General features: G+C 40.7%; 1 protein-coding gene and 1 long non-coding RNA gene across 2 annotated transcripts; one reads left to right on the plus strand and one right to left on the minus strand.

Annotated features, from left to right (window-relative positions):
- Window positions 1-7,740: 7,740 nt before the first annotated feature.
- On the minus strand, window positions 7,741-33,314 carry RAD21 (RAD21 cohesin complex component). The gene is made up of 14 exons (XM_068933153.1): window positions 33,104-33,314; window positions 25,282-25,455; window positions 23,207-23,336; window positions 20,936-21,035; window positions 19,812-19,918; window positions 18,706-18,909; window positions 17,988-18,113; window positions 17,677-17,799; window positions 16,200-16,423; window positions 15,692-15,857; window positions 15,167-15,318; window positions 13,443-13,592; window positions 11,786-11,869; window positions 7,741-9,600 (listed from the first exon to the last, which is right to left on the minus strand). Exons 2-14 carry the CDS (start codon window positions 25,423-25,425, stop codon window positions 9,409-9,411), a joined length of 1,902 nt encoding a protein of 633 aa, XP_068789254.1. The 5' UTR covers window positions 25,426-25,455; window positions 33,104-33,314; the 3' UTR covers window positions 7,741-9,408.
- A 15,977-nt stretch (window positions 33,315-49,291) lies between these two features.
- On the plus strand, window positions 49,292-71,009 carry LOC104150071 (uncharacterized). The gene is made up of 3 exons (XR_011139302.1): window positions 49,292-49,589; window positions 61,205-61,291; window positions 68,144-71,009. It is a non-coding gene; the product is annotated as an uncharacterized lncRNA (long non-coding RNA).
- Window positions 71,010-72,089: the final 1,080 nt, after the last annotated feature.

Consider the following 72,089-nt stretch of genomic DNA (forward strand, 5'->3'; position numbering starts at 1 on the left):
TTTTCACGTTCCTACTATGAAGCATAAAGTCTTCATTTTGGTCTCTCCCCACGGGTCTCGCCCCAGTACTTTAGTCTAAATTTTACCCAAGTAACAAAGACCTGACTGTGCCTCAGAGCTGTAGGTGCAAAGGACTCCATCAGCACCGAGTGAAAGAGCACGCTCTCCACCTTATCCCTCGTTTCTGCCTCAGGTAGGTCATGCTGTCAAGAGGAACTGAGTGATGTTTTTCCTCTGAAGCTACGACACGAGGTGGTGAGACAGAGGAGCAGAACGGTGGGGCACAAAGAGTAGTCATATCACGTGGGCTTCACCCTAGTGAGCCACAATCAGGCCCTCCAGTAGGACAGGCTGGGAAATTCCTGTATGGGAGAGGTGGAAGAGCAGGCACTTCATATCCCCGGTGAGTTGCCAAGCGCAGCTTGGAGAGGAGCGTTTACACACACCCTTCTGCATAGTGCTTCCCTACCTTGAGCTGAGTTGGGGTCAGATGTGGGTAATTGCAGGAGTCAGTACAGTGGGTGAGCCAGAGCCCGGAAACATCACCCTGCAAGCTTTTGACCCCTGAGCCTTTTGTCACTCTGCTCTGTTTGGCTCTATTTTACTTCCAACCCCCTGCCCTGGCAATACAGCAAACGTAACCCTATCTCAATATCCTCGGCCGGGAGCCTCAGTGCCCCAGTGGTAGCAAGGGGAATTTTGCTCCACCCAGCCTGACACATCCACTGTGGGGACCCTTGGGGCAACTTCAGCTTTTAAGTGGCTTCATAGGTGGATTGTAGAGGAAATTAAGGTGCTGAGGAAAGTATCAATTCCTATGGAGCAAGCAAAGCGTGGGTATAAGGTATCGGTGAACCCACAGTGGCTGACAGTTAAGTCAGCCTTAGCATGTTTCATCCTGTTTCATCTTCCAGCAGAAGAACGGTCACGCTAAGCTTTTTCTCTACATACTCAAGAACGATGTGTGAGCAGGTCATTACGCTACAGCTACAGCCAGCTAATGACTGCGATATACTTGTCAAACAGTGTTATCTCCTTCAGCCAGACAGAAACATTGATACCACCTGCCCATTTTCTTCACAGATAACAAGCTGTAAATCACACATACTGTATTGCTATGTAGCCATATTTTAACCTAACTCCTCTTAACATAAAGTAAAAAATTAGGTTGCAAAACTGTTGTTTATCTGTTAACGAAAAACAAATACATTAATACAAAAATAAAGGTGTAACACCTAGGAGACAGACACATGTAACCACCAAAATCTAAAAAGCTGTCTGTTCTTTCCTTCTGGTACGGAAAGCATGTTTTGGTTTTGTTTTTTCCGGTGACGATGACTTATTTATATGCTAAGGGAAGGTTTGCTTTCCAATACAAAATGATTTTCTTGGTAGTGAGAACGTGTGTCAGTAGCCTTTGTTCTGGAAATCCAGTCCTTTAAGAGGAAAGGTCTTGGCCCTAAAGTTAAGCGGGAAATTCTCTCTTACTGCTGAAAAACTGGGCCTCAGAAACCACAGAAATTGAAGGAGGTTTTGAGGAAAGAACTTGGAGACAGCATGTTCATATTTGCACCCATGAATCTTTCAAATAGGCAGGTAACTTTGTGACACCCTTGTCCCAACTCCTGAAAACACCATTCAAGTGGGTGTCATGGTTACAGACACAGCCAAGCTGCAGGCCCTGGCTCTGATCCTGTTGTATTCACCTCTGCAGCTGGTAGACCTTATGCCTCTGCCTTTTTTTGTGATAAATTCCCACAGCCCTCTCACTTTAAGCCCAGCCTCAGGGCTTCAGAGTCCTATGGCTCAACTATACTTCTTCCCAGCACATCTGGCTAGACTTGGGACCTGCTGCACTTCCCTTGGGGGGGTAATGAGCTGTAAATTACATTGAACCAGAAGAGCTTTTTCATAACAGAAATAGCGTTTACTGAGTCATAAGAACAAAGTCTGCCATAAATGCAAAACAATTTTAGATAAGTTTATATGCATACCTATCTAGCTAGATCTAACACTATTATCTGAGGTAGGCTGACCCTCCTTCTCCCCTGGGCTCTACATGTTCAGGAACAACTTACATCTTCCCTCCAGGGAACGTGTCTTGGCAGTCAGAACCGTGAGTCTGGCTCAGAGTCTGAACTGCATCTAAAAAATGCCTCTGCAGTTGCTCACCAGAGATTGCACTGCTTGCTCAGTTGTGCCTCATCAAAAGAAGTTCACTGGTAATCAGTAAAAACTGCCTAACATCAGCATTGCTCTGATGATCATGTCACCACTACCACTGAAACAATAGGGATGAGACAGTGGGATGACAGTAGCTTCAGCACAGACTAACTATTTTTAAAAGCTTTGGAGCTGAAATGAAGAATGGGTTAAGAATTTTGTATACGTCCCGCTTATATGTGGGTATGCTGTTCTTGGGCTTGCTTTTAGGGCTTTTTAGTACTAGGGCTATCTCCTCAGCTCCAAACAGTCTCTGTGTAACTTCAGAAACAAAGACTCAGTGGTGAAGACGACCCAGATCCCAGCTCCTATTCACACTGCAGGGAGCAGACTACCACAATTAACAAATTGGAACCACTTCTGACAGATGTGAAGATGAAACCTAGCACTGGAAGCACCCAATATCTTCCGCACTTATTTCAGTGTTGAGAGATTATCAAGAAAACCCGCAGTTTGTGCTGCTGAAAGTAGCTGCCACCGTAACAAATCTTCCTGTGCCTTTTCTGGCTCATTGCTGCCTCCCTCAGCTTTGTCAAGACTAGTTACGAGTTTGCATTCACATACTTACAAAACCTGAAGTCTTACATTTAGTTATTTTCAGGATCTTTCATCAGATATTTGTCCCGTCACAGAAGCATTCCTAAATTAAGAAACAAAGTTGGCTTTTGAATCCAAATGCTAAGTCATTTCTTCTTCTATTTTTTCCTCACAACATCGACTATGGTTTCTTATTCCTTGAACGTATTTCCTTTGTTCTGGAGATTAGCCTCGTAGTCAAGGAATATGAGAAGCACTTTGATGTGCATAATAACAAATTTAGCTGAACTTTTCTGTAAAAATGAGCAGTGGTGGAATAGTTTATAGTATTGCTAACCCTTCATTTCAGAGTTAGCAATCCGTTGTGATGTATATTACACAATGCCTGCAAGTGCATTACAACTTTTAATTTTGGCTTCCCCTGAATTAATGCAAGGACTGGATATATTTACTTTCATAGAATGAATATGAAGAGAATGCAAGAAGATTCCCTTGCACAGGCTGGATTTGATCTCTGTGAAACTATTAAGTCTCTATAGGATCCTGCTCCCTGCCCTTCTAAGTCAGCCACCACACGGCATGAGTGACTTGGACATGAAACCGTGTTACGACCGTTCTAAGGTCAGGGTCAGGTACTACTTTGGTAACAGCAATTTTCAGCTCAGTCCTCCCGAGCGTTTGTGAAGCTGCAGGACTGACTTGAAATTTCTTAACAGTTAGCAACACCTTTATCCTCTGTGCTTGCTGTCCAGTGATTTCCTTACCTTTATTTCTGCCTGCACAGGTCAAAACCCTGCTCCCTTTCAGTCCCAGCCTCCCCCCTGCCAAGGTTACGTCTCACGTTCTAGGAAACACAGGTGGAACCTCTGAGTGCCTCCACGCTAACAACTCCACAGGCAGGGAGCAGCAGGCAGCGTGACTACATACATCTCTCTTGGCAGCTATAACGACTCAGAGATCCTGATGAACTTCAAAGGGCGGACAGTGCCGTTCGGCTTCCTCCTGCCTCCCGTTAGCACGAAAGCGGCAGCATGACTCTCGCACCACGATAACGCTCGCGATGTGAACGAGGAGAGACTCGAGGAACTCATCCCCTCGCAAAGGCAGTAACTAGCTTATTGCAAAGAGGTCCTATTATAACTTCATATATAAAGGGGGAAGCCTATTACTTTTCATTTTGACAGACTATGACAAACAATTTGGCTGGTTTTGCCAGCGTGCCATATGAAGGCCAAAGCTAAAGAGGAAAGGGACCTAACCTGTCACAGGAGAATCTGATTTGAGAGAAAGCATTCACCTTTCGCCTCAGAAAAGTGGAATATTAATACCGGTCCCCAAGTTGCTAATAAATGTACCAATGCATCAGTTTTAGCCAGTGCTGGGACTCCTAAATTCAAACAGCATTATCACGGACAATTTTCTTAGACTATAATTTAACACAGATGTAAATTTGGCACAGCCATTCAAAAAAAAAAAGCTGTCCTCGCCCCCCTCCCTTCTCTATTCTTCTGCCTGGTGCTTCTTGTGTTATGCTGGCATAAGTTTTTGTATGGCTGCCCAGTGAACAGGATGTAGGAATTGATTCAGCTGAAAATAAATAAATAAAACCTTTTGGTGAATTTTACCCTGAATCAGTTCCCACCATCCTCCCAAACCTAAGTACCTAAACTGTGCAAATAACAGTCAGCCCTACCTGGGCATTGCAAGGCAGTGATGGGGCTGAGCAACCACAGGAGAAAGTGTTCCACTAAGGCAGTAGTATAGTACTAGTAGTATATTTTAATTTATATTGCACTCTTTCAAATGAAGAATGCTAGTGGTTTTAAATACCCATCTGCTCAAGATGGATGTTAAATGTCATGAGCAAATCTCACTGTTTCTCATTGCATGCATTCCTGATCAATGTCAAACAACATTTATAAACATCCATGATTAAAGGTCAACCACACAGTCCCCAATTATTTAGTGTTAGCTTCAGGATATGTTGTAATGTTTAATATTTTTATTTGAAACATAAGTTGGGCAAACAAAAAAAGGGGGAAGGAACATGTAGAGACCTAGCTCAAGACAGCCAAACTACTTCTTGCATCCTTCCTGGCTGCTAGGAGAGAAATAGCTAGGGCCAAATGAAATTGGAGGGCGTGTTCTCCCAGAAAGAAGTTTCTGGCACTTTATTCTGCTTATAACACAACATTAACGTTAGTCTTTGGCTAATATGAATATTTTCTGCTAGCAGAGTTTTTGGATGCAACTCCGTACGTGAAAACTTTTGAACTCAACCAAATGTAAAACAGCTCCTGCGAGAATAACACGGGAAAAATCTTCCCTTTTTCTACTTCCCATTCTTCTCATCTCTCCAGTGGCTTTATCAGGCATTCAGAGGTTAGCAAGAAATGCAGAGAATTCCCCTTTCTTCTTTGCATGTGTTGGGACAATCTGTTTCCTGGTCCTTCAACTTTTCTACTTACTCATATTGCAGAAGTTCACAGTACAACCTAGCCAATTCTTGTAGGCATAACAAAAGAAAATCTTTGAAAAACCACAAGCAAGAACGCAATCATCAATGGGAGAAATACGTTCCACTAGTAGTGGACACGTGAGAGTTTTGGAAACAGAAAAACTGACCAAAGAAACAAAAGACAGTGCAAAAAAATCCTCACTTTTTCACCTCGTATGTCACAACACAGACACACCTGGGCAATGGGATGACAACAGGGAGTAGAAAATAACTCTAAAATTTTGACTTCCTTTATCCACAGGTATAAAAGGAACAAAGCCGAAAGGATCCAAGAAGGGAAGGCATTCTAGGAAATGCTTCCAAAAGACAGGCAGAGCTCAACGTCCTTAAACCTATATACTCAACCGCACAGAAAAGTTCCTCTCGCATAGTTGCGCAGACCATTGCAGCCAGTCAGAATAGGATTTTAAAACTGGCTTGGTCTGCAACCTAAATGTGGGATGCAGTGATACTTTTGGCCAGTTACTTTTAACCAAGTTAGAACTTGTATTGCAAAAAGTCCTGTGAATTACAAAGAGCCTTCCGCATATATTTGTCCCAGAAGCAAAGAGCAGCTTAACCCTACAGATGCAGATAACATCCCTCTGCCTAACATCCTGCCTTCCATCCCAGCTGGAATGAGAACAGAGCACTCTCAGGGGAGAAGCTGAGCAAAACATCTTCAAGGTGGTCAGACATCTGGGGAGAGAATTCATTTCACAACTGCAAAATCCCTCGCAGGAATGCTTTCCTTGCATTTATGAAGTGTTTCCCCTTTCAGCCACCAAAAAGGAATAATTCAGAAAGCGGGACATTGATAGTAGTCACCAATATAAATACTTCAGATTTGCAGACAGCAAACCTACTGCTAGTGGAGAAGACAGAGCAATAAGGCGACTGACTTACTTATGGCAGTTCCTTCTGCTCACCAGTGAAATCATATGCCACAGCCAAACAAACTATAAGCATTCCAGCCTGAAGCAGCAAAGAATACTTTTTAAAGTAATGGTATCAATGTAATCCACACTAAGACTGGTTTCTGAAAAGAGAAGATGACTAAACTGTTAGGACAATGACTTCTATCTACTAAAAACTAGTTGAATGCTTACGGTTAATTTTTTGGAACTATTTCGGTATTTTTCTGAAGAACAGCTATAATATGCAGATGCTTTTTTGTTTTTGAAGCACCTTACTATCTCCGTAAAAAGCAGTAATCATACAAAAGGAAAGCAGAATAAATGCTGTTCAACAAATAGCGTTTCCGCATCTCATTATCTTTGTACAGTAATAAGCATTAAGAAAATACATTCCCTGTCACTGTAAGGGAAAGAGAGTGCCAAAAGTTGTCTACCGACATTCTTCAGTTTTTGTTCAACTGCTGATCAGTAGATACATGTGAAATCTACTTTATATGAAAAATAATTTTGGCAGTACTACTTTGCAGGCCACATCCAAAAAAGTAGTAACAAACCTGTATGTTATAAAGCAGACCTTGCATTCATTGCCTCAGACCATATTCAGCGTGATTAGGAATATACGTTTCTGTAAAATCAGGTCGTCATGACTGCTAATCACAGAGCTGTACCACGAAGAACACGGAGGACAAAAATGTTTTAGATCTATCTGTATAATATAGAAAAGGAAAATGCAGAAAAGCTACCCTTCCTTCCGGACAGGGTACCTGAGTTTCCATACTTTAGCTCTAAGTCCCTCTCTCACAGAGCTTTAACCAAAGAAATGAAAAATCAACTCATCTTCCAGTTTGGAGATAAGTTGTACACACATGCACACACTCAAGCTACCTCAGTACAGGCCAGCCTGCATCACACAAGACTTACCACACAAACTAAATCAGTCAAACTGCTTCCACAGGTAGCTCAGATTCAAGAGCAGTCACTTTGGTGCGGAGCCTGGATTAAGTTATCTTACTGGATCCAGGCTGGCTCTTCAACTTCCAGAGATAGCAGACGTCCAACAGAATTAATTATCTTAGGCGCTGTACAAGCTCTGCAGGTAACCTGAGTGACTCCCATGGGAGCTCCACTGCTTCTATAGGCTTGGATCCAAACGCCTAGTCCCACCAGCAGTGCTTCTGTATCATCAAAAGTACTGACATATATCCACATGCAGAGGCAATTCTAGAAGGAAGTGAACAGTAGAGCTAAAAGAATTCAAGCTGAATATGTTTTGGCATTCAGAAGGGACTGGCAGTGGAGATAGATCACATTTTACAGACAGTCTCCCCTAATTTTCCACACAGACATTCTTAGCATAGACTGCTTGAACAAAACCACAGTACAGTCAGTAAAATAAGAAGTCTTCCTTCCTAATGGCAAGAAATCTATTTACTTATTTACGCCTAAAATCTCTCAAAGAGCTAAACTGTTACACTTCCACTCCTACTACCAAAATAAGGAACCTGTGAACACTAGTTCCCTACTATATAAATGAAAGGCGTGCAGACAAGATACAGAGCTAATACATAACAGCTTATAACACAACTTTTATTAGAAAAGTTATACATAACAGCATCAACTATTTTCAAGAATATTAACCTTGAAAAGCAACAAAAACAGACTAAAAATGTGTAACAAGAAACTAATGACCTTTTCTATAATTAAACATTCAAGTTATCTACAATGTCTCTTTTTACAAAGGGGAAAATCATGGTTTTACAGGCACATCATGTTGAAAATAAAGCTGCAGTAACTTTATACAATTAACTTTTTCAAGGATTATTAAAACATGGTCATCATGTAGTCTCAGATTTGTTAAACATTCACATAATTTTACACTTGAGTATACACTGAAATTTCAGAGTCCCAAAATTATTTCATAAAAGTGCCAACATTAAAACCAGAACTTTCAGTGTGAATAATTTTGCCCTAAAAAAAGTTAAGACAGGTTTCCATAATCAACATATTCACATAATTTCTGGTGCTACCTGGTCTAACAGTAAAGCTTCATTCTTTATAGTAAAATCAAATGGGACTTTTTTTCAAAGCCGATAAAATATTTTGTACACAGGAGTGTGCATCATCGAAAAACTGATACTAAAACCATAAATATATCCAAAGAGCCATTAATACACTACACATTTAAGTGGAAGTGTGCCCGTTTGTACTACGTATTCAAGTCTGCTGCCCTTTCAGTACAGGTGGTATCTGAATTTAGCGTCTTTACAAAGGCAATCTACCCAACTTCTATTCTTATTTTCATAGGCCTGCTTAATAAAAATCAGATAATTTACAATCTAGAAGTCTTGTTTTAAAAAGTCTGTAGTTTATATACAGCTCTAACAAACCTAAAGCATTTTGATATCTTAAAGAGTTAAATGAAACGACTAGAGTTTTATTTGATGCTTATTAACAGTAATTAGCCATTATCAGTAGTGGACCATAATGAGGTGATAAGTGAAAAGGAATGTTTTGTCTAAAATGCTTAACATATGTTCTGTCCTTTCATGTAATAGTATCACTTAGAGGAAGTGCTTTCCACAGACACCCGTTTCCCCTTAGCATCAAGGGCTACAAAAATCTGACTGCAAAAATGCAGTGACAAAGCAAGCTGACATATCAGGCACTACCTTTCATATTGGCAGCTGTAAGAGAGACCCACGGTATGCACAAAGATACTGATAAAGATCTAGGGAAAGGGAAAAAAAAAATCACTACTATGAGAAGCAGACCGAACATTTTAGACAAGTTTGGCAAAGTTTTTAATCAGACAATAGGTTGGCCATTCAGTTTTACTTGTATAGGTTAAAAATATCACTATTGAATCAAGCTAGTCAAATTATAGTAAGACATTTTCATTGATACTCAACATTACATGCACCAATATTGCACACATCTGCTCTGAGTTGTTAAAACAATCTTCATCTGGGTCCTTGAGCTGTCTGGTTTCTGCAGTTGGAACTCAAGCCACCCCACCCCCACCCCCACCCCCCCACAGCAGTTTCACTAAAAATTTAGGTGGCAAATTTAAAATACAAAAACCAAAACCAAATAAACAAAATTGAAAAAGAAAACCAAGGACTTTATACAGACAATAAAATCTAAATTCTCTGCAATGGTCTTGTGGGCCCTACAGATGGGGCAATACATGTACGCACTAGTGCAACGAACACTAGCTCCGCTCTATCTAACCATTCAAATAATATGAAATCTGGGACCAGGTGTTGCAACGATGTCACTGTAAGGCTCCTCCTGCGTCAACTCTATAGCTTGCTGTTTTTTAAGTACCAGGAAACTGTAGAATTTTGCAGCAGCTTGTTTTCTATTTGTATTTCTGCACAGCTCAAGCAAACTGATAGATTCTGCTCCCGTCTTAGCAAGAGCTCTCTGAAAAACACAAACATTGATACCACAAATAAACAAAAAGCTACAAACAAGCAAGCATGTCCAACACTAAAGATTTTGTTCACTGGCACCCCCAACATGCTCTGAGGGATCCGGAAGGACTAGACACAGGATAGGGACATTATACAGTATGTACATAAAAATTTCTACATGGATCTTAGATGACACCAAGTAGATTTTCTAGAGATATGTGAAACTCAGGCTTAAGTCTGTGTATAGTCACGCATTCCAAAACGCTGTAATGTAGCAGAAAGTTGTCTGTTTGGGTACCAATAGCCAGTCAGTCTCTTTTGACTGCAGGAGAAATAATTCTCAACAGCAACATCAAAGAAATCTATTTTAATTCTCAAAATAAAAATAATTCCAAAAATAATTGTAATCTAGCATTAGAAAAAAAAAGAAGAGCCAAGGTTCTTTAGAAGAGGCATAATTTCCCCAAGACAAAAGTCTATATATTTCTAAAAATCCTCTTTTTATCCGACACTAAGCATTCAAATCACTTATTTGTTGTAAAAAGTCGGCCAGAATATTTAAAAAAAAATAAAGAAAGAAAGAAAGAAAGAAAATACATCTCTTTGCTGAGTAGAACAACTACTGTACTGATGTATTTGATTTAAAACAGAACTGTCTGCTCCGGAATATCTACTAGATGAAAAGATATTAACTTGGCCAAACTAAACGACTTTATATTACACAGATCTTAACTTTGAACCTCATTACGGACTTTACGACTTCAGTTATTTAGTATGATGCTTTTTCCAGCACACAGAAGTAAGAATCAAACAAAAACTTAGACATGGTCCAAAAAAAATTCTGATGCTCTTTTCAGAAACCTGTGATGAAACATTCAAAAAGAAAAACATAAAGCAGAGTTGCGAACTAAATGCTTGCTTTAAACACTTCAGATAATTTTTTAAGTTTACAATTAAACTGGTGGAATTCTTGCAGATATGCAAAAGAGCTGACATGACTTACTTCACATAAGCTTATAGTGTAATACAAATTAAATTTAAGAATATTTAAGTGCTATAAAGGCTCTGTAGAAGTTCTAAGTTAAGATGCCATTGTTTAGAGAGATAAGTATGGAGCTCTTATAATGGAACTCTAGCAACAGTTTCCAGAAACTGAAAGCTTCATATCTTATTTCTGAGCAGCTCAGTCCAATAAGATTGCCACAAAATCAGAGTTTACTGAAAACTCAGCAGCATCTTCAAATAAAACAATAAAAACAACTACAATGGAAATTCAGAGCTACAGTAGCGACGCCGAGTTTCTATCAACAGAGATAGAGCCATACCAATTTCACAAAACCTGGAGGAAACTTTAGAAATAAAAATCAGCTGAGAGAAACAGGATTGAAACACTTCAGTGATATCAGAATTCAAGAGCTGCCAAAACGTTTAAGGAGGAAGGGGTGAGAACCCCAAACCAGAGTAACAAACAAAGGCAGTCCAGGAATACATGAAGTGTACATCCAGAAACCAATACACAAATGGCAACCAGTCTACACTGAAGTTCAGGTGTCCACTAGGGTTCTTCAAATATCTCAGCAGGGAAAAAAAAAAAAACAAACACCATTAGTTCTAGCAAGTAAGAATCTATTCGACAAAGATTAACTGTCAGTGCAGATTGACAGCTGCAGTTTGATGCCACGTGCTGAAACGTGTGCCTCAACCAAGATCAGAGTCCCACATTTTGGGGGGATTCAGCCATCTTAGCATGGAAGCTCTCAGGTTAACCCAGCGGGGAATAAGCATCCTGTAACAGTTTTATCCCTAGACTCTGAGAAGGTCTGCCTGCAGTTACAGAGCACAAAGGCAGAAGTGCTCAGGTATCATTACAAAAGCATAACCAAAATTAATTATTTTAGATCTTTAATTTCTATGAGTTCTACTTGCAGATAAAATGTGGCTAAGGTGGGAAAGTACTCATCAACACGACCTAAAAAGTGAAAAATTTTGCTTCAAATGTTCTCTGGAAAGTGACAATTATGTTATGAGTTAATCAATTACAAGCTATACTTTTTATGCTTATTCTAAGACAGAATTGTTATTTTAGGTCTGTAACATCTACTGATGATAAAGCTCTTAACCTTTTAACTCACAGCACAACCCTCAATAGGCACATTCAAAAGGTACTTTAAAAGCAAGTGAACTATCATGTGTACCTGAAGCCCATGAAGCATTTGTTGAGTCCTCTTATTCCATCTCCTTTCTTCTTGATCCTGATCACCACCTGTGCCATCTTCTTCCTGCAAGCAGGAAAAATTCACACTTTCACAAAACAACAATAGATCTTTTCATCCACATAGTTATGAAATGAAAAAAGTCTTTCTAGGTATCACTACAGGTTTTCACTCTTCATCAAGTCGAAGACAATTTGGCCAGAACAGTAAGACAATATGATTCACAGGATACAGCCAGGAGAGGGAGGAAGTGGTACAGGAAGACAAACAGGAAAGTTCATGCACCTTAGTACAGCTGTCTGCCATAATGATTGTACCTCACAATGTCATGCTGACACTCAGTAAAACAAAAGCTCAGTCACAACAACTGAATGAAAAGAGACACTTCAGTCTGATCTGGCGTTGTTAGTGTTGAACATGGTATCAACAACGCTTTTATTTTACAAACATTCAGAAACAGAAACTCTCATTTCACTGTGGAAACAGAGCCACTGCAAAATAAAACAGGTTGCTTAGAGCTGCAAAGCCAGGCTGTAACAAATCACCTCACTAGGTCTAATGAAACACTTCACCTACACAGAACAGTGCTTGTTTATGGAAGATATGTTACATATTCACCTTTTATTTAAAAGGTCTGTATTTCAAATTAGCAATTAAAATTTACCATGAAAACCACACACGCATGCAAGATCTATTTTGTTTCAAATCTTAGCAATGAACACAATTAACTGAAGTGAAAGGAAATAATGCTGAGTGAACTCAAGAACTTCAATGGTGCAGAAGAATAATTTGCTTGGCCAAATTTTCTATTTTTCAAAATTAAGTCAACATGCATTTCCTCCTTTTCCCTGTACTACTTTAAGGTACTATTTCTCCTTCCCTGGAAACATTCAAAACCCGCCTGGACGCGATCCTGGGAAATACGCTCTAGAGGACCCTGCTTGAGCAGGGGGGGTTGGACTAGACGATCTCCAGAGGTCCCTTCCAACCTCAACCATTCTGTGATTCTCTGCACCCAGCAACAGCTTTTTACATTGCTTCCTAGCAATGTAGTCAAATCATCTTGACTTAAGCCATTCATGGTTCTTGGTATGCGTGACTCGCCCCACAGAAGTGCACATGTCCAGGTACGTTCTTTTTGTAACAATAAAGCAATTTTTAAAGACTTAAATTTTATGCATTTTTTGATAAATAAAAAGAAACAATAATTTTGAGATCTACAGACTGTATTAAATAATCTAGCTAAGACACAAATTCAGTTAGGACGCTTTAGGGTATGGAAGATTTTCTTATTGAAAAAATTGCTTTTATTAAGTGGCATAAAACATTTACAATGAAATTATAAAACTAATTTCAAAAAACTTTTAGCATAAGGCATCATTAATGTACATGGAGTGGCTTAATCAAACCATGCATGAAAACAGGAGTACCCTTTCATTCAAAGTAGAATGCATATGAAATCTGTAAAACGGTCAAGGGAAACTTCTGGATTTTGAGATCTACCTTTTCATAGCTTATCACTTCCCAAGCAAGGGGTGAAGATTTGTTTGTTATGGCATTTAATGAATCCAAAATCAAACTGCTGAGGGGAACACACAAATCCTTTCTACATAGTTGTTTTTAAGAGCTCAGTTCCTACCTCCTCCTCCTCTTCCTCTTCTTTCTCCTTTTCCTTCTCCTTCTCTTTTTCTGGCAGAAGTTCAAGCTCTGGTATTAGCTGGCAGATGTTCTGGGGCTCTTCTGGAGGCATTTCTACAGGTGGTATTTCCAGCTGTTGTGATGGTGGATGCTTTAAGAATACACAAAACAGTTAAAGAAACAGCATCAGTTTCAGTGCTTTTACAATTTAAAGTTGATGCTACAGAGTAGTTTCACAAAGTACTCTCACACGTAATCCAGGTCTCGCTATCTGTCTCACATTCTAATTGTTTTGGAGCATCTTCTCTTTTGTTTTGCTTCCCATAAATGTATGTTTAATCCTCTAGCTTCTACTCAAAACAGAAATTAAGAAGATATTGCCATAAGAAAAAAATGATACTCCAACACCTTCATTTAATCCATCACTCAAATTACTGATTTCATTTCATGGGATTACACGCTTCAGATCAGCACATAACAACTTTAAAATTGCACATAACCAGATGCAATGCTATATGAACACACTTTAACTCACTGGAACAAAACAAAACATCTTCAGAATATCACAATGCTGTTCCTTGCAGAACAACCAGGAAGCAATTAAAACGTAGGCACTTTGTAAAGTTTCCAAAAATCTCATACGAGCGACTCGTGCTCAAGCATTATTCTCAGAAGAGATTTAGAACAGGAGAATCTAGAAAAGCTATTTATCAGGATTTATATAGTCAATTCTAAGGATAAAATTTATATCGCACATTCTTCCCAAGTCTATAAACGGTTAAGTGTTTGCCGGTAAAGTTACTCTGGAGCCCGGAACTGTTTCTACCCTAAACTAGTTCAAAACAACTTTCATTTCAAAGCCATTCAGTAGGTATCTCTACACCCATGTTCCTGGAGGCATGATGTAGTTGACTCGCTTCAAGATTTCCCAGCACATACTAATAGCACTGACTTCGGCAGGCAGTACAGTCAATGCCAATTTCATTCAGGGACACGGCCAAAAGGAGCAGCAGCAGTAACCATCCCTCTCATCTTATTAAGAAAGAAAAATCTTTTAATTAATACTTAGCACTCTCATTCAACAGTAACTCGTTAGCCAGGGAAAATGAAACAAGTGGAACAAAGAAACTGCACAAATATGAGAAAGACAGCATAATTCAGCCCTGTTCTCACCAGGTGAGCACCCAGAAAAAGTACACCTCTCCAATCCCCCCTCCCCCCAGCTGTGGCTTTCCTCTCACAAAGCACCACAGCTTTAACAGAAGAGGTAGAAAGGAACTAACTTCCAGCTCTGTGCACAACCCAACTAGGAGACACTTCCTGAAGATTAAAGCTATTGTTTCAACTCTTAACCTTGCAACACTGGGACCATCTTTAAAAAGTAAGAGTTTGTGCACTTAGCCACCATTGTTTCTTTGTCAGTGAAACCAGTTTGTATGCGCTTGCCAAAATAGAATGACTTAATAGCTTTCTAAGCAACAGACTTTACTCCGTGAAGACTTTTTCCTGAGTGAACCAGTGCCATTTCTCTATCCTACCTATGTTTTAAGGGGAAATCTTACTAAAATGATTTAAGAAACACCACAACAACTACCCAAGGACAAAGCTTCCGATACAACTCCAGCATATCTCAGAACACTGCAGAAAGCTAGCACCTCAAATCCACGGCAAGTCCTGCTCAGAGAAATCACCCACTTCTAAATTCTCCAGCGTGATCTTACTCACAGGTAACACTGGCTCCGGCTCCACTTGCTGCAGTTTGCGTTTTACACCTGTTTGAGGTGGTGGAGGTGGCATAACAGATTCATCCAAGTTGGTTCTGCTGCCTTCCATCATCGATTCTTGTAAACGACTTGGTTCTTCCAAAATAGGTTCATCTATATTCCACAATGAAACCAGTTTTAGATACTTTGGTACAGTTTAGAATTCTATTACTAAGACCAAGTTGTTATTAATTTGGAATTCAGCACCTAAACAGTTTGCATAGCTTTTGTAGCAACTTACACATAATCAGTGCAGTTGTGCATCCAACCCATTACAATACTAATTTAATCCACTGGATCAAACTGAATCTCTAAGTCTCTTCTATATCTAGAAGAAAAGCTATTTTAAGTCACAGGTGGTATATCAAGCTATGCAACCAGTTACAAAGCCCTGCGCTTCATAATCTTTGGTGGGTTAACATAAAGTACGAACAAAGTTAAAAATAAGCTCTGAAGGAAAGCAGGGAATCCTTAACAAGTCACAAACCAATGACATCTCGTTGTTGCTGTTGCTGCTGCTGTTGCTGTTCCTCTCTGGGAACCTCTGGGTTTTCAAAGTCTTTAAGGAACTCATCAAGGTTGTCAGCTTCTCCACCTTTCCTCCTCTTTCGTAGGTCTTCGGGTACAAGGGGTGTGAGACAACGAGTAAAGAGCTACAGGGGAAGAGTTTGATTATTCACTACTGTGGATTTCAGTGGCCTCTGTATTTCATTTCAGATCAGTTAATGATCATCTTCCCTTCCCAATTTCTAAGCTCTTCTCCTACAGTAACATGTAAAAATAAATAAATAGATAAACATCCACTTTTCATGTATTTCTGCAAGTGAGAAGACATTTGAAATATGTTGGTGCTCCCAGCGTTTTTTTATAATTTTTTTTTTAACTTCATAAATACTGGCCATACTATGTTGCTATTCAAATACTAATGTTTACTATACATGAAACACAGTTCTGAATAAAGTTCCTTTAGAAATATTCTTTGAGAAACACATTACCTTCAATAGCCTATTGTTCCACAAAGGCTGGGCAGGCAGAGAGAAGAGCTTTTCAACTCCCCCAGTTTCTTTCCACATCATCAATTTCTTGGTGGGAGGTGCTAAGTCCAAAGTAGTCACAATATCAGAGTAGTCGCTTAATTGGGCTCGAATAGTCTTGCTATCCAGCTCTTTCACACTGTCCACAATCAGCTTTCTCTTCCTCTTTGCTTTGGTTTCCTTGACTATTGAGATATTTAAAAGGTAACAACGGTTAGGTCAACCAGGTATCACACTGCAGTAAAAGTCTTGCAGTCTCTCTGCATGTCATATTTGTCCATGTATAAAGCAACCTCAATAACTTAAAGTAATGCTAACTTTGAGAGAAGGCATCAAAACCTAAAAGCACTATAAAAAAAATTAAACCCTAGGTACACTGTCCTACAGCCTACTAAATCTTCTGCGCGTGCTCTACCCTACTGAATGTCCTTTAACTTCAGCATTAGCCTCAGCTGCACATGCCTCCCTCCCTCATGGCTTGCTCCTCAGGATGGTGTTCTTCAGGAGCAAACCCTCAAGACGCGAGATCCCTCTGACCAGAGAACTAAGTAACGCACCAGATCTTTCCCCTAAATCCTATCTGAATTTCAGTAGTGTTAACATGGGTGGTTATCTTACCTGTACCTCTCATCCTGCTCTAGAATGAATTTAGTGTAAACAGCTTACAGCCTGGCCTTCCTGCAGCAGACCCTGAAGCTCTGGAAAACGCTGTCTTTGCTTGCTGGTCCCAGCTGATCAGCTGGGACCTCTGCCGCTAGCTTGCCACCAGAGGGCACTGCTAAGGCTTTTTAATTGGCCAAGCAGTAAATCGGGGCCTGGAGTTTACTCTGAAAACACAGAACAAACTATGTTTTTTTCCAGATCTTAACTTAAATAAAGCAGGGATCTGTTTACGTTGAGCCAAATACAGCATCATTTAAAATAAGAAAGTGTACTGAATTAGATAAAAAGTAGAATTTTCAATGCAAGGGTACATCTCCTGGACTCAGCAACTCATTAAAGCTATGAATCACTAGAAGATGAACACTCATTCTAGAGGTAATGCTCTCAGCCTAAACAGTCACTCCTGGCTATTAAACACAGGATACTGAACTTTGCTGCACTGCAGATACTATGTTAAGATTAAAGATGTAATCAGGTCTATTCCATTGCACTGTATTTTAATACTTTCATCAAAAGCTACAGAATCATGCTGCTATCCATGCTTACTGGAAAAACTAGAAGGTAGCATTCTTCAAGACTGTCACTATAAGCTACCTGCCTGGAAAGCACTGGAAGGCTAGAATTAGAATAAAAGAAACTTGGCACGCAGCTCTTTGTTTCCCTTTCACTTCAGAAGTCAGTCAGCAGCAAGGCTGGACTTCTGTTTCCACTTCATCGAGTTAAGAAAGTCTCTGATGTCCCAAGTAAAACGCTCCCAAATAGCTTGCTTACTCACCAGTTATGTCAATAGGCTCCAGAGCAAAAGCTTCCTCTTCATTAGGAACAAGCGTTGTTTGATCAGTCATAGTTGGCAATGGTTCTACTGGATCTACCGAGTCTGGGCTGTCCGGTCCACCCACTGCCAATTAGAACAAGTATCTTGCATCGTATGTAAGAACATAAAGAAATCGTGCTACCTTTCCTCTCCCCCACACCTTAAAGTAGTTCACCATTTCATGCTTTTCAGCTGAACACGCTTTTTATGAAACTAGATTTCCAATTAGTTAAAAGCAAGTAATTCCAGATCTAGTGCTAGATCATACTCACTTGATACATTATCATCATCATCCATATCATCATGAGGAGGTTGCTCTGGCATCATTACTCCACCTTCTGAGAGTGCTGGTGGGTCATCAAAAATACCACCATCGTTATTACTGAGAAGTTTGTCATCTGAAACAATCATAGGAAAGAATTAATTAGCTTTGCATATAGAAATTCCTGAAACAAGCACAGACAAATTTATGACAACATAAAGACAGTGTAAAGATTGCCTACAGATATACTTTGAATGCTGACATAAAAGCACTTAGGAGTGTTTTCTCAAGGTGCAATTCAGTTAAAATTTTAGTTTACAAATAACCCTTATTAGAATACCTTATTTGTCACATATTTGCATCTTACTAGGTTCCTTAATACTTCAGAGAGAAGCATTCAACACAATTCTCAAAAGTATTCATTAAACCCTTGGAAGGAGACTAAGAACTAGAAGAGTTGCATTTTGATTTCTCTTTAAAGAATATTACAAATAGAATGGGAAAATCTCTAAATGACTTAGTTCATACTTGATGTTAAAACATGCAGCAGTTAAAATCAGCATCATCTACACTATAGTAGCACTCTCAAGCTAGAACGTCAGTGTAGAAGAAGGCACAACTTAGAGAGGGACCTCCGCAACAAAGGAAACAACCTCTCTCGTCTGGCTTCCTAACACCTGAGGGAGGAGGCAGAACAGAGGAAAAACATGTTAACTTCTCAAACATACCCAGTATTCCACCATCATTTCCTTCTCCAAAATTATCATCTTTATATTGGTCTTCATATTCCAGGTGATTAGCTTTCTCATTAAGGTGACTGGTGCTCTGTTCAGGTTCCAGTAGAAGATTGGAAGCACTAGTGCTCACTAGCATGTCATCCTCAAATGCACTGCCTTCTCTCATCATCTCACGATCATCCATCCCAAAGTCACCTGAAAGTATATCATTTCACTGACATTAATGCCAAAGAACTGAGATGTGAGAGACCTAGCTAATCAACCAGGAAATGCTTAACTGTAAGGCTGAATTTTGTCACTGTTTTAATTCTGCAATTTTTCTCTTTCAAAAAAGGCAGCAATATCTACCGACGTTCAGCGTCTCGTGAAGTCCTCTACTTGTTTTTATTGAAAAGTTAATGACAAATATAAGAAATGTAGCTCTGAACAATTACAAAAATAACTCTCATTTTTCTTATACCCATTTGAAACTGATTTGACTCTTCCAAAAATAGTCATACCTTATACTTCAAGCTTGGTGGGCTTCACGTACCAAGAGCAAATTGATACAACAGAAGTTAATTATAGAAATCTTACTGAAAGTATAACCTAATTTATGTATTACACTTGGGAAATCATTTGTCTTTGGATACTCAAACACAACTGCTTCCAAGCTTTGATTCAGATCTCAGAATGCTGTGTTTGAAAAGATACTGAAAGAAGTATCAGGAAACCAGTCAGTCACCACTGCAATCACTCCAACTTTAGACATCTCCTCACAGTATCTGAATGAAAATGTGCTTAAGATTAAAATGACTACTGAGTTTATATTCACATCACAATTTAAAAACTGCAATTGACATAGTACTTTACTAATTATCCTGGCTGAATATTTTGCTGCTTTGTATAAGCAGCTTGTTGAATACTGGAGAAGAGAATTTTTGGAAAAAATTCACATATATACATTAAATATTAATTAAACATGTGAAAACACAGCCAGTTTAGCCTAATTTGCTTTTGTACTTAGAAGTAGGAATTACACATTAACTGTAAAGCTATAAGTTTAGAGCTACGAAAACTAGCCTATTAACAACACATTAATAAACAAGACATTTTACCAAAGTCATTATCCTGGAGAATACTGATGTTGCCTACTTCTTCTCTCATTGTAATTTCTTCCACTCTACTCTGGTTCAAACTGAACTGCTGGGCCACATCAATATCACTTGAACAAACAGAAGGCAATTATTAAAATCTCCAGTCTTTAAAAAGTTAACAATGGATAAAGCCTGCTTAGATAAACATGAAATTAGCTCGTAAAATGTACACAATACAGTCAGTTAATTAAATAGCTGATGGTGAATCCAAACGGAAAATGCTACTTAGAACACTGAAACCATTCACAGTTAAAACTTAGCATTCAAAATTGTGTCAGCTTCTGAAAAACATACCAATAACCTCTCTTACTCCTTGTTACGTTGGGGACACACTAATTTAAAAGGTCAAATTGACAAAGAAGAGCCCTTCCCCTCAACTAAATTTCAAAAGCTACTCATACAGTTTATCCGTAAGTACACCCAGTAATAAGAATATCAAGCTAATACTCTTTGTAGCACGCAAAGGTACCTTTCTTAGAAGGCCACAGCATTATTTAAATTTAGTGTGCATTATAAATTGAATATAAACCAAACAGAACACTGGCTAAAGCAATCTGTATCCTAGAAATTCCATTATAAACAATCCACAAAAGGGCAGCATCAATTTCTTAAAGGCTATTCACTATTCCAAGATGTATGCTTGTTAGTATGTTTACAAGTAACTTATTAGTATTAAAAAGTTGTAAGAATTACAAGTACCACTACAGAAGGACAATCAGGACACTTCCGTATAACAAATCTTGTCTACCCTGAGAATGTACCTGCTGTAGAGGTATAGGAGGCCTTGTATAGAAGGCAAAAGAAAATGAAGATACGTATCTGAGTACTTCAAAAGCTTCAATCATTATGACAGTTTTAACTTCAGTTAAAAGTGCATACTGCTCTACTTAAAATCAATACAAAAATGATTATGTACTTGCTTGGTGTACCAAAAGACTTATAAGTACAACAGTTACCTGAAGGTTTTTTTTCCCCCCCCTCAATTCAGCAATGAGTTTGCTGTTTAAAATCAGAATCTTCTCCACTAAAACTAAACAAAATTAGCATGGAATAAGGGGGAAAAAAAAAAAAAAAAAAGAGCTTACTCTAGATCAGGAAGTGGTTGATCAAAATCATGGAACTCCTCAGGTAAGGTGATAGCATTGTAAGCAGCCTCTCTGTTTTCCTCCGGCAAATCCACAACCCCTGCAGAAGAACACTCAGATATGAGCTCCCATTCCTTACCAAGGATTGCATTTTTTTTCCTGTGCCTTCAGCATTATTCTCTCTGAATTACGGACAGTAAGACACTTCTTATCATCTTTAAGCTGATAGAAACTGATGCTAATCACCTTTAAAAAAATCCTTAGATGATGTTAGTGTTAAGCTTCAGTTCAAGTTCAAAATACATACCTTGTGCTGCTGGTATATAACCCTAGAAAAACTGCAGCCTTCAAGCGCTCAGCAGCATCTATGTTTCTGTAGCACAACACAGAGCCACATAGCTAACAAGGGCATCACAGGTCATCAGAACACCATGCAATACCAATTCAGATTTGTGCTACAAAGTAGTTTTATTATGATGCTCCAGATGAGCTAGTTCTATTTTTTTTGGTTTGGGTAAACAGTGGCAGCACAGTACTATTGCTCTCTGCTTCTGGTCATTTAGTTAGTTCATTTAGCTGTGAAAGTCCCTCTGCAACACTGTACTTGGGCCACAAACAAAAGTCTCATGCTTCTGCATTCAAAATAGTTGGATTACCCTAAATCATATACATATTTATATTCCCAAGCAGCTTAATCCGCTATTCAATGAACATTCCCAGAGCGTGACTATCAGATTTGGTATCACACAAAAACAGTGCCGGCAGCAAGCTTTCTTCAATGGCAACCAGAGGTGCCTCTCTTTTATTCAAAGACTTAGAAGTCAGGACACTTGCAAAGTGCATGGCAAAAGCAGGTTCAGTTCCTTCTTTAACTCACAGGAGACTTCAGTTTATGTTCTACCTTCTGACCCACACATTATGGGCTATTCGGAGGTACTGACAGTTCAGAAACACTCTCCCCTCTGCAGTGGATAATCAAAGAACTACTGCCAGAAAGAACAGTAACAAGCATGATTCTGTAGTTTACTGATCTTGGCACTTGGCTAGGATTGAAGAAACTTAGCCCCTCCTCTCAGGGCTATTCAACGTTTTCACCTGTTAACTACTTAAAATAAAATACGTAAACGATTCCCAGAGCAGGCAGCATCAAGATAATGTCTAAGCCGCAAGACTGGTAAACTGAGAAAAGAGACAAGCGCCTCAATTTGACTCAGGTCAACATGCTGCTTTTTGTAAATCTTCTTCTAAGGTGCTTTACTGTTGCATGCACTCTGTTGGGAGTGGGGAAATTGGGAAAACAGATTGCCTGGTGAAATCAGACTGTTCTCATGGCCCAGGCGAGTCAAACACAGTCATCGATGAACTGCCACTAAAAGCTGCACAGAGTCAATGCTTGGATCACAATGTGAAGATCAGGAAACAAAGATAAAAATATTGTATCTACCAATTGAATTTCTAAAACGTATTGCGCTAGCTTTCAAGACCTGTCTTTAAAAGAGGACTTTCTGAAGTTCAGCTCTTAAATCTATTAAGACACATGAAGTTAGAAAGGTAGAATGTGACTCAGCAGCAGCGCGTATCCAGCAGTGTTACTTCCACAAGCTAGCTGTAAAAAAGTTCTTAGGCTGGAATTAAAGAAAACTAGCATCTGTGTCTAAGCCAAGCAATTCACTGCTGAAAGAAAAGACACTTCAGGCATTAACAAGGCTCCCCACCTTTATGGAAAATCTTAATAGAGTAAGCGCTAATAGAAGGGAAACAGTTTTGCACTGCTGCACATACAAAAGGAAAGTATCTCTGTTAAAGACATTACAGTTCACGTTTCTTTCAGAAAACTGAAATTAAAATGCAAAAGTGGTGCGGCTTTATAAAACAACTTAAACTTGTCTTTTGCACCTGATGGCAAGGAAACCTTCTTCCTCGATGGAAATAGGTTCCCTTTGTTTCTATTCAGTGCATGCAACCAGTCTTTCTTAGACTTGCGACAGAAGGTAAAACCATCGAGCACATCCCACTTCCCCTAATAAACAGCCAAAATCATATTTAAGAACGTTTTACTGATGAGCACTGATAAGAAAGAGTTTCGTTGAGAAGTCAATCAAAACACATTTTTCAGTGTACGTTTCAGTCACGCGGCCAGTTTGAAGCCACGCTAAAGAAATAACTTCTTGTACTTATCCCACGAGGACAGGAAGGTACAACTGCATACCTATTTAATCAACATTGTTATGCAACTTAACTTTTCAGACATGCTTAGATAAAGACAGGTACCTGGACGAAAGGCCATCTTGATCTTAATGAAGGCCTCATTACAGTCTGCAAGAAGATATTTTGCTTTCCTGTGGTAGATTCTGACAACTCCTAGTAAAAGATGTCCTGAGGTTCGAAGTGCCATCTTCACCTAAAAACATATTGTAAATCTGCGAATTAAATGTAGCCTTGTTTTTCTTTCTCCCTTTAGTGAAAGTTGTCGGCCTTGCAAGAGTTCTTCAGTAACATCAAATATAGAAAACGAGTATAAAAATCAGTAGAAAGCTCTGAACAAAGAAGGAATTCAAAGGGTACAGTTCTAGATGACGTCCTATAGATATCTTATGGATGACCCAATAAGCATTTGTAAATTTGTAGCCGCTAGCTCCAGGAATTTCCAAACACTGTTCTGACTGGTAAAAAGGAGATGACACGACAAAACCTATTTCATGACATCTTCTTATGACATCCTTATCACGTATTATGTATTAATCATTAACGTAGTGAAAAATATCAAAAGCTGGACAGCGAGACATTCAAATTTATTCTGCTCTCCACATTTACTAACCAAAAAGTAGGCTAGAAATGATATCTAATTACCTATCATCTACCGTTGATGAACTACCTATCATCTCCTGCTGATAAACTAAGTCCGTCACTTAAAGAAAAAAATAAATAGTGGAAAATTTGGGGCGTCCATAAACAGGCAACCAACACACTAGAACAAGTTTCAGTTCCTCTTAGACTGTCCCTCTCACCTTTAACCTCACTGCTTTACAATGAGTTTTATGAGCTGCAGAAACAGTAAAACTGATGAAAAAAGTCCCGGGAGGGGCTCTCTTCTTAAATGTCTTAGTCCAAAAGGACATGAGATCTGTATTGACATGTATATGGAATAATTATCTCCCAGAAAGACGAAGACATACAGGTTGTAAGCTCAAACTCAAAATTTCTTTTTATATAAAAGATCCTTCGATTAAAGTCTTCCACAAAGTTAAATAGAGAAAAGAGTGCCTAGCAATTTTTACTTTTTCTAAAAGAATCCCGCAGCCCGTTAGTGACTCTGTGACTTATCCTTTTCTCTTTAATTCCTTTCAGAGCTGACACTGAAGCAAATCATTCTGTTCTGGAATGATAAACATCTTTGCGAATGTATTATACATATTTTGCTTATACTTAACAGTTCTTCTAGAATCCAGAGTAGCACTACTGAAATAGTTATACTTGTTTCAGTCAAAAGAAAAAAAATAAAGATAAAAACCCCAAAGTTTTCTCTTTTGTAAATAGGTTTTCCTTGAAGATATTCAAACTTCTATTAACTGACAAAAGTCACACCATATCAGTCCATTAGTTCTCAAATGCACGATTCCATTTCTGTAAGTAGCAGAAGGTGGAAAAAAAAATTTAAAAACACAAGCTCTTCAGAATTTCTTTTGGACTTCACAATAGCTGTAGAATTGTTCTGTTCTCCCAGTTTTGTCCCCATCTGTTGGCTTTCCCTAAAAGTAGGCAAGAGACTAAAAGCTACATCAAAGCACAGCTTCTAACACTACATAGAATAGAGTATTTTTACCACATGAAAAACTATCCTCACTTAACGAGTAACATTACACGCTAGTGTGATTCTTTAGATCTTTTTCCTGCAACTAAGTAGAAACTTACTTCCCACTTAGGTCACAAAGCATAGAGAAGAATATTTCAGGTATTATTTTAACAGCTGCCAGTAACGGCAGTACTTTAAGACAGTCATCGTAACGCCTCTGAAAGTTACTTATTAGGAAAGCCGAGCCTTTCCCTCTTCCAGACATTTGCTCCCAAATGATGCATGGTACATGGAGATGCAAGCCCTCCATTTATGCAAAGCAAAGCATTTTATAACCAAATCGTGCAAAATTCAAGCATTAGGAAATTGAAGGGAAGTACTCTTTAGAATCAATTAGTTAATGGAGTATTAAACATCTACACTGACCCTTCCGCCCTTTAAAACAGCAACATTAAGAATTTTATTTGTTTCAGTGACCTAAATAGTTACTATCACCTGTATACATAATCTCTTTTCGGTACAAGATAACCTTACATCAGTGCAAGATATATACCTTTGGTGAAATGATACTCTCCACACTGCTCTCCAGATTACATTCGAAAACATGGGCTTTGGTTAGCTTCTTATCCCAGTGGGCCGCTAGCCAGATTTTGGCCAGTGGCCCACGCTTGCTCAGAACAAAGTGGGCGTAGAACATGGTTCCAGATGTTTAAAAGAAAGTGCAAATCTGTAAAGAGAAAGGGAAACATTTTATCTTTTTAGAGATTTTTTGATGAGGAACATCCTTCCCTTATGTAAACATAACCTTTGGTTACTGCACTTTCCAACCATTAAGATCAAACAATTTGTACAAAATATTTAAGGAAACAGAAATTATAGCTGGTGGCCATATATTTGTTACAACAGAAATAAATATGAAACAGGAAGAAATAAAGTGACCAGTCAACGCTCTTTCTTCAAATTAATATCATTTACATAACTGAAAAAGCTTACTACCCAGCAAGAAAAAAATAAAACAGAACAAAACTTAAAACTCAAATATTTCAAGCAAAGTTTATGACGAAGGGTGATACCAAACTCATGTAAAAAAAAAAAAAAAAAACAAATGTCTCAAAGGTTTTCCTGCCACTTTAGTTTTCTAGTACTTCCCTTTCTTTCTACACTAGCTATTCAGTATTATACTGAAATAGCATAATATCACTACGCTGTACCAACATATACACAAAATTATGTCTGAGAGCGTATTTCAATATAACATTCAGCACGATAAAAAACAGTCCTAAGCTTTTTAGACTTCAAATTTTCTTAAAAGGAAAGAACAACTATGTCTTCATTTCTGAACAGACTATCCCTTTCAATTCACACCCAGTTACTAACACTTCATTTTATATGCAAGCGTTGACAAAAACGTTAAGAAAACTGACTACATTATCGTGATCTGCCTGAAGATTCTATTCCCTCCTTCACTGGAGTGACTTTCTTTCATCTACTTATCTAGCAGCTACTTTTTTACTGATAATATAGGTGCCAACATATGAAGCCCTGGGGAAACAGAACAGCATGATGTCTCATCTAGACACGTCACTGCCATACATGAGGTAAGCATATGATTCGGTTCAACTACAAGCTCGAGAAAACAAGAAGTTTGCTTTGAAGAGGTGGAAGAGTCTCAATAGCAGCTTTTCTCCAGCAGTATCCAGAAGCAGGCAAAAAGAAATGAAAAAGGAGAACAGGAAAGATGCAACAAGCACCTCTCGGTTTTGCTTTTTCTTTGTCTACAGAACAAGGGAATTTTCAAGGGAAGCATAACAATATCACACTAAAAGCACGGCAGTTCCATCTGGCCATTGTCAGTGTGAGAAGCATCGGTTTCTAGGAATAAAAACAGTGCGTGCAGGCCAACACAAGACATAAGCAAACATGGAACACGGGGAAACACAAAGAACTGGCAAACACAATAGCCCAAAATAGATCCTCACGAAGCCAATTGTTAAACCGTAACAATTTATTTGTAGACCCAAGAAAGATGTTTCAAAGCGGCTATGGTAGAGCTGTTGGTATTTTTAGGGTATGTTTCACAAGAAGGAGGGAAGAGCACAAATTTGACTGCTAGAAAAACCAGTAAGTGAGCAAGAGATACTGACTGGCATTATTGGCTGGCAAAGCCAGCCTCTAGACATCTGGTAACAAATATAGAATGGTAGACATAAGGGTTGGTCCTTGAAAGTAGAGGCCAACAAGCCACTGCTTTTTAAAGTAAACGGGAGCTGAGAGAACATAAATCGTAGGGGAAACGATCCTCGTAGCCGGTACTACGTATCATTCAACAGGTAAGACGATGAAGGTTTTGAATTTCAGCTGCATTAAAAAAGAGGGGAAAAAAGTAGTGTTTAGACAACAGGACACAGATTATCAAGCTTATCAATCTAAATGACAGCTGACTGCTGATTCTGTGCATAATCAAGAATGGACACAGTGCAGGGGACTTAAAGGGAATAAAAGCTACGTTCAGCTTGAGCTATCATAGTAGATAAAACATTAAAATCACAGTGAGGATCGGTATGGGTCATAACAGAGCTGCAAATTAAGAAAAAGTGAAAATGCCCTTTTCACGTGTTGAGATTACGTGGGCTTAACGACAGTGCAGCACAAAGTTGGAAACGAGCAAGTCTTTCTAGGAAGCACAACTGGACAGTTTTGTAAGTCACCTGGATCAATAACAGGAATCTAGAGGAGGGCATTTACTCCCCCTCCCCGTGTTTTCTGGAAAACCTGAGGCTGTCCCAAGGGCCCCTGGACAACTTAATCCAGTTCTTGCACATTTTCAAAGGCCTGACAGCATTGTGATACGTGCAGTGACACATCTTTGCAGATCCAGCATTTTGGTCTCCTGAGTTGCTACAAAATCCACGCACAAGTCTGGTAACAACAGGCTTATACAATGCCCACAAATGCGAGGATAAAAATGGGGGACATGCAAATATTCAGTTTAAAAAACACTAGTATTACTGTGCTAAAATCTTTCAGAAACAGTTGCAAAAATATGTACTTTGATTAATTGAGGATGGCATAATCATTCACTGATGTTTTACAGTCATTTAAAAAAACACATGTAGCATGAGCTTCAGACAAGATCAAACTTAGAAATAACCGTAAGCCTGAAAATATTTTGAAGATTTGCAGTTTAACACGAAAAATACTATTTGGACAACTCAGACAAATAACGTATCCCTTTAATTCTGCAACATCAATGATTGCGCAAGCATAATACAAACAGCTATCTAAGAAATCTAAGAGGAAAAAAGATTCCCACAAACTGAGGTACCAGAATCACACTGGCACCAAGGGTAATGATATGATCAAGGGTTTGTGTTTCTTTTGTTTCGTTCGTTTTTTTAAAACCAAATACTTGTTAACTTTTTTCGGTCTCTGAAAGACGAGACATTCAAGGTAAAAACACTCCTCCCCCATAAGGGGACTGTACATATGTGGATAGGTTTCAAAACATATGCATCCATTTGCAATTAAATTAAAGATTAGAGGAGGCTAAAAAACATTGCATGGAGGCAAGACGCAGAAACTCTAAATGGTCACTCATGTTTGCAGCGTTTCCAAGGTTTGGCAACTCTCAGTACTTGCCCCCCTTGGAATTACGGATCAAACGTAACACTTACCTGTAGGATTAGTGAAAAGATTATATTTACTTGTTCAGCGTACCGAAAAACTTTGAATAAGAACCAAAAATAGTTAAGAGGCTAGCTGTTTCCCTTCACACATTAATGCAATGCTGCCACAGAGAAATACGTGAAGAGAAACAAACAGTGGCTATCAGACTAAAAATAGTTTTAAAATGTGGTTTACTTTGAATCTATATTAATCTGAATCTCTTATTAATAAACAACAAGTAATACTTCTACTCACGGCAGTGCTAACTTTCTATATCACAATCAAAGTCCCTGCCATTTCTGAGTTCTAGCATATGGTCCGCAGGATTGTAGTACCTGGGTTACAGCAACTATATAAAACATATCTTTACATTTCTTAACCGCAGCACTTCAGCTACTGTTGTTTGGAGCATCAGCACAGTCCCTTATAGCAGGCCCCAACGGCTGTTCTCACTTTCTTCAGATTTTTTTCTTTCTTTTCAGCTAATCCTTTTATTTACGTCATTTTTTCATCTGATCCTTATTTCATAGGGCAGTATGCCGATGCAGTGGCATGAAAAGAGAAGAAATAGATTTTCTGGCACAATTCAAGACTGGGATGATGTTAGAGGAACTAAGAGTTTCTCGGAGCGCCAGAGCGCTCAAGTACACGCATTAAACACATGTCGTTGGCTGCAAAAGCAATTCATAAGAATCTGTAAAAGAAGAAGGGTAGCTGGTGGTTCTTAAAAGGCTTTTATATATACGTGAGTATGTGTGCGTGCACACATATATATGCGTGTATCCGTATGTGTGTACTTATATGTATGTTTATGTGTGTGTGCATAAGATATATAAACTAAAATATAACTGCACTTTTTTAAATTGATTGAAGATAATCCAGGGCCTTAGAGCGTGCTTTAAGAACTTATTCATTCTTCCGTCCTGTACTGCTATGAGGTAAAAAGAATTATCTACTCACACAAGATCAGGAACAAATTCTGACCCCCACCAATTCGTGCTCTAAAAAGTTTAAACTTGATTTTAATTAACTTAGAATTTGTTTCACACATGCCACAAGCGTCCTCAGATTCCCTTAAGTCTGTGGCTTGGTAACTGCACAATTTTAATATTTTTCTTTCTATAGAAGTGTATAAAAAGACTACAATTCTATAGACAAAGTAACTGAACATGTAACGTGAAACTAAGAAATACAACACAGATAGTACACAGGGTCTGATTTAGAATCTACTTGTTCCATTTTCCCACCTTAGTATCTGATAACTGCTACTTCTGAAGAAACAAGAAGAAAATTGGCCTACATATGGAACTTCATCTTAACCACCAACTCACAAGTGTGAGCTCTTAAAAGTCCTTCTGCAGGTTCGAAGGGGTAAGTATTTAAACTCTGAAAAGCACTCTCTCATAGTTTAAGTCTCATCCTTCAAGAGAGTCAAAAAAAAGTTTAATGAAGGAACAGTTTATGTTAATTCTGCAGACAACAAATACAATATGGAGATTTTAACTTGACCATTGTACATTTAAAATAGCTGCCACCTAAAAATAAAGGATTTATGGAGAGGGGAATTCCTCCACTAGCTCATAAAGTTCACTTTCCTGCTACTTTACTAGGCCATATTAGGTATAAGTACACCAGTTCAAATGTTAAATCTTTCACTTGTTTTTACTGTTACCTACCTCTGCTCCTGCTGTAAGACTACTCCAGAGCCACATTATCAAAGGTTTCTGTTGATTAGTGGATGATTTTAGTTTAAGTTCAGCTATAGTCAGCTTAATTCATTTGTTCTTATAACCAATATCTTTCAACTTAAATATCTTTTTTTCCTTCTCTGCTGCTTTCTTGACAACACTTTCTCCCTGCGCTTTCCCTGTTTTTGTTCTAAGATAAACTGGTCCTAGGTGATCTGGGGAACGGTAAGTGTATCCCACGTGGAAGTCTGTCCGTGCACCTGCTGTAGTTTGAGTTAGTCCTGCGAGACCCCAGGAGCCCAGAACTACATCATGTTCCAGGTCAAGCCTCACAATGCCTCATGTTCTTCCCCACCTGTGCAAGGCCCTGCGGGACACATCCTGCCCTCCACATTTGCCCTCTCCCTCTTACATCACACCCAAAAGTGACCCAAAGTCTTCCAGATACCAAGCTCTTCATCTAAGTGAACTTTTTATTCAGCTGCTCCCAAATAATAAAAATTTCTCTTATGAACTGAGACTTTATTAATTCCCAGTTACTCTGACCCTGCAATTGTACTTTCAGTTATTGAATTTTACCTTATAATACAGTCCCTTCATCATTCAATGCTTCATTTACGTCTAAAACTTTCCCGATGCAGGCACTTCCTAATGCTGTTAAGTGTGCCGATGAAACTTGCTAGTAAGACATCTGGTGCCAGGTCAGCCCCGAAAAAAATCAATCACAGGACCAGTCCTCACACCTCCACTGATAACTCCGTGCAGCCCAATCCCTCCCTTTTCAGCACTGCCTTGTTTCGTCTCCTTTCTTCAGCCATCTTTGTAATTCTCTTGTTAAATCTTCATTTTTCTCCATTTTAATATATTTCTTTGTGGTACCATCGGCTTTACTGAAGTCAGAGACAAGTCACCTCTGTTTCTCATGTCCGCAAAATCAATTCTTGAAAATTGGACTAGTCCAACAGGACATACGCACGCACACAGCATTTTCCATTTAACCCCAGGCCTTAGTTTCTACATCCATTTTTTATTCTAAAATTCTATGGCTGAAGTTGCACTACCAGGTTTGTAATTGCTCTAAACACACCTCTCTATTATAGGAACTGCATTCTCCAGTTACAGTATACCACACACCTACATAAAATTGAGTTCACAACTTCAGTGGGGTGCTGTTTCTGACAAAAGTGAGATCTTTAAGAATTATCACACAGAGCTTGAGTTTACTGAACCTTATGAGTAGTGCCCCCTGCCCCTCAACATCCATCTCCATACCTACCTCTGAGCAGGCAAGCTGTCTTTGCACCTAGATTCAATATCTCCATTCATTCAGTGGAAAAGAATCTTAACACTTTTGGGGCCTATCTAGATTATGCCAACCAGTTTTCTGCAGTTCTAATTCCAAGTCTAACTAATACAGATTCACTTACAGAAACCCTGTGCTAACACACTGCCTAAAGGTAGGTAAGGTGAACAAGAGAACAGAATTCTATATATTACTCTTTCTTTTGCAACAGTTTTACTCGTCTGCACCGCTCACCCAGAAGTCATAATTCAAAAACTAGTTTCCTAACATTTGCCTCAAAGAGACAAGTTAAACAGATGCATTAACCAAGGCAACTATTCTTATTTCTGTGGGAAACCCCATGATATCTGAAGATATCTGAAGATCTAAGAGCCAACCCTGATAGCAAGACAACACTAACGTAATTATATAGTAATTCCAAAGTTTATTGCAGGTCCCACTAACTTTTTGATCCTCCTTTTATTTTTTCCATCAATTTACTTCTTCTGTACAGTTAATATTTCAGATCAATGGACTCAGTGTTTGCAAGTTTCACAGAATGTCAAATATTTACAAATCAAGCTTTACAAAACAGAAGTAAAGTTTGACTCATGCTTTGATGTTTCCTCACTTCACGTGCAGCTAGTTTTATTAAGATATTAATAAAAGAGCATATTAATGAATATACACAGTCATACAACGCACGCCTAGAGGATAACTTCTCACAATTTACATTATTTTCTTCTTCGCCATGCAAATTTAACATGAAGGACTTTTTTTTAAATGCTGTGATGTCAATGAGCCATAGCGACCCCAAACTTCCTCTGCAACTTATACAAACACAACACAGCGTTTTATATTTAACAGAAGCCTTTCAAACACCATCTGAGAGAAATGTTCCCTTAAGGAGGAAAGCAAGATTTAGACCAAGGAATCCACAAGCGCTGCTAGAGAAACAGCTTAACTCTTGAAAAGCTAAGCACTTTAAATGCGACTTTTCTTGTAGAACAACAGCCAAGTTGCCCACAAGGCAGTGCATATGCTATTAACGTGGGCTACGAGAAGAGTCAACAGTCTGCTATTAACCAAGTCAGAAGTTAAATTACACTAGAAAATAAGAGACAGGCAGATGAAACTTTGCTCCCCTCCAGAAGCTCTCCGCCTCCGCAGACAGCCCCCAAGACAGGCGGACCCTACTGCCAAGCCCACGGCTAGCGATCCGAGACCGCAAGATGCCCAGACCCTGTTCCCTAGGCTCCGCTGCCGGCTGCCTCTCCGGCGGAGGTGAAGAAACCGGGGCGACTCCGGCCGTGGGACCGCCGCACGCTCACAGCCCACCACCGCCCCCCTCAGCCCCGTGCCCGGCCGAGCCCCCCGGGCTCTGCCCACACCACCGCCCGCGGGTCCGGTCGGCTCGGGTCCCCGCGCCGCCGGGAGCCCCCGAGCGCCGGCCTCGGCCGCGCCCCGCCGCCCTGCCCCCGCCCGGGGAGCCGCGGGCGGCGCCGCTCACCGGGCCGCCCGCCGCGCCGCCCTCCCCGCTGCCGGTCGCCCGCGGAGCCCGGCCGAGCAGCCGGCCCGGCGCCGCGCCGTGCCCAGCCGCGGGGCCGGCGGCGCAGCCCGGCTAGGCCGGCAGCGCCCGAGCGCCCGGCCCCCGCCATGCCCCTCGGGGCGGCGGCGGGGAGCCGCGGCCGAGGGGAGGCGCGGGCGCGGCCGGGGTGGGGGTCGGGGCCAGTCCTTACCCTGGTCCGGGGCAGGAGGAGGCTGGCGCGGCGGCTGGCGAGGCCGGGCTGGGGAACCGCTCCGCTCCTCCTCCCCGAGCCGAGCCACTCACTCAAACAAACAAGATGGCGGCCGCAGCCCTTCCTGCCGCCCAAACCCGCCGTTCAAATCGGCAGGATGTTTACTGTTAAAATGCCCCCCTCCTCCCGGGGCCGCGCCGCCGCCCAGTGCGCCTGCGCCGGCAACTGCCACTCAGCCCGACGCGCCGCGGAGAGGCCGGGCGCCGAGTGGGAACCGGCGAGCTGCGCATGCGCCTGTCCCCGGCGCCCCGCTCGGCGGCCCGGGAAAGGGGGCGGGGCACAGGATGGCGTCATGTCGATGAGTGACAGCGGCCCTGGTGCCGTCAGGGAAGGGGCGGGGCCAAGGCGGGCTGGCGAGGGGGAGGCAAAGTGCGCCTGCGCAGATCCATCCCCCCTTCCCCCCCTCCCCCCCAGCCCGGTGCCGTTAAGGTGGCTGCCGGGAAGGGGGCGGTGAGGGCAGTATGGTTGTTGTAGCGGCTGCGAGCAGTTAGCCCGGGCGGCGCAGGTCGGGGGAGGGCGTTTCCCTTGTCCCTCTTTCCTCTTGAGGCTGCTTCGCCTGTTCAGCCTTGTCGGCAGGGCCGCCGCTGTCCGCCCTGCCCGGGACGCGGCCGCCTAGGCCTCGGGTGGGCCGGGCCGCGCCTGGGGGCCCTGCTCGGCTGGGGCTGCTTACTGCAGGCTTTCAGCCCAGTGCTGATTGCACCTGGGCATCTGCTTGCCTGCACGTGGCTCTTAGTGCTCTGGTTACCAGGCAAGTGAAAAGTGCAACCTGTCTTACCTTGAGGGTGACTTCAGAATTTTTATTCATCTGTTAAAATGACTCTTTAGTTTAAAACAAGTATCTCTTTCATGTCCTGCTTCTCTAAGGAGGTTAATGTACTAAGTCTTCTTTCTAAGCTTTGCAGCCTGTGCCTGCTGTCTAAGGGCACTGCAGGTGTTTCTCTTATGCTTTGGGGGGGTGTTTGATAACCACATCCCTCCCTTGGGAACACCTGCATATGCCATGCATTTTCTTTGTTTGAAGTAATTTGATTTCAACACAGCTTAGGTTTCCTAGTTTCAGGTTTCTCAATCTATGATGGCCACCTGTGATAGGACAAAGAGGATTGTGGCTACAACTGGAGTTAAAAAACAGGACTAAATGGCTAGTAAAAAGGAAAGGGAAGCAAGGAGTTTATTTTTGGAGAGTAGAATTGTTCTGGCCTCTCTGTGAGGCACTAGTGAATTTGAAGCTGTGAGTATGTAAAATAATAACTCTGAATCAACAAGAAACAATCTTTAGCCTAAAGAGGCCCACAATACATAAACTTTATTTAAATAACCTTACAGGAACAGGGTTTTTTTTTTGTGTGTAATGAAGCATCAGTCTACAAAAAAATGGAATATTAAAATACCAAGAAAATCTGCTTCCTGCCAAGGGTTTAAAAATATTGCTGCTATTTGCAACCCTATCATATTGGATAATATATCTTAATGGGTAATAACATTAACAAATAATATGTAAAAATATGCAGGCTCAGTCTCTTGATTCTCTTTCCTCAGACTCAATTTTGCAGTTTTCGGCAGTTATTTTTCTAATAGTGTCTCATTAGAATCGTTACTCAAAACAAACTTCAGTTCTCTGTATGCCTCACAAAGGTATATTAATGTTTCAACAGTGTCTTCTGCCAGAAGACATTTGCTGTATCACCACTATTTCTCCCCAGTCCCCATATGAAATGATTTAGTGGTCCAGGCATTGTACCAGGGAATCTCTAGGTTATAGTCCATTGGATCACAGGTTAGGAAACTTTAATCAGTGTAGCAGTGCTGATATATTGGATTGGGTCAAATCAAACATTCACTGAAGGTGTGGACCAGCAAAGATGCATCTTGTGCTGCTTTTGGAAAACAGCTACTCTCTTGGTGGGGGGGGGGAGGGGAGCTATACTGTTAAAATCACATTTTTTCTCGTTAAATGTGTCTATAACTAGGCTTCTTCAAGCACAATCGTGTGGGTCGGAAATCTAGACTCTTCATACGCCAACCCACATTGTTACTGAAAAGTCTATAGAATTAGCATACCCTTGCCTTGGCTTAAGCAATGCTGACTACTTATTTCGGAGTTCCATGTATTTTAATAAGAAGTTCTTTCTCAGCAGACATTGAATATTAAGTGGCTCTTGGCCACAATTGCTTTTCTCGCTGCTATTGGCCAGTGTGTAGTAGCTGCCTATCTAGAGTACATCAAATTTTCTTTGACTGATAGTAGAAATTAACTTGGGAAAAGTTATGATAAATTTTTAGATTTTCATTAACACTTCTATAATTATTGTCCATTTTTTTCAACAAGTAATTAAAAATGAGTCTCAGGTTTTTTTTTTCCCTTATGCTCCATTCTGCTATGCTTGGGCAAATATTTTTCTCTATAAAAGATACTTTTTTTGAAACCAAGTCTTAAAGTTAGCTTCTTGGTAATACTCTAAATAAAATCACAAAGCTACCACATAGGTCCAGTCCTTTCCAGGTGACTCTTTGTAATCAGATGTTTGCAATTCTCCCAAAGTTTAGTTTCCAGTCTTTCTATACTTAGTTATTATTAGAGTTTAAAAGTGTCAACACATACTTCAAAGTAGTAAGTATATGCAAATCCCAGACAGTTTATGATCTAAATTTAGTGCAATTTAAATCTAAAGGATTTGAATTGTTATCACGTCTGTTTCTTACGGCTGTATGCGACTACCGTGAAGCTCACTGCAGTCTTGTCCTCTAGTTTATTCTTGTTCATATTACAAAATTATTTCAGTCTAATTCTGTATGGCTTGTTTTTGGCAAGGTGTTTGATAGGTGCTTTTCTGCTTCATCTCACAAGAGTGCTTCCCTCTGTCAAAATTAATAGCAAGACAGTTCCTTTGCATGGTCCAAAACTGAGGTTAATTCCTGATACGAAAATGTTTAGTTTTTACTCTGGAGATGAATGCCTCTCATGACCAAGTCAATTATTTAAATATCAACGTAATTTTTAGATACTCTGCTAAAGATGAAAACATTTATAATGCAGGAAACAAGGAAGACCAAAATACAGTGTATTGAAACTTAGGTACTTTTAAATTCCATCCACTGACCTATCAGTTTTAAAGAATATAAATCACATCTCTGCATTATTAATCAATTATTGCACATCTTCAAATGTTCATGCTAAAATCAAATACTTTTCAACAGTACAATTGTGTACTTTGATTCTCATGAATATCAATTCTTTAAAAAAAGGTATTTTCTCCATTACTAATGTTCATTTACAGTTTTCTTTTCACTTAGATTGAAAAGTGCTTTGAATGTCCTGACCTTTGATGGACAGTGTAACCCATCTTCTCACCTCATTTTTTTTTTCTAAATACAGGTACCACAAGAAAAGAAGCATACTATTTGATTTGTATGCTGCACCCAATTCTTTACTGAATTTCTCCTCTAGCTCTGCTCAGCCACTTGCATTCCAGATGGTACTTAAAAAAGCAAACTGATTCCGTACACTTCTGCTGGTGTATAGCAAATCACATTATGCGATGACATTTAGAAAGAAACTGAGGCAAAAAGCCTATTTTCATTTCCAGCTTCCATCAAGTGTACCTATCAGGCGACACCCATAGTTTTCAAGCGCAGAACGGCTTAGTTCGTATACGTAACTTTCTCCTAGGAGAGAGGACAACATGTAATTCCTTTTTAAATAACTGAAGTAATCATTTTTCCCTGATGAACATGAAAGTTTCTCCACTCTTAAGTCAGACTCCCATCTCCCATTTTGCTCAGTCGCTGCAAAGTACTGTCAGTGAGGTTGCCAGATAAATTGCTTTTGTGAGCCATCAAAGAGGAAAATCAGGATAGTGAAAGTCCTACTTTTGTCACAAGAACTGTAAGAAAAATGTCTATAACTTGTAATTTAATTAGAACCTACATACTCTTGAAAACTCAACATTTCAAGTCAGGTAATCCAGAATTTGTCCAATGTTTCTGACCTAGTCTGAGGGACAGTTTCAGCCTCTGCTGAAGGCAAGTCGCCGCTACTACAACTGTACAGAAGAGTGGGGGATGCTTGGAGAGAGCTGCTACTTCAAGTGCATATGGCCAGAAGTTTTCAACTTCAAGCCACAGCTGCCTTCAGATGATCCCATAGGTGTGATGGTTTGTGAAACTGTCGTTCAGTGTCACCACTAAAACAGCTTGATATCTATTCTGAACGTTATAAGACAAACATTTATGCTTGTACAGCTTATCATTTAACATACAGCTTGTATGTTAGACTTTCTTCAATTAAAGAAGGCTTTCCCTCAAGCTTCTGAGGAATTCCAGTTAGTAGTAACAATTTCTCCTGCCACAGATCTGATATTCGAAGACGGTAAATAAAATGGACAGTAAGTTTGGTCATCAGGCATAATTTGAGAAATCGTGACAATATTTTTAAAAATGAGTTAATTTATGTCTCAGAATTTGTAGTCAAATGGACACAAAAATGAAGTTCATTAGATACCAAGCTTCAAAGTGATCAGATATAATCTGTACCATTCCTAATTCCCTGGGTGTATGATCCCTATGAGAGTAAAGGGCGCTCACCTCATTCTGTTTCACTCAGGCTTTGAGCAGAATACAGTTGTTTAACAGAGCAGTTTCTCTAGCCGCATCACCTTTCTTAGGCACAGTGGAACTGAACTAGTGCTGTGCATACAATCTGTGGCTCCCTGAATTTTTGCCTATTTTCGGTATCGGCAGTTTTAATTGTGGTACATGCTAAATGGGAATAATTAAAAACACTCCATTCTTGCCATTTCTGCGCTTTTGGTTCACAATACATCCTACGTGCCAGTAGATATAGGCAGAAATTTTTATATTTACTGGGAATTCTCTACATAGCCAGTCAGAAATGTTTATTTCCACTTTATTTTGTTCGGGAAACACGAGGAGATAAAACTGAGGCAAAAAAGTCTACCGTTGTGAAGTGATAATGGAAATTCAGTTCTTGATGTTTGCTAAAACTAGATAGGTGGAATGTTGGTAAGATCTGACACAATAAATCACGCAGCACAACCACTACAAGTAAATATGGCTGTCAGTGTTGTTTCAGAATCTGATTTTGTTTCTTAGAATAAATAGATTTTTTTTTTCCCCAGCTCAGGAGAGGTAACATAAGAATTTCAAATTAGCTATAGACTCAGCATTCTTGTGCTGGCCTTTGTGACTCAATTATGTACCAGCCAACTTCTGCTGAGCATGTTTCTCTCCGTATTACAGTAGTAAAGATTTAAAAGGTTGTTGTTATTCAAGATGAAAACTTTGAAAGCCTCCTCCCTTTCTTTTTCCAACACGTTTTAGTTCCAGTAAAATTAAATATACATTTTCTGGAAGAAAAATCTTTCTTTGAATTCCAGCTTATCAGAATAAGTTTCTATTATGTAGCAGGTCTTAAAAGTATTCATTTTAACTAACAAACGCCAGTACTGCTTGCTTTGACCTGTAGATTTCAGATGTAGTTGCTGCTCAGTTCCAGTCTTTCTCTTCTCCCCTTTTCTATTATGCTCTTCCCACACATCTCAGCCTTTCTCCTCTCAACCTCCTAGGTATAATCTCTGGTCATTTTTAACTTCTAAAATTGATCGGAAGGGTGAACTGAGGAAACTCACTGTTAGTGGATGGTCCTTAGAAGGAGCAGAGTGCTCTGTAGGGAGGGAAGAGGCTGAAGTCAAACATCAGAATGCAAAATAAACATTGATTTTTAAATAGACTTTCAGTCCAATACATCAGCCTTACACGTTCCTTGAGTGCTGATGCTCTACAGCATTGTGGTTGTGAACAGTGTTATATTAATGTAAATTTTGTGGAAATGAAAGTGCAGTGCTTTGTATGTACATCAGATCTTTTTCAGCATGAGGGTATTGATGTAATATTTGCCTTGCGAAAAGTTCGGTATTAAAATGTTTATACCATCGTTTTATCTGATTCATAGAAACAGAAAGACATATAATCCTGATGTGTATGAAAAATGTCTGTCACTAATAATGTCTGAATATATTCCCAAGATACAGTACACAAGTATTTACAATATTTCCTACCCGTTACAACCCACCATATATTCCTCTGACTAGAGAACTTTTTGAAAGGCTACATAATTTAAATCATTTAGGAATTATGATACCTTCTTTAAGTGGCTCTGAGGCTAGTACGTATCTGGAATATAAAATACAAGTTAACTGGAGTTTGTCGTACTGTAGTAATTGATTGTATTAGTTTTAGAATTCACAATGAGTGTTAGGCTTGTGTTGTTGGTCGTATTCTAGTTAGGCAATTTGTTTTTAACTCCCTCCCTTTTATCTAACTTCTCAACCGCCAGTGATGTTAATTGATAATATTTTTCATTTGTTGATCTCAAAGCTCTTTTTGTATATCAGAACTATCGCTTTAATTATCTACTCTATTTTTAGCAGAGTTGGTAGGCGTAACTCTTTTGAGTTAAAATGGACAAAGACGACTAGTTGGATCCTTTGGCAGATGTGAACTTGTAGGCTTTTCAAGTTATGCATTCTGCCATTTGCTGAGAGTAGTAGCTGTGGGCAGTCAATAGCCATTTAGTGACCTTTATACTGATGTACACCAAGATGTGGCAAAACCATTAATAGTTTCCTGGAGAATGGTAAGCCCCTGCAACGTGTTGATGCCTATTAACTAACAGCGCCTGTCTTCATCACAAGGTTTGTTAGAGGTGAGCTGTCTGTATCTCATCATGATTTACCAGTAGCAATGTAGAGTACTGAGTTTTCAAATGGAAATAACCACAAGTTTCAGCAAAGACAAAGGAGCTTTTATGTTCTCCTGCCGCTGAACCTCTCAGGTAGGCTTTGTGCAGATCACCGGGAAAGTACCCATTTTCCTTCGGCTTATATTACAGCTACACGCTAATGGTATTTAATGTATCTGTACCAGTCAGCATTTTTCGCAAGCCTGGAAAGTGTTTTGCATAGAAGGAAGCTGTTCCAACAGACGTTCCCAATGTCATTTTCTGTCTCAATACAGCGACAGGACATAGCTGCTGTTTTAAAAACCACAACCAACAGTTGTATCTGAATTGCAAAGCTGTAGTCATCCACCGGTGACATGAAAGAGAAGCACAAGCTGTACCAAATGTTGTCATTGAAACGTGGGTGACTCTTTTGTCCCTTCCATCCAAAGAGCATGGAAAATTGTATTGGGATTATAGGTTTGAATTATATTCTTAAAAGGGATGTCTGGAAACAAATACTCAGAATTACATTGACTTCCAACCTAATGGGCTTCTGTTAAGTGTCCTTCAGGTCTTTGTAGAAACTGCCCCACAATGCATCGTATTGGAAAGCAGAGCAAAAGAGAGCATCATCCCTCTTCCCAAAGTTGAGTGTGTCATTCAGAAGATATTCCGTTCTCTCTTTAGAAACAATACTTCACAGTGAAGCAGAAGTCAGCTATTTGCTTGAGCATGGATGAAGCATCCTAATTAGTATGACATGATTATAATGAATGTTCTTAATGCAAAGTAACTTTTTCTTGTAGGCAAACCTGAAGCCCTAGGAAAAAATTCGGAGCAAAGATTCTGAGACAGACTATGTAACATTTATGGATGTTTGGCAAGATTACCCGTTGGCCTAAATCAGCCTGCCGTTAAATCAAGTACTGGAAGTTAGTAGAAATATATTATTTCATATCAGGTAAGTATCAGGTCTTAAAATCTTTTGCTTTTAGGAACTGAAATGCAGCCTTCTCTCTGGATGAGCTTTTTCTTTGGCTATGCATTTTTCATCTGTGACTTCTTTCATTTCACAATTCATTTTGTGATTACTCTACATTTTAAAATGTTCATTTCAATATTTCTCAGTACAAATATATAGGGCTATCTGTTGGAATTTGCTCCTGGGTATTTCGACTGTTGTATATAGCTGTGGCTCTATTTGCTTCTGTGATCTAGTAGCAATTAATTAGGCCACTTAAGTGGACTAAATGATTTACACAGAATTATAATAGAAGAAAGAGCAATATGGTAGGTTAAAATAGCTATTAAACAAAGAATGAAGCAAAGTGTTATTCAGCCAGGGAAAACTATACATTATATATACAGTATAATAGCTATACGATACAATTTCCAGTCCTATTGAAAGTGTTGGCATGGTTTCTCTGTCTTTATAGTCGTAAATGATTCTTCTAGGATTCTGTAATTGCATTCTGTTAATAATAAAGATTTATATAACATAATCCCCCAAACAACAAATATCCATAGATAAATGAATTATACTTTATATGAAGACTACAATTATAAATGCTTTATATGGAAGGAATAGGTTATTAATAATGTTGTAAGCAAGTTACAGCTACATCTAGAATGAACTGAAGGGACCTGGAAACGTTTAAGTAGAAGAATTTAGAGATCTTTATACACCAAGGTCATAAGGAAGCTGTAGTCCTGTTGACCACTATGACAATCTTGAAGGTTGACCAGGATATAGTTTGATTTACATTCAGAGACTGATGAACGCTTGACCACCAGTAGAGACGCCTCTCATTGTCACTCTTGTGGGGACAAATGACATGCCGTAGAACAGATCAAAAGGATGATTATGGTAAACTGGTGTAGACGCTTGAGAATCAGAGTCCAGGAGATCCCTAGTGAAACTCTGTGATGAGAATTGTAAAGGAGGGGTTCAAATGCACAGAGCTCCACCAGGGGGTGGACAGTGGACCTGTCAAGAGCTGGTGGATCAAGATCAGAGCAGAGACCTGGTAGGCGTCTGCTACCAACCAGCGGAATGTGATGGATGAAGTCTTCAGAGAGCTTCGATCTTCTGACCGTAGACTCTGGTCTCTTGGTTTAGGAGGACTTTGATCACTCCACCAATATCTGCTAGGAGGGCAGCTCAGTGGCAAAAGATTTCTTGAGTGACAATCTTTTCATTCACATGCTGGCTAAACTGTCTTGGGAAGGCTCTCTGCTACTCACACACAAGGAAGAGCTGGTCAGAAATGTGATAGCCAATGGGAACCTTGGCTGCAGTGACCATCAAATTGCAGAGTTTAAGATCCTAGGGGAAGTCAGAAGGGCTCTAAGCCCTCTCTAAGGCCTCCCTGGTCTCTGTGACAGTGTCAGCATTTAGGGGAGAGATATACACCCATGGTGGAGAAGGACTGATATAGGTCCCATGGACTTGTGTACGTACACTTTACTTAAGTATGTATATAAGTATATACTTCAGTAAAGTGGACACACAAGTCCATGGGATCAGATGGAGTGCCTCCTAAAGTGCTGAGGGAGCTGGCCAATGTCATTGTTAGGTTGCTATCGTCTTTGAAAGGTCGTGGTGGTTAGTGAAGGTCTTTTATGCCTGGAAGAGGCAAATATTATACCTGTCTTTAAGAAAGGAAAGAAGGAGGGTCAGGGAACTAACAGGCTGGATGGCCTCACCTGAGTCCATGGGAAAAATATGGAGAAAGCTATCATGGATTTACTAACAATATCCAATGCTTCTAATTATCTTCTAATACAAAAAGGTTGGCTTTGTAAATGAGGAAGAAACAGTGAATGTCTTTCACTTCAGCTTAAACAAAGCTTTTGTTGAAAACAACAATATCCAGGTAGCTGTATGGAGGAGACGTGAACTGGATGGGTGGAGTCCAAGGTTTGCGAAAAATCAGATTTAAAAGATAAAGCTCAGCAGTTTGAAGTCTAATTGGCAGCTGTTTACGAGCAGCGTTCCTCGTATTTTGATACTGGAGTTGATGCCGTGAAATGTCTTCATCCGTTGTCAGGGCCTTGTGGGCACCAATAGGCCTTACTGGCCCTCACCAGCCTCGCCTACGACCCGCACCTTGCGCCTGTAGGCCTGGGGGCTCCATTTCAGTTCAGCACTGGGCCTCCAGTCCCAGTCTGAGCTGTGTTATATGAGTTCTGGTATCCAGCCCTGTCTCTGACCCTGCCTGCTGCATGGGCCTCAGACCTATGCTGTAGCTTGGGTCCTGGGTGGACCCCTTGGATGTACCTTCTGACTGGGCTCCCTGCATAGACTCTGGACCTGGTTCTTCACTTGCCATGTCGGGAGCTATTGATGGCTCTGTTTCCAGCACATGGCTCTGCCTGCCATGTTCAGCCCCTGAGGGACTGTGTCCTGTTGATGAGGGCACTGCCCGCCTTGGAATCACCTTGGCTTGCAGCTGACCTTCCTTAGGTAGCAGCCCTGCTCTTGCTGCTTCCAAACATCAACAACCTGAATAGTAAGACAGAATGCAACCTCAGCAAGTTTGTGGACAACACCAAATTAGGGAGAATAGTTCCTATGCTGGATGATAGCGCTATCATTCAGAGAGACCTAATAGGCTGGAGATGTGGGCCAACAGAAACCTCGTGAAGTTCAACAAAGACAAATGGCAAGTTTTGCACCTGGGATGGAACAACCTCATGCGCCAGCATAGTATTGGCACTGGTTGGATAGGTACGATCTCTGCAGAAAAGGACCTAGGAGGTTTGGTGGCAGTGAATTGAACATGAGTCAGCAGAATATAATAATGGCAATGAAAACCAACCGTATCACTGGGCTTTGTTAGTAGCAGTGTACCCCGCAGGTTGAAGGAAGTGATTATTTCCCTCTACTCATCGCTGCTGAGGTCCCATCTTAAGTACTCTATAAAGGTTGGGCCCTACCTCCTATGAGAGAGATGTCAACAGGCTGCAGAGGACCACTCAACCACTTGGTGAGGGAGCTGGAGCACGTGACATACAAGGAACTGGAAGGAACTAAGGAAAACTGGACCTATTTAGCCTAAAGAAGAGACAGCTAATGGGGGATATAACAGCAGTTTTCCACTGTCTAAAAGGGGTTTAGGAAAAACTGAGACACACTCTTCTCTAAGGTGCACAGCAAAAGGACAAAAGGCAACGCTTACAGGCTGTAAAGAGGGAAATTTTTATTTGAACAAAAGAAAAACTGTCATTACCATGAGCGTGCTTAGGCTCTGGAACAGGTTGCTCACAGGGGTTGTGAATCTGTTTTCAGAAACACCTGGGTCTGTAGGAAATAATGTTGCAATAATGTAGCAAGTCTCTGAAAGTTCCTATGGGTATCAAGGCCCTGAGTGCAGACCAGTAGGCCTTGATGACCCTGACTGGCCTCCCCTGGGACCACCCTATACCCTCTGCCCGTGGGCCCTGGAGCCCCGTTTCAGCTCAGGCCAGGGTTCCCCATCCTGCCCTGAGCTATGTTGTAGGTAAGCCTCTGCTCATGCTGATGTGTTACTGGAGTTCTGTGATTGATCCTGACCTGACCTGTCACTTGGCATTCCTCTGATGGTCTCTAGGCTGTCACCAGATCCAGCCTGGCCCTGCTCACCTTGCTGAGGTGTGGGGTGATGGTGCCCTATGGATGAGGGCTCTGTCCCGACTGTACGTGATCACCCTCAGCTCCCAGCTCATCTTCCCTTGCACTCCTCCTGCTCCCTGAAAATGGGAGGGGAAAGTGATTTACTTTTAAGCAATACAGATTTTACTCATGCACTCTCACATTTTCACATACAAGCACCAGGATACTGTATATCCAGGCAGTCTGTCCAGCATGCAGGGACCAAGATGCTGGGATACAGGTGATCTGTCCAGGATTTCTGGTGAAGGGCAGGGACGCTGGCTACTGGGAGTCCTCATCTTGTGTCTTGGGCTCTTTGTTAGTTGGGAGCTATGTGCTGATTTTTGGATGTGTCTCTTTGTACCCTTTAGAGCCTGACAATGATTAGTTTCTCCATCCTGTCCCACCTCTCACCTCTGTGAATTGTGGGAATTTACTCCCTTTGTCCTTTGCCTCTGATAAAAGCAGCTTCTAGGGGTGTCGACTGCAAAAGGCCTGTTAATGTGATGTAATCGTTAAGTGGTGTAATGTGTCCGTGAAAACAGCAAATGCAATTATCAAATGTATCAGTCAAAGTACTTCCAGTGGAGGTACTGATAGCATGTTAATGAAGTCTCATGAATGTCTTGAATGCTGTGGCTACACCTATTGTTGGTAAATAAAATAGGCTCATAAGCCTGAATTCCATTCCACCCCCTCACCCCACCTCCCATCCCCCCAAAAGTCCAGGATTCATCCAAAAGCATCCACTGGAATGACTCTGGCTTGTGCTGTCTCCTGGACCGTGCATTATCTGGAGGAATGCTAGATGGCATGGGCTAAAATTGTTTCGATAAGCGTTTCGATAGTATGTATGATCGTGTACCCAAGACCATGGCCTGGCCCTAGTTCACTAGCATGAATATAGTCTTTACAGGTTTCCATTTCTAGGAACACAGATGCGAATTGCGATAATGGAAGGTGGAGTACTAGGAGGAACAGGGAGCCTATTTATGTCAGGAGAACAGAATGGATTGGTTTATTTAAGTTAATAAAACCAGGGAGGGATATGATGGCTTTTTGTCAAGAGAGGTAAATGTCAGAGAAGGTGAAGATTCAATTCAGCCAACTGGCAATGCTGACTCGAGGGTAAATTGATCTAAACTGCTCATAAGAAAATTGAGGCTAGAAATTAAAACAAAATTTCCAGTCATAAGAGGCACATGACTCCAGGACAGGAAATCCAAGGGTCAGAAAAACTCCCTAGCCATTTTTAATATAAACCTTGGCTAATTTGTGAAAGGGATATCATAACATGATTGCCAGATTGTATCCCATTCCACATTTCTAAAAGTTGAGATTTTTTCCCTAAACCTTGAGCTAATCCTTATTCAAGAAGAGCATGTCTCTTTCAAATATAAATGACTAAAGCGTGCTTAGGCTATTTTGGTATCTTTACAGGACAAAAAGAAATTAGTAATTTATCTGAGCTGTCACCTTTTCTAAACTCTCATATTGTGTTGGGGATGATTATACTTGTTCCTAAATTATACTGTGATGGGCCTAGTTCTGAACTACTTTCTCAATCGCAACCCCTCACAAGCTGTGGGCGGCAGAGGAGCAAAACAATCAAACCGAGATCAAAAGAAGGGAGGGGTTGGATCTGAGTGAGAGTTATGCAAGGCACACTGTAAGACAAGTGATAAAAGAGGAATATACAAGCCATTAGCTTACCAAAGAGGCAGTATGCCAGGAAACAATAAAGTTTTTAATGCCTACAGCCACTATCTAGGGAGATCAATGGAAAAAAATCGTATTTACATCTGTGGGATTTCAGCTCGAAGTTTATCTTGCTTAAGTTGTCTAAAAATCATGTTTATTCTAAGTTAGTAGACTAGGCCTCTTAGCTTCAGAGAAAGCCAATAAATGGGTAAGACTGACAAGGAGATGGGATCATAGCCTGCTCCTAATTTGTAGTAGGCGGCAAAGCTTAGCCGCTAGCAAACTGCAGTGAAAGATTACAGTGGAGCCAGTAATACAATTAGAGGGCAATATATATAAACCTAAATAAAACACGAAACATCGAATGCAAAACTGACCCGTGGTAATCATAGTCACACGCAGGTAGAGGGCTAAATAAGGTATATAAAAAACTTGATATTGATATAGATAATGCATCTACATTTAGACAGAATTTTCTCTGGTAATATAAACCCTATATTGGGGCGGGGGGGGGGGGGGGGGGGGAGGCGTAAGGCCACTACATTCTGAAAATGAGGAGAAGATCTCTTCTATATGCAAGTTATTTCCAATTCGTCTGTCCCATAATTGTTCCTTACAGGGCTTCCAGCATCTTCTATTAAGACATCTATTACTAGTCAATGTTTTATTCTGTGATACAAGAATAACACATTTTTATATAGAATATACATTGCTTTATCTAATAGAAAAGGCAGCAACATGAAAGGAGTAGGATAAATTAATAAAGGATGCAGTAAAATGAATTGGCTTTGCCTTATCGGTTTCCCTTCTTTGTAGCTCTGAAAACTCATCTGTTACATTTCTGAATATTTTTCAAACTCACCTTCAATTGAGGTAATATAAAAGATAAATGAATTTTTGGCTCCGGTAATATTGGAGATATTTAGAATCAGTTTTAACTTGCTGTAAGAGTTTTCATACACATTTACAGTGGTAGGCATAGTAAAAAAGTTACAAGTGATAACTTCAAATCTAAATACTGCAAGCCAAGGTATCATCATCTGCTTAGGAAAGAAAACGAGAATTTTCACTTTTTACTGTTGTTCTTCCTTTGTCCTTCATATTGCCACCAGAAATATCTTTATGTACCTGAGGTTTAGAGAAAAACAGGGCTAATCAGGTCTAAATCTATATCTATATCTATGTCTATATCTATATAGTATGCATATATTTATACGGATATGTATTTGTCTATCAGTTTTATGATCTCCTTGGCAAAGATCAGTTCGGGGAAAAGGCTCGTGCGTGATACTGCAATGATTATGTTTATTAAATAGGCAGCTCCATGAGCAGCCGAACTGCTTCTGGTTTCCTACCAATTTGTCTGTATTGCTACAAATTCCTCTTCCCTCACCCGAGGGAGTGGGAACTTTTCTTTCCCACCTTGCCCCCAGCTTCATCCTACGGGCAAGGCAAGGGCAAGCAGATACTGTGGCTGGTCCTGAGCCGCCACGATGGGCAGTAGCCGAGGGTACCTCTGTGTCGAGGGGTGTCCGGCAGGCAAATTGAAGGCGATCACTTGTGCACAGTGCAGCCTTCTCCTTGACGCAGACACTATTTTTTTTTTCTCTCTTCTTTTTGTATCCGCTTTGTTTCCAAAATCTTTCGGGAACTTCAGGCTCTGGAAACTTCAGTCCGCTTGTCAAATTTGTTTGAAACTGGCCGAGTGGTTCAAAGGTTATTAGGGAAGGGCTGACAGACACCTTCACTGAATAAGCCTCATTTCCTTTCAAATGCAGGCTAAGAGCTTGTTCTGCTGTAAGCAGAATTTCACAGAGAAAGCAAAAGACAGATCAGTAGGACAGTGCTCAGATTATGCCAAGATACAAATTCCTGCTCCAAGCTACTGAAAAAGCTAAAGCTCCTAAAGTCATGTAAACTGTTTAACATGGAGTAAACAACTCTTTTCCCTACACTGTTGCTCTCTCTGTTCCAAGAAAGAGATGAATTGCCTTTGGTCAAAATTTGGAAATAATAACTAATGTGTAATTACTATCTACCAATCTACCTACATTCTGATTTCCCGATAACAAATCCTGCTGATCTCAGACTCGAATATATATCAATCTCAACATCAAGAGCTGATTTTCGGTTTGTAACGCTTTCTCTTACTGTGAACACTTAAGAGGCTAACTAGGACACAGCAGTCCCAGCTTTTTCTTGCCTTTCTCAGTAGTGTTTTGAGGATGAAAGCCATATATGTATGTATGCACACTCACTCACATCCTATTCTAATGTCTCTTATACATCCTCAAAATAAGGTTTTGCATAAACCTTATACAAGCTTTCAGCAGAGGAGAAAACTTCACCTAGTGAGCACATTTTTTTCTTATAAAAGTCATGCAAATTTGTCTTATATAGAAATACACAAGCATTATTTGCCTATGTTCCTTTCAAGACAGAACTGATGTCACTGAAGCCTACCTAAGTTCTGGTTCAGAATCTAAATATTCCCAGGGCTTTCATGGCTAATAGGTAGAAATTCCTTAGCTCTGAACTTTCCAATAAACTCTGCATATACCATACAACCCCAGCTCCCAGCAGTTAAACATCACACCCTCTTACAAATTTGGTTTTGGTTTTGCTTTAAAGTAAGGTAAGTTTACCTTCATTTCTCACCTTAGCACTGAAAAGAATCAGAATGTAGGAAAGCACATGAAAGTGACTGGTGAAGAGCAAATGGGCAAATGTCCACAATGACCAAGGGGAGAGCCCAGAAGTCAATTTATATGAAACGACATGTAAATACTGTAATAATATGATGCAGAGACATAGACATCCCTGTCCTGTCTCTAGGAAGAAACATACCTCTTAGCCAGATTCATTTATATGAGTTACACTGTTTTACATGCATAATTTCTCCTTGTGTGCCATTTGTTTATGCTTGCCCTAAATTTTGGTGGAATCCTGTTTTTACCATAGTGACGAAAGGGAATGAATGAACAGGATGTGCCTTGCTGTAAGCACCTCCTGCTTGACTTTACGGACAGTTTGGTATGGAGATGTAGATGCAGAGGAAGGGGTAGGGAAGGCTCTGGTTTTGACTGAAGGACTTTGTACAGAGCAAAGCCGAGAGACTGAGCTAATCTGGCCTTGGCTCATTGCACTGTGGGGGCTAGACTAGGTTAGTGGCAGCAGTGACCTGACTGTGCCACAGTCCAACAACACTGAGATAATGACAGTTAAACTAGAAACAGCAGAGTAACCGAGGAGCTGCACTTCAGAGTAGGACTTGGATTAGGGGATACTGGTACAAGAAAGGTATTTCTTCATTCAGCTGAGTCTGCCTACTGCTGTGAGTGACATTGCAGGTGAGCAGAGTTTGTGGGGTGGGCAAGAATAAGAAAAAGCGTAACAACTTGAAATGGCTGGGTTAGGCAATCTCCTGGTGCCTGCAGGATGGATCCCACTGGGCTTAGCAGCATCATGCTGCCCTGCCTCCAGGGCAAGCCGTGGGCCAGAAACGCTGCAGCAGCTTTGGTATGATGCACCAGCTCTGTGCAAATCTCCCTGCAGCACACTCCTGTGACTAGAACTACTGGGGAGTAAGGTGCAAAGACATCTGCATGGTAAGAGAAAAAAACAACGCTAAAACAGCTCTGTATTGAAATTAATCAACATATCAGGACAACAGCTGGCTCCAACAATTCATGCTGGCTGATATTTTTAAGCTGCCACTTAAAAATAAGCACAAGTATACTCATTAAGAACAAATTATTTCCTTAGACAGATGTAGATGACTTAGCAGGATATGTACTAAAGGCTGAAATCCTACTGTACTGTTATTTTTAATAGTTGATCACACCCATAATGTTAACCCTTGGTTTGCTCTCCTCTAAAAAACTCTCTGAGAGCTAACATTTCAGAAAATTATGGATTTACCTTATTAGTGTATTGTTTGGTTTTGCTTATCTTATAGTAAAGTCTGATATTTCAGTTTGTGCTGTACTATACGTGTGGATTTAAACTGGGGTGCACCTCGAGTAATGTTAACTACTTGTCCAGGTGGCCTGAAAGAAAAGTCTCACCCTTGGCTCCTGCTTTAGTCACTGAGCAGATCTTAGGTGGTCTGAATAGCCCCTGAAAGTGTCTTTCTCATATTCTTCTGTAGAGCCCTGGGGTATGGCTCACTCTTGGGGATGTGTCTGTCTTTCCCCAAGTCTCTGTAGAAGGACCCTCAGGCAACCTGACTCCTCCCGTAGGTGCTTTGGTGAAGAACCTAAACAAAGGTGGAGTAAATCTGGGCTTATAGTTTACAAAGGGCCTCAGTACAACAGTATTGAGTCTAACAGTGGTTAGACTTGTTTCACCTCACTTCTGTCACGTAAAAGCTAAGACAGTCTGTTCTTATGAATTCACTTGTGTGATTGTCTCCACATTTAGTGGGCTGACACAGATACAGGGCAGTTCATCCTACTTGTGCCTGACACATGTCTTGGGACGTAAAGTTTTGCCCTTGGAAGATATTGTTCTCCTTCCACTGACTAGAGAGATTGCCTAGAAAACTGGTTTAAACTAGATAGCCAACTTCTAGATAACAAATGTAAAGATAAATACTCCCTTGATGGCCAGATACAGATCTGTCTGGAATGTTTGTTGAGAGATTACCCCTGACAGCGCGGGGTGCAAAGTTACGTTTTAGGAAGAGATCTGCATAACGCAGTTACACTGTTGTAGCTGAATAAGATTGTTCTACATAGAAAAGAAAGCAGGAAGAGGCTGTTCTTGCAGCTGCTTTGTTTTCTTGAGGTAGATCTTGATTTGAACAACTATCAGAAAAGGTATGTAAGCACAGAAGAAAACTTCCATACTTTGGGTCACCTAGAATATTTTTTAAGTATATCTGCATGAAAATCTCTAGTTTTTTTTTTTTTTTTCCCATGGCGACATTATGTATCTTAATTCTTTTTCTTCCATAAAACAGTAGAGTGCACCTTTTAAGATTAGCATTGAAGTTACACTAATATCTCATTCCAGCTCAGATGATTCCCAAAACTGTTTGTGCTGTGATAGTATGGAAAAATATTATCTCCCACGTGTGATATTACCTTGCTGAGATGCCTTTTCACTCACAGCACATAAAGAGCATTGAGAAGGCATGAGGCAGGAGAGACCTAATGAAAGAAAATGCCGCAAAATCCTTTACAGAAAATTGCAAGCTTTTAAAGGTGACCTGTGGAGAATTTTTTAACTATGTTTGTATCCTGTTTGTTATTCCTTAAAATGTACAAAGAAGCTTGATATTTTTTTCCTCAAAGCCAGAAACAATTTCACAAAGGAAGTATCTTTTCAAAGAGTGAATTTCATGCTTGCTATGAAAAACATAACAGCTGTGAGAAACACATACCCAACTCAGAAACCCTCTTTATGCCAGCAGTTTGTACTTCCAGCTCACTCATCAGTTTAACCACAAACATTCAAATATCAGCATATGTTTGTTCAGGGAGAGAGAGAGGCCCTTACAGTCGTGTGTGTATATAATAGGCGATTATTTTGCAGCATGAGCAAGAACGAAGAGCGATAAGGTTTTTGATAAGCATCTACCTGTTTTTCGTATAACTTAGCTTTGGGAAAGACCGTTAGTTACACGAGCTCATATCTAAGGCTGTATCTGCATACCCTTTTAGAAACCAGGGGATAATTCTGCAGTTTGGGGGTGGGAGCAGCAGAAGCTTCAGAGGCCTCTTTTGGACACAGAGGAGTGATGCTGGGACCGAAGAGAGCAGAGTGACATGTAATACCCTTCCAGGGCTTGCTGCTGATGGCTGCATGTGTGCGCGGTGGTCACATCTGCCTACTATCTGTCCATATTTCCTGGGAATCATGGACCTTGCTAGGATTTTAGTTGGACTTCGGTCATGAGGTAGAGTGGTACAATTCATTTTCCTCAGCATTACTGCTCTCAGGAGTCAAACAACTTTAAGAATAAAGTTACATTTAAATTAGGCCTCTCCATCACCTCCTATTTCTTTTCAAAGTTTTCAGTGGATGTTTTTCTTCATTAGAACTTGGGCAGCTAGCACCTCAGAGGATTGTTGTTGTTTGGAGTTTATGTTATTGTTGAGACTGCTGTGTAATCTTCTGACCCAAGAAGCAAGAAATATCACCAAAGCTGAAAACACACAGTCTTTTCTGCTCTCCAGGGCACATATCTGAGATGATTTTGCCTCTGGAGGTAAGAAAGACAAGAGATACATAACAGATACACTGATTTATTTTCTTCTGTACTAGAGCTAAGAGCTGGCAATTCAAACAGAGAGGCTGGAGGCTTGATTCTGTATTATATCAATTTTACACTGGAATAAAACTGATCTAATGGAGTAAATAACCAGGCCCAGGATGCATTATATATGCCAGATGTGGGCCTGGGGTCTGAGGAATGATTTAACTACTCCGGATGAAAGAAGTCCTAGGGAATCCCTGTAGAGTTGAAATAAAGCAGCAACTATTTAGTGCTGAAGATAATGATAATGTTAGAGATCAATGTCAGAGCTTATACTGTAAAATCTTACATATGAGGACAAGGTTACTTTTAAAACTTCTCCTTTTATCAGTGAGGTTGTGTCTTTATCCACACAATAAATTCATATACCGACTTGCCCTGCTGCTGAAGGCTCAGCAAAACTCCCCCACCTCCTATCTAGTCTCCTTTGCATGCCCTCATGGCATGTGTTCATGGTACACTTCTAGCTCCACCCCACCTCTTACCAGGGATAAGTGACCTTGGGCCTCCCTCTGTGATGCCAATACTCAAGCGCAGCTTTCTTGTGATGAACCTCGGCTTCACATATCCCTGAGGACCTCAGCCTATAGTTTTTCCATAGTTACCCTGTGCCAGCTAGGAAAGTGAGAAGAGCAATCACACCACTAGCAAGCTAGGTCCACTGAACCATCACGGTAAGCACAATTCTGAAGAAGAGAGTTTTGTCTAATGTCATCCGCTATATACCATTAGAAAGCATTTGTCTGGCATTTGCTATCCTCCCACTAGAGGCCTCTGTTAGTGTAACTATACTGGCACCAGCTTTTTAGCTGTAATGGGCAGCAAAGGAACATACCACAGGATGAGTGAATCTGAATTTATCCAATACTCAATAACATCAAAATCATTAGATGCCAAAACTCATGCTATCTGCAATCCTGGTCTTTTACTCAGTTTTACGCTGTCCTGCCTAGTCCCTCCTCCAATCCCCAGGGCCTACTGGGGGTACTGCTGTGCATGGAGCTCCTTTCCCTCTCCCTCTCCCTCTCCCTCTCCCTCTCCCTCTCCCTCTCCCTCTCCCTCTCCCTGTCCCGTGCAGGATCATGGGGTCTGGGGTCCACGGGGAGAGAGAATTGCACTGGATTAACCAGTCCAACACTCAGGAGAAGAAAGGGGAGCTCTAATGACACTTCACAGGCTGAGATCTCCGAAGAACAGCTTCTAACTTCAGCTAGGTCAGATCAGCTTTGGGAAAGGGTTAGCAATAGGAAGAAAATTATTTGTACAGTAGTTGCTCATGTTAAGTCAGTGGAGGAAGCACAAAGTACAAATCTGTAGACCCCACAGAAATTCTGCTATTAAAAGTAGTAATAGATTTTTAGAATGTATATAATTAGACAAAAATAGCACTCTAAGTTTACAAATAAATAAGATGCAGCAAGGTTTTGACTCTGTCTCCCATCACATCCTCCTAGGTAAGCTCAGGAAGTGTGGGCTAGATGAGTGGACAGTGAGGTGGCTTGAGAACTGGCTGGATGGCCGAGCTCAGAGGGTTGTGGTGAACGGCGCAGAGTCAAGTTGGAGGCCTGTGGCTAGTGGTGTCCCCCAGGGGTCAGTCCTGGGTCCAGTCTTGTTCAATGTATTCATCAATGACCTGGAGGAAGGCACAGAGTGCACCCTCAGCAAATTTGCTGATGATACTAAACTGGGGGGAGTGGCTGACACACCAGAAGGCTGTGCTGCCATTCAGAGGGACCTGGACAGGCTGGAGAGGTGGGCAGAGAGGAACCTCATGAAGTTCAACAAAGGCACGTGCAAGGTCCTGCACCTCGGGAGGAATAACCCCATGCACCAGGACAGGCTGAGGGCTGGCCTGCTGGAAAGCAGCTCCACAGAGAAGGACCTGGGAGTGCTGGTGGACAACAAGTGAAGCATGAGCCAGCAGTGTGCCCTTGTGGCCAAGAATGCCAATGGTCTCCTGGGGTGCATGAGGAAGAGTGTTGCCAGCAGGTGGAGGGAGGTGATCCTGCCCCTCTGCTCAGCCCTGGGGAGGCCTCACCTGGAGGACTGTGTCCACTTCTGGGCTCCCCAGTACAAGAGAGACGTGGACATACTGGAGAGAGTCCAGCGGAGGGCTACCAAGATGATGAGGGGACTGGAGCATCTCTTGTCTGAGGAAAGGCTGAGAGAGCTGGGCCTGTTCAGTCTGGAGAAGAGGAGATTGAGAGGTGATCTGATCAATGTCTACAAGTACCTGAAGGGAGGGTGTCAAGAGGATGAGGCCAGACTCTTCTCCGTGGTGCCTAACGACAGGACAAGAGGCAATGGGCAGATACTGAACCACAGGCAGTTCCATCTGAACCTGAGAAAAAACTTCTTGACTGTGAGGGTGACAGAGCATTGGACCACGTTGCCCAGAGAGGTAGTGGAGTCTCCTTCCCTGGAGATATTCAAAACCCGTCTGGATGTGATCCTGGGCAATACGCTCTAGGTGACCCTGCTTGAGCAGGGAGGTTGGACTAGATGTTCTCCAGAGATCCCTTCCAACCTTAACCATTTTGTGATTCTGTGATTCTGTGAGATGTAAATCCAAAAGCCCGAACTCCATTTGTTCTTTCTAGGTTTATTTCTTCTCATTTATAAAATGAGCATGTACCTAGTTTTGTCACCTAGCTGCTAGTTAAGAGCGCCAGCATAAGAACATTGAAGAAAGAAATCCTCTGATGATTCATAGAAGAAACACAGTGAAAATTTCAAAAATTCAAGTTACCATGCACCTTCAGTACAGGTTCCCTGGTAATATTTTAAATAAGAAAACATTTCACGCTTGTAGCCATTTGGTTCTTAGCTGCTAAAGCTTCATACAATACTGACTGCATGGCCAAATATTGTACTGGCTTTGCCATACAAGCATTAGTTCACAATGATTTGTGATTAGATCACAGCTAATTTTCTGCCAAACAGCCAACAATTATTCATGAATTTCAGTCATTAAAATCCAGCCTGAATTTGTCCTGGATTCCTGATACCCAGGATATTTTCCAGCTCAGATGACTGGTTCCTGAGTCATGGGGAAAAAACTGCAAGGTTTGTGAGCTGCTGTATGTAATGCATGTTCTTTTTTGTACATTTCTGATGTGTCTAAGGATGCCTTGTCTTTTTATCTTTCTTAGTCACATATGCTTTTGGTTTTCAAGCATTTCATGTCAATTCTCACCTGTCAGATTTTATTACCCTCCGATACTTCCTTTAACTCTTCTCGTAGTGAAGATTTCAGGAGCAAGTTAGAAGTACTGTCAACATCTATATAGGAGACAAGAACAGAGAAATTATGTCTTTCCACGTTTCTCTGTAGGACCCTGTTGCACCTAGCCTTGGAACCAGACCACAAACAGTCCTTTCCAAGTTACAAATAGAGCCTGTCTCTTCAGCAGCCCTTCTGAGCAATATAAACTGTTTGGTAAGCCCCAAGTAGCTTGGAAGCTGGAAGCTGGCCTCCTTTGTGATGATTATGCAATGACTGGAAAACTATGAAAGGCCAGTGATTTTTCTCAAGCTACTGACTTCCTCAACCAATCATCTAGGCCCAAGTTCTCCTCCCAGACCATCCCAAGTAAGTGGACAGGCCCCAAGGAATCTTTTGGGGGATTAAGAGGAGTCAGAAACATCCTGCCTTGATACTTTAGCCTCAAGGCTGGCAGAGTATCAGTGATCCCTGTAGCCTCTTCTGAAGAAGAAAGACTGAAAATAGGGATCCCCATAGGGTTTTATTCTGTAGCTCACAAAGAACTGTACGTTCATTAATCAACCCTAATGATTCTCCAAGATATGTTCACCTTAATGCTAATAGGTATATTGCCCCATAGCTGACACAGATTTTATGATATTTTATCTAGTACTATTGCACTTTCAGTGACTGGAAACCTTCCATGTAAGTTAATCTCCTGTCTGTCCTGAAAACAAGGTCAAGTATAGCATCAGTTTAATATATGGCACTACATCTGCAGATTTCTGTATCGTGCTGTTGTAGGGGACAGTTTCCAATTGTGCAGTCCTTTGCTACTATTAAATAGTGACATCTGCTTCAAGACAATGAAAACTATTTTGATTTGTCTCAGCTTCCATTACCCAGTTTTCCACTTTTCTACCTCCTCCATTTTGCCCCTCCCTCAATTAAATCCAACCTTTCCCTGCTTTCCAGGCCTCTGAGGGTAGGATTTCTTTGGTCTTATCTCTCTCTACTCCCTTTTTCCACTCAGTTCTACTGCCCTTTTTTCTTCTTACTCCTCAGACGTTTCTCTGCTGCTCTCAGTCCTCTGGCTTCTTTCAGTCAGCCTGAAAACAGTGTTTTACTTTCCTCCCTGAGCTTTTCCCATGCTCAATTAGACTTTTGAACATTCATTCCCTAGCAGCATTTATCAAACGTTTTTATTTTCTGGCTTTAATAGCCACTGAGACCACCTTCAGTGTTCTTTCCTAGCTAAACTAAAGGGTTTCTTTCAATTCAGATTCTCCTTAATACTGCCTTCAGGATCACTGACACTTCTCCACGGCTTCTTCCTTTCCACCTTATCCTTTGGTAAGTCTGTGCTCTCGGATTTCTACTTTTACCTCCAACTGTTCTTTTCAGCACCTCCTTTGGTAAATCCACCCACTCCCTCCCCACTATCTGTTGGCACCCTTCAGATTTTCACCCTGATTCCTCCTCCTTTTATCTTTATAGTCTCTATTTTGACTAACTCATCCTCCCAAACAATTTCTGTTACTTACAGTTTTTCCCCCTGTTGTGAATCTTTGCTTCTGACATGCTTTCTGTGATGTCATCCTGTCATCTCAAACCCTCTCTTCAGAGGAGAATTTCTTAGCTGTCCTGAATATTCTCTTTTCTCCCTTTTTAATTTATTCAGAATTTCACTGTCCTTGTCCTATAGTCTTAACGTCACCTTTAATTATTCAGCCTTTGCCTCTCCAACTCTTATTAAATCAAATAATTTTATTACATGTAACATTAGCAAGTCTACCCATGGCAACTTATCTTCATTGCTAAGATACCTGAAAACGGGCTGAACTGCGTTGTGGTCAGTGGCACAAAGTCCAGGGGGAGGCCAGTCAATAGCAGTGTCCCTCAGGGGTTGACACTGGAGCCAATACTGCTTGACCTCTTCATTAATGACCTGGCCTGAATGCACCCTCAGCAAGTTTGCAGATGACACAAAACCATGAGGTGATTTTGTGACTGAGACACCAGATAGTCGTGCTGTCGTTCAGAGGGACTTCACAAGGCTGGAGAAATGGGCATAGGGAAACCTCGCAAAGTCCAACAAGGGGACGTGCAAAGTCCTGCACCTGAAGAGGAATAACCCCATGCAGCAGTACAGACTGGAGCCTGACCAGCTGGAAAATAGGTCTGCATAGAAGGGGTCCTGGTGGACAACAAGTTAAATATGAGCCAGCAATGTGCCCTTGCGGCAAAGGCCGATGGCATGCTGGGCTGCGTTAGGCAGCATGTTGCTAACATGTTAAGGGAGGTGATCCTTCCCCTTGTGTCTAGGGCTGGGCTCCCCAGTACAAGAGAGACGTGGACGTACCGGGGTGAGTCCAGCAAAGGGCCGCAGAAATGATGAGGGAACTGGAGCATGTCTCATACTAGGAGAGGCTGAGAGAGCTGGGTCTCTCCAGCCTGGAGAAGAGATGGCACAGGGGGATCTTATCAATGTTTATAACTACTTGATGGAAGGGTGTAAAGAAGACAGAGCCAGACTCTTCTCAGTGGTGCCCAGTGGCAGGACAAGAGGCAAGGGTGCAAACTGAAACACAGGAGATTGCACTTGAACACAAGAAAATGTTTTTTCACTGTGAGGATGACTGAGTGCTGGAACAGGTTGCTCAGAGAAGCTGTGGAGTCTCCATCATTGGAGATATTCAAAACCCGACTGGACACAGTCCTGGGCAGGCTGCTCCAGGTGACCCTTCTTGAGCTCAGGTGTTGGATCAGATGATCTCCACAGATGCCTGCCAACCCCACCTATTCTGTGATTCTGTGGTACCAGTCCATTTTTGCCCTCATTTCCAGTCATCCTTTTGCTGTTATCTAAAACAAATATTCAATATTCTTAACTCGTCTTCATTTACTCTTTCCTAATCATATCTTCTCCTAATCTGAATCATTTCACCTGCTTCATAAGTCTTGCCACATAATTCTTTTGAATGCATTGGATAATCTGCTTCTCCAAGATCCTCTTTGAATTAATCTACAATTCCCCTCGCCTCTTTTTTTCCTCACAGGGTCCTCATTTCCTTAACACCGTCTCTTTTTTTATTTTTTTTCCAGGCTTCTTGCCATCTCAGGAGGAGTAAATATTCTGGGTCCTGTTTCTTCATCCTATTTCTGCCATTAGCATGCTGATTAGTGCCCTCAATGCTGTCCTGATGCTCACACCTAGTACTACCACTGGCATGCTAGAAGGACTGAAGTCATAAACAATAGGGTGAAGCTTCTGAACTGAATTTATGCTCTTGTGATTCAACACTAATTTATTTAAATTAGTCTCCAAAAGTTTCATGTCACCGCTTGTGGTCTGGTTCACCTGTGGTTAGTATCCTTTTGTCTCGTCAGTCCAAGGAGACGGAGAGCAAAAAGACAATAAGGAGACAGTTTTTCTATATTTGCGATATGGATCGTGTTGGATGAAGGAATAGTCTCATATTCCTTTATGAGAAAAAGTAAGTACTCCCCTGCAGAAGCCAGCTGGGAACATTAAAACAGTGCAACCGGAACACGTAGCCAGCATTTTGCCCCTGAAATAAGCAGTATGACAAGTATTATCTTAGTCTTTTTATGTACTGTTTTATAGGATTGTCCTTCATTTTATCTTATAGCAATAATGTTCATGGCATCCTAACAAAAATGGCTTTTGCAGTTATTAAAACGCTGAGGTGTTTACTCTCAAATTCTTTGTTACAGCGTTTTCTTTTCTCTTGGGCACCAATCTTTAAAGAGATGCATCAACAAAATAGAATGCTACTGACTTAGTTCTGCCACTTTCTAATTCTAATTGCTCGGATTGGTATAATGTCCTCATGGAGACAAAGCTTCATCTGCATTTTTAAGGACGATGTGAACTAGCACCTTTAATAGGTATCACACTAACAGCCCCAGAAAATGAAGCTCAGGTTATTATCTCAGAATACGCACGGTGCAGATTTCCTGGTATCGTCTTACCTCACTCTGAACTGCAGATACTGCCACCAGAGGAAAATACAATAGTTATTGCATTTGCTGCCTGGTTTGCCAGGCAGACTTTCAATCGTGGTGATAAGATTTGTGATAGAAACACCAGCACACTTTAAACTAGATGACACTAAAACCGTTGAATTCATTTATTGTAGGACACCAAGTAACCAGCAGATGATAATTTCCTTTTACAACTAGTCTCTTCTGGAATTTAACTGGTGAACTCCAGTGGAAGAATACTGTTATGTGAGATCTCTAGTTATATGATCTCCCCCATCCTTGACTGCTGCATTCATTTTCCTGCATCTTTAAATGTTTCCGATATCATATTTGATTTGCATAAGGTAACAGTGTTTTTACAGCAAATGTATATACCATAAATGGATTAGTCATACATTTTCATAGCATTTTTTTAAACTACTGTATTAGATAACAATGAAAGAAAAAAATAAATAATGCAATATTAGCAAGATGCCTCCCACGTACCAGCTTGTGAGAACTGAAATGCTTTTCTCTCACCTTTGGGAGGAAAATACTTCCTATTTTGCCAATGTACACTGAAAATTCTAATACGTACTCACTGTTTCCTGCTCTGTGTCTGCAAAATGCTTTATACAAGCAGGCAGGATTACAGCCTAGCAAAAACCCTTAGAGTAAAAATAACTAGTAATTGAAATTTACTGGAGAACAGACAATGGAAATTGTTAACATTCAAGTGTGAAAAGTTCACCCAATTTTTAAATTTACCATATGCACAAATGTTAATTGCATTTTTAAACCCCTGAAGTCTGCAAATTTTAAGAGCATAAAAGAAACTATAGTAACCTGTTAGACACTTGTCCTTTTCTTAGACTTTTCTTTGGCACCCTAGATAAGTGAGTGCTAACAGAAAGGCTGACAACGCAAGTGCATTTCTGATGCAAAACACCAAGGACAGGATGAACAGTCAAACCTTTAAGAAAAGAATGGAGCCTTTTTGTTGTGGAAATGAAGCTGCGATAATGTTCCCAGACTATAAACTGGCAGACTAGAATAGCAAAAACCATAGGAGCTTTTTCAAATTCTTTATCAATGTCAGCAGATTTTTTTCCTCCTGTTGGGGTTTTAGCTAAGAAAAATGTGAAAATTTATGTGAACGGTTTGTTACTGTATATAGCTCTTAGCAACAAGGCTGGCGAACATAAAGGCAAACTTTTTATTGTCCATTCTGTGAGCAGATTAACACTATCAATGAGAGAAAATTCTGTGGACTGAGGTGCTCTGTTTCCAAAACTTAAATCCCATTTAAAAATGAGTTTGTCTCTACACAAAGTCATCATCTATTGACAAGAATATTTTGCATTTTTATGACTATCCACTTACATTGGTATTACTCACAGGGAATTAATACTTATGGGGAGGAGCAGCCTGTAGCAACTTCCACTAAGCATCTCGGTAATTTAATGCCATCATTATTGCTAATATTTGTATTATGTTTGTATTTCTAACAGTACCTCGAAGAGTGAGGTTGGTGCTGCTGTAACAGGAACCATAAAATCACATTAAGCCGGGACCTGAGTGAGCCTGTGATACCTGGGGTATGTTGTCAGCCCTCTTCTTCCCTGTCCCTGTAGCAGCTTTCTTCTTTCCTTCCTCCTCCACCACAGCCAAGTCCCTTTCTTCCCCATCCCCTACAAGGGAAGAATGGGATTTTCTTTATTTTTCTTCCTTGTCTCCTACTATGGGGGAGAAGGATGTTGTAAATTTTCCTGAGAGGTCAGCAAGTCAGGGGAGACAGAGATCGTAACCAATATTTATTAGCATGCATTTTATTAATTAAGCTGTTATTATTAATAGAATAAAGCTGCTATTATTAATAACAGATAACTATTTATACAGCACATTCAATTATTTCCCCTCCCCACAACCGTTCATTAAACACAGCTGGAGCAACAGTTAAGAGGCCAGTCCCGGCTGTTAACTCAGAAGTGGAGAGTCATCCTGATGCACCAGTTGTTTCTAGGTGGGTGTCCAGAGTCTCTTAGAAGTCCCTTATTTCATCAGATAGATATAAAATCCTGTTGTCTGCATATAGCAGCCACCACCTTCTTGGATATAGTCCAAGTTATAAAACTCAGTGTTGATGCTAGTGCGTGCTGACGGCCTTGGACAGCTTCGGCAGACTCTTGCTGTTCTGAGTTCATCAGTTCTTCTGGATTTAGCAGGGACACTAGTCTCCAGGGATTATTAGCTTTTCAGAGACTTTCACACACTACCTCTCAGCACATCCTTTTCCTCTCTTCAGCTTGCTGTTTTCTGGTAGCTGTTTCTTCATCCACACCCTTATGTAGCTGTAGAGCCCATTTACACAAAGTCTCCCAGAAAGGTCGTTTATGACAGGGATCGATACAGAGTATGCAGCTGCTGTTCTTATGTCCCCCTGCAGCGTGGTACATAAGAAGGATGTTCTTTTTGTACCATCATGGTAAAAAATTCCCAAACAGGGTAAGTCTAGGCTGCATATTGCAACACTGCACGGAGCTAGCTCAAGCATCAAAAGCATCTTCACCAGACCACCACAGACCTTCATGTCTCTCAGAGAAGCCTGATAACTTTGCCTATAAGGATGTCCTCTTTAATAAAATATACCGTTTAAAGCTAGCAGAGGTAGCTCCATCCTGCACTGCTGCCTTCACTGCAAACATACAGTCAGACAGAGCGTTCATCCTGAAGACTACAGAATTATAACCAGGACATAATAAAGACAAACAGCAAAACGTGTACAGAGAAAGATCAAAATAAACCACAGGTCTCATAATCTAGCCTGGAGCATGATCCATTAGATCATGCTGCAGTGAATCAAACCTCCCCGTTTTCTTAACACACTGATTATTGCATACTTTTCCCTTAAAATATAAAACAGACCCACAAGATAGTTAAATAATCAACAAGTCAATGACAGATCTGGGCAAAAAGCCCAGAAATGCCTTGTGCCCAGTTGCCTGCTCTAACCATTAAGAATTCTTTATACTTTTTCATTGCTTTTTGATGAAATGACAAGTATTTTTAAATTCACCATCACAGAGGCTTCATTGCTGAAGACTTCTGACTCAATTCAGCTGAAGCAAGGCACAACTCCTACAAAGAAGGTCTGAATCTGGCCTCTCTCCTTCCCTTTGATGATTGCTTTTTCCACAAAGGCCAGCATATAGCTACCCTATGAAATATGAAACATGAACTACAGATATTTCAGCACTAATTATCTAACCCACCTTATCTGGTCTACTGAGGTATTACGCATGCTTGCATGCAAAGACAAGATCAAACTCCTTAGCTATCAGTAGGATGGAAATGTGACTAGTCTGCCTTTGTGTAATATTGCCAATTGAAGGACAAACTAGTTCTTCATGCATTTTTGCACTAGACATGGCCAAGAACTGGGGAAAATACACTTTACTAGTGATGTTACACAAGCTTTGCAGATACGGTAAGCCAAAAGAACAAAAATACCCACAACAGACAGAAAAGGAGCTGTCGCATTTTGTAGCAATATGCGGCTATTCCCTGAATCCATTGTACAGGGACTAAAATGAACTGTATAACAAAACTCTCTTGTTTTCCCATCTCTGAATAGTCATATTTTTCACTTGCAGCTGTATTTGTAACATTTTTGACCCAATCACCAAGCAATATATATGCAAGCAAGCAAGTCATAACACAGCTTCACTCTGGTATCACAGGCTTGCTGACCTTTCAGTCCCTTAACACATGAATTGCTTTAAGAAACTATTGAATATTTTCTAATCTTCTGTCATCGGAAATTTCACGCTCCTGGTGGGACACCGTAGACGTTTAATATAAACACTGCACGGTGTTCTGATTGATAGGACACGCTGTAACCCAGACAAGCTTGCTGTGATGTAAAAAAATAACGCAAAACAAAACAGCCGTACAGCATTTTAAAGCAAACACTTTAGACGTCTGGTTTGGAGGCCAGCACGATTTTCCTCATGAAAGGCCAGGCTCCCATGGGGCAAGCTGAAGCACAGCGAGGGGTGCCCAGTAAGGTGCCCTCCCTAGTTGCCCTGCATCATTTCCCACAGGTTGGAAAGCACTGGGCTACCCTGATGCCACAGGGGACAAATAAGAGGATTTCCAGCATGGGAGGGCAGCTCTGTTGCAGTGCTGCTCCAGTAAAACCCTCTTCCTGGAGGAGGGACAGGACCTGCTCCTCCTCGGAGACACCATGGCCCTCTTGAAGGGAAGCCAGAGCAGTAATTCTGCTTATTATTTCTAATGCATTGCATAGAGACTAGATGAGAGCAGAGGGACCATGCTGTGGAAAGGTAGATCTCTGGGGCCTCATTCTGGTGCACAGTTTCTGCTAATTCCAAAATTTTATTTAGAAGTAGCTCAGGTATCTGATTGCCCCTGCAGCGAGCAGCACTGATATGTGCTTTGAAACCATGCAAGATCTACATTGGATTGGAGGGATTGGATTTAGTAACAGATGAAGTCTAACTTGAGCTATAGCACCCCTAGTGATTGTGCTGTTATTTTAAGCTAAAAAAAAGCTTAAACTTTGTCCATACACCATCTCCTACTATCAAAAACCTTTGTCAGGGGGTATTCTGATTTCACGTAGCTGGGCTGTCAAGAAGAGGATGTTGTAGCTCAGTGTTACCAATCCTAGCCAGGAGATGCAGTGAGGAAAATGGTGAGATGGCAGCAACTCAGTAACGCTAAATCCAACCATTCTGAAAATCAACTCTGTCATTTAAGCCAAGATGAGCTTGAACTACTGCTTGTGAGCTAGTCAGAGGCTGGTAAGGTGGGCTGAAAAATGACTGTCCAGGCACAGCAGAGTGCTTTGATTCAGGTGGAAGCTCCTGATGAACGAGTGAAGTGCCTCCACTCCTGTGCTAGCATGGTCTCACGTATTTCAGCCGTTCAGGCTGGACGCCCTGGGAACCGAGCTAGCCCAGGCTGAGGCCATGCACCTAACCCAAGGAACTCCAGTGTAAATGGAGTGGGATAAGGGAAGATTGGAGGGTATACCTTAGTGCAGTAGGATGAAATAGCTCTTCAAATTAAAACAATTTGTTTGCTAAATCTCATCACAAGATGTAGCAGGCTTAATTTAATAAGTTCTTGTAAGTAGCAGGAGTGTGGTTGGTTATTGAATAGTATGTCATATTGCCACCTTTTGTCTGCCAAGCCTAAATATTTCCTTACCACTTTGAAAAAGCTCTAATTTTTGTTGATATAGTGCAGAGGAGCATTTTGCTGAGGTGGTTTGAGATGTTCCTGCCCTTAGCTCTCTGTTCCAGCCAGATGCCAGCTATTATTCACCCTGCAAAAAATCTTAGCAGAAACATGCAGCTGCCCTGCAGCCAGTTCTGTGTCTTAGCAAAGGTGAGGTTACTGGAAAACACTGGAAAAGTCCACCCTCTTAGCGTAATCTCCTCATCACTGACAGTTTCAGCTACTATCAAAAGTTAAGATGGAAAATAAAGAACAGAGACTTTTGGAAACAATGAAATCGGGGCTGTTCACACTTTAAAAGTTAAAGCTGTAATTCATTTGCCCTGTATATGCACATTACGATACTGTCTCATAGATTAAGGTAGATGGTGACAGGGACAGGAGCCGAATCGCTCACTCTTGTGTTCCCAAGAACTGAAATAAATGACCATTATCTGTTCTTCTTGCAGCTAATCTCCTGTGATCCTTCTCACTGAATAAAGTGGTGGTCCGTTGAGACAAATATCATGTGTTCGTGTAGTTGAAGCCTTCAGTCCGTAGTCATTGCCATCCATATCATTCATATCGAACCAATGTACGGACAGAGACTTTTTAAAGATAACAGGAACAGTGCGGTTAGAGATAGTGAGCCCAGCGGGACATTTGTTCTCAAGTGGCAAATTTATAGGAGGCAAGACAAGGGGGTGGCAGCCAAGTAAGGCTGCAAAACTCTGTGTGTTGGCCACTGTGTCCAGCTTAAAGGGGAAGGAGCAACATTAATCTTTGTATTTCCTAACTTAGCATATTCAGTGTTAAAGACAATATATTCTTTTAGCACTTTTAAAATATCTTTTAAAATTTAAATTGACTTGTTTTAGCACATCTAATTCCATTTAGTAGATCCTCAGGGGACGGTCAGCAGTACTGGTTAAAGATATTTAGTTACATATGACAGACTTCTACTAACCGAATCCAAGCAGTAGCTGGTAGCATTAATACAGACCAGCCGCTAGGTGAAGGTTTGAAACACCCTTGGGGTTGTTCAGATTGGTGTGCGTTAATCATGGGAGAGTAATGTGAATCACAAACTGTGGGTTCAGTTCTTGGTTGTTTGAAGGGAATCATCTCCAGATTTTTCCAGACAGGTAACGTGGTGGAGAATTTAGCGAGCTAGTCTTTTATGGCTAACCTTACAATGTGCGCTATTACTGTTGGGGTATATGGTACTGCGTCGTCAGGGGACCTCTTTCCCATGGAGGGATTACAGGACTGGCGTCTGCAATTCTGGCCTTGTGTGGACAACCCAGCAACAGTGTGGGCTGGCGAGAAACCAGCAGGCCATGGTAGAAAGAGGAGTATCAGAGTTGTGGGCTTCCTAATGGGTAACCTATAGCTAAGAAGGTACCCCTCACCTCTATTTAAGTGTTTTTTTTCTTGGTCAATGGATGATTTCTGCTATGAATCTCCACCCAGAGCTGTGACTGATTCCTCACAGTGTGCTTGTTTTACTCGGTATTTATAGAAGAAGTTTTGGGGGCTGAAGCATGCTCAGTGCAGATGGGATGCCCAGTGATATTTTCAGCAATCTTCCATTAAGTTTTGCGAAGTACTGTGTGTACAAATGATATATATTGTATCGAATCCTATCGTTTGCCCAAAGTAGGGGATTTTCATGGGGACAGTATGAACTTTGCCAAATTATGTTTTCCTTACTCCTTTATGTAAATATATAGGATACTCTAAAGAAACATTTACAATATTAATTCAAACTCTTGCAAAGTTTTTTTTCCCCTCACCTAATTCTCAGAAACAGTTGAACTGCCTATACCCAAAACCAAACGGAAAAAAAATCATAGCTGGTTAGAGTAAATCAGGAAAATTTAGCCTGAGTGGTTGTGTTTGGCAAAATATAAGCCACTGAAAACATGTTTTCATGGGAAAACATTAGACAGCCTGATTTATCAGGATCACTTACGATTTACCTGTTCGCTTAATCGGGTTACTTTGTAAATTGGTGTTGATTATGGTCAAATCACATTATAGTTTTATTTTGGATTTATAGGAAGCATCTGGAAATGCTGGAATTTATTCATACTTCATGACTTTTAACCATTTTATCTCATCCCTTACATTTTTGAGAATCTCATAGTAATCAGCCACTTTTATCTTTGCAGTAGAAGTAGGAAAACATCTCACAGAGGGAAAAGAACACATTGAGAGATTAAATCCTTACTAAGCTTTACTCGGGAATTGGATGCTGAATTCCCTCCTACACCTAAATCAACCTGAATTCACTGAAAAACTGAAGGCTTACAATAATCCCTAGGAAACGTCCAGCATTTTCTGTGACATTTAATTCTCTTCTAGCTGCTTTGCATGACAGGCAAGATCTGCTAGGTATTGCTAATTAGAAAACATTAAAGAAAATGGAGAATGATGAAAAAAGTGCCGTTTAGGGACAAAACTGTTATAGAGGACAAAGAATTTATTTTAACTGAGCTTCCGACGAGGAAGGAGAGCTGGAGGTGCTTTTACAAACATGATATCACTTAGAATTCAAACTCTCTATAAGCTATGGTCATGCAAACGTTTAAATGAGAATAGCCATTATATAGGACACAAGCAGTCTTCTGGATCTGAGTGCTTAAGTCTTTCTTAGTGTCTGTATCTATGTGTGTATCTGGAAGGCACAGGCAGTTAACTCTTACACAGCAGGACACAGGAGAAGGGCTCAGTCCAGCAAGACTCTGGGCACTCAGCCTCAGTCCAACAGCGTGCTGAAACAACTGCCGAAAGTCAAACGCCGGTGGGTCTAGTGTGACATGTTTATAGTCAGAAAGCACGCTTGACTCGTTTTGGGGGCTTGGATCTGAGGGATCAGCACTCCACAGGGCAGAGTCTGCGTTAATTGATACGCTTGTGTATTGTTCACTTTTTGATCCTAAATATTTTTACTTTTTTTTCCAATTATTTAGGTAGCCCATAGATATATGTCCAGTACTTACTTCTCTAATGAAGGGTTATTTTGGCTGCCCTGTAGCTAGTAAGAAGGCTGTATCCTTTGAAAACTGTCTGACAAGCGCCTATTTTTCTGATGTGTTTTATGTTCCGCCCAAATTTATCTATCTGGCTGATAAAGAGTCATGCAGTAATTTAGTTTGATGGTTATCTCCTGCTAATAAAAATCTTTTTCACTGTGTCTTTAGCTGGAGATGTGCACACAGAATCGTCAGCTTGCCAGAACTCTCCTGGATTTAAGCACAGAAACGCAGAGGCTGAGGAATGAAAATGAGCTGTCAGCAGCTTCCGAATCCAAAGCGCCCAACGTTGCCATGAGCCCAGAATAATAAACTGCGTTTCAGGACATAAACCCTGCAGATGAAATATACATTCCACGAACGATTCTGACAACAACGTTACGGATAAGCTGCACAAGCTTCTCGATCCAATTTGGTAGCAGAACGCACGGCATTGTTTGAAAATTGCAGAAATATTTTAGAGAGGGTGGAGGGGAAAATGCTGCTTTTATATTAGAGTTTGAAGCTTCACTTGCCTTTTGGGGAGATAGCTGGCTTTTCAAAAAGAAGGTGTCTAGAAATTGTATATGTGTATAGGAAGGGATCTTTGCCTTATTCTCCAATTATTCTTCAGGTATTTAGTTTTGTACAATTTTTAGTGCTGAATACTACCTTTAAAAATCCACGTGCATTTCACTTGGCTACCTGTCACTTCGGGAATTCATTAGTTTAAATGTTTTTTCCTGTAAAGTGAGAAATTTTAACTGTGCCTTCAAATTAATTCTTTATATGCCGTCCTTTTTAAAAACAAACTACATTTAGTAGCATTTTAATTTTCTCTCCCAGATTCAAATAGCTAACAGATCTGAGGATGATTCATAAATGCAGACATGTCTAGGCAATAAAAATCGGTGCATATAGAATGCATATGACTGTAAAATTTAACTTTTAGCAATAAAAAACCAATGTCTAAACACAGAGTAGAAGCTGACATTAACCCTTTTACTGCAGTCAGGGCTTTTTAAGAGGTTTGTAGAATGGACACATTTTATATTCATTTTGGTAAATGTGCCAAGGAAAAAAGCTTATGCTGATCCACAAGAATAAAATCTATTAGAAACTTCACATTCACCTCCAATTTTTTTTCTCAGGGAGGATGACAAGGACAGGCAGGCAGTTTGGCATTTAGAATTTGTACTTTTGAAACTTGTGGGTTTTTCTTGCAGATCTCTGGGCTTTTGCAGATGTTCAAGAAAACTGCATGCTGTATTCCAGTACTTGGAATACTTTGCACCTTACTCCTGACAGCCTGCCTTCTTTGGCAGCAGTGATATTCCCAGGCCGAACTGTACCCGCAACAGAGGAGTTTTCAGTGCAGGGAGCGGGGTGCAAAGATAAGCTTTGCGGGGTTAGAGCAAGCTGCCGAGGTGCCCGGAGGACATTCCTTCCAGCCTGCCCTGGAGCACTCCCTGAACCTCCTTTCCGCTCTGGCTTTGGGGGTTACGCTGAAAATCTTGTTATGGGGAAAAAAGGAAACAAATGTTATATATAATGTTATCTATAACACCAACGATTTATTGCTGAAGTGAAATCTTAAAGGTCAAATCCAAAAATCATTGTTAGTCCAGACCTAATCATTGCAGGAAAAATAAAAAAAGAAATTAACACTTCTATACAGAAAAAGCCTCACTAATAACAACAATACTGTTAATATTGCTATCAACACCCTTCCTAGTTCCCACCCGTTTTGCTGGTGTTACGCTCACCCTTGCACTGCCCCTCTGGGTCCTCAGGACGGGGGCTTCAGTCTGGTGAGGGGAGGGGTACAGCAACGTGACTGTCTTGTCCGGAGGAGTGCGGTGTTGATGGTTTCCTGTCGCTCATGCTAGGATCCTCTGGGTGTCATTTTTATATGTTTGCTAACATACTTACACCTTGCTCTTTTTTAACTGGTCTGTGAGTCCACGTAGCATCCAAGTTTGCTATATCATCGGATGCATTTTAAATATGTTAGTTACTTGTTCTTTGTTTTCTTCGTTACTCCTAAAACTGTTTTTATCCAGCTCCAGATCTCCGTTACTTTAACTGATCACTGGTGAGTTGTTTATAGCCATGAGGTCTCCAGTGCCCCATCTCATCTCACCCCGTACCTGTATGCTCTTCACAGCATCCTGGGTCCGCACTTCTCAAGGCCTCTGCTGTTGTACCAGGCCAGTATTTCTCTAGGCTACACGACTGTGTTAGAGTTATAAATATCTTATTCTATACAGAATTAACTGCTTGTTACTACTATCTGTGTAAAACTATGGTTGTACTATGCAAAGATAAGCAAAGTTAAACAAGTTAGCCATAGCCACCTGGTCAGAAGAAAACTAAGTAAAACTGAGAAAACCAGGTTTTCTCTTTTTTTTTTTTTTTTTTTTTTCCCGAGAAAATAAAGCTCCAGGTAGGTCAAGACAAGTTCAGATAGGGCAAGCTTGACAAGCCTCTGGTCTGAGGCCTTGAAAACTCAGTACAAACCTTATGGCCTGTTGCTAGCAATGGCAATACTGCATTGCTGGGCTGCAAGAGACCACGCTGTAGAGCTCTTGCTCATTACTTCACATTAGCAAGACTTCTGGCCTGGGAGCTGAAGGAAGCAGAGAAGCCAAATTAATTCACATTCTGCTACCATCGCACTTAGATACTTCCTCTTTAAACGACTGTGAGTGTTATCTCCCTTTGGCAACGGTAGGCCCAACCTCAGTTTTGATGGGAGTAGCTAACAAGCAATTTGCTTAAATGGGTACATATTCAAGGCCCAGTTTGTCTCTGACTGATGGCAATAGCAATCCGCCATTTACTTCAAAGAAAGCTAGACGGATGTTACTCAGTGACAGTAATATTGCCTCTCTTCGTCTATGCTGCAATTAAAATAGTAGAAGTATTGCACAGATCTCTGTAACTGCTTCAGTGTGTAATGCATGTCTTTTCTTTGTGAAAGATTTCACCTTAAAGTAAAGCTGAAGGCATATCAGTTTATCTTCCCTAATAAATAAATTTAAAAAAACCCACCAACCTTGCATTGGTCCTTACTTCAAATGAAAACTAGCATCCAATACAAAAGCAGAAATAAGATGTTCTGTTATATCTTTAAGAAATGTTTTCATTACCTTTTAGCGTCCAGATGGGTGAAACTCTAGAATGGCAGACTCTTTACAAGTGCAGATATCACGGTAATAAAAATGAGGAAGTTTGGATGCCAAAATTAATGAGATACAGAAACTCTAATATTATATTCTGTATGGCTGAAGATGTACGTGTTTTCAGCGAGGACAGGACTGCTGTAAGACTCCTTTTTTAGTTAAAAAATTCGAATGTGGCAGAGGATAACAGACTATTGGGTTTTTATTAGGCTATCTGAAACAACGCATTCCTCTTAGGCTAAGTTTTTAGTGGGATTTCTTTAATAGGTGCTGATGTCAACACTGCAGACTGTGGTGTCAACACAGTGTGCTTGGTTACATTCAGGATTAGTGCATTTGGGTGAGATCGTACTGCCCTCTGCTACCCATATGTGACATTTTCTGTAGACAGGCAAAGCTCTTAATGCTTAGATCTAACATCTTTAAAACTACAGTACAGAACTTTGCTAAAAACACTGTAGTGTTTACACATCTTTAATACTTCTACATCTTAAATACTGCGTGCGTATTAACAAAGGATGCTACGTAAAGAAGATTTTCTTTTCAAAATAAAAAATCATATGTTGTAAGCATGGGAGGGGGACTCATCAGCTTTGTGCACATTGTAAGTAGTTGCATTTAATGAGCAATGATTTTTGCTGCCATCTACTTTAAAGGGACTCGTGCATTTCTTGAAAGCAATCCAATTAGCCTGTAAAACAAACGTGGGTTACTCTTTTATTTTTATTGCTGGTTTTGCCCTTAGCATGAGTGATAATGCTGTGGTTTTCAGGATAATTAGTATTGCACACACAGTATCAAAGTAGTCTAGAAGTAACTAGCAACAAGTGCCTGAGCTTTCAAAATGTAATAACTAGATATTTGTAGCACTATTTTTTTTTTACCCTCCTGCGTTATACATTTGTCAGTTAACCTTACTGCTAGCTCTCTGTATTTCGGAATGCAAACAC

This window comes from Struthio camelus, chromosome 2 (genome assembly GCF_040807025.1).
Source record: "Struthio camelus isolate bStrCam1 chromosome 2, bStrCam1.hap1, whole genome shotgun sequence".
Lineage (NCBI taxonomy): Eukaryota > Metazoa > Chordata > Aves > Struthioniformes > Struthionidae > Struthio > Struthio camelus.

What these genes read in the sequence shown, in the direction of transcription:
- RAD21 (XM_068933153.1), bottom strand. Translation starts at nt 25,425, where the DNA reads ATGTTCTACGCCCACTTTGTTCTGAGCAAGCGTGGGCCACTGGCCAAA. An exon ending in AAATGATGGTGGAATACTGG is followed by an intron (nt 18,114 to 18,705) that starts GTATGTTTGAGA and finishes TGATTGTTTCAG; the next exon opens with ATGACAAACTTCTCAGTAAT. An exon ending in GGAACAATAGGCTATTGAAG is followed by an intron (nt 15,858 to 16,199) that starts GTAATGTGTTTC and finishes CTTCCCCTGTAG; the next exon opens with CTCTTTACTCGTTGTCTCAC.